Source organism: Juglans microcarpa x Juglans regia, chromosome 1D (assembly GCF_004785595.1).
Source record: "Juglans microcarpa x Juglans regia isolate MS1-56 chromosome 1D, Jm3101_v1.0, whole genome shotgun sequence".
NCBI lineage: Eukaryota > Viridiplantae > Streptophyta > Magnoliopsida > Fagales > Juglandaceae > Juglans > Juglans microcarpa x Juglans regia.
Window position 1 is genome coordinate 4,249,671 of NC_054594.1, and position 72,089 is coordinate 4,321,759.

The 72,089-nt window shown below is 38.0% G+C and overlaps 2 protein-coding genes and 1 long non-coding RNA gene across 3 annotated transcripts; 2 read left to right on the forward strand and 1 right to left on the reverse strand.

Moving 5' to 3' along the window:
• Positions 1 to 1,423: 1,423 nt before the first annotated feature.
• LOC121239047 lies at positions 1,424 to 2,317 on the reverse strand. Its single transcript, XM_041136167.1, has one exon. It carries the CDS (start codon positions 2,315 to 2,317, stop codon positions 1,424 to 1,426), a length of 894 nt encoding a protein of 297 aa, XP_040992101.1.
• A 16,605-nt stretch (positions 2,318 to 18,922) lies between these two features.
• Positions 18,923 to 22,326, forward strand: LOC121253235 (probable LRR receptor-like serine/threonine-protein kinase At3g47570). The gene is made up of 2 exons (XM_041153225.1): positions 18,923 to 21,086; positions 21,856 to 22,326. Exons 1-2 carry the CDS (start codon positions 19,625 to 19,627, stop codon positions 22,209 to 22,211), a joined length of 1,818 nt encoding a protein of 605 aa, XP_041009159.1. The 5' UTR covers positions 18,923 to 19,624; the 3' UTR covers positions 22,212 to 22,326.
• Positions 22,327 to 24,011: 1,685 nt separating this feature from the next.
• LOC121253244 lies at positions 24,012 to 25,797 on the forward strand. The gene is made up of 2 exons (XR_005938381.1): positions 24,012 to 24,136; positions 25,032 to 25,797. It is a non-coding gene; the product is annotated as an uncharacterized LOC121253244 (long non-coding RNA).
• The last annotated feature ends 46,292 nt before the right edge of the window (positions 25,798 to 72,089 follow it).

Genomic DNA, 72,089 nt, shown 5'->3' on the forward strand with positions numbered 1-72,089 from the left:
AATTTTTGTGACTAAAAAATCACATTCAACCTCAGGATCATAACTCTCTTGCAAACGACTTTCAAAGACCTCCAGTCTCTCTTCCAACCCCTTAATAGTCCGGCCTACATGCCCAAAAACCTGTTTATTCCATGCTCGGAGAGCCAATTTAGTTCTCTTCAATTTTTCTGCCAATTGTAAAAGACCCAATGCTTGAGAAGGAACCTTCCAAGCATCTTCCACACATCGTTTAAAATCTGCATGAGAACACCACATATTTTGAAATCTAAAAGGAGATTGTCCGTAGCTTACCACTTTATTCTGGAAATGCATAAGCATCAGACAATGATCAGACGACTTCGTATCAAGATATTCCAAGAAAGCCCGAGGAAACCGGGATGCAAACGGGATATTTGTAAGAGCTCTATCAAGCCGAGCCCAACTACGAGAATGACCCTCATGGCCATTACACCATGAAAATTTGAGCGTCCCACAACCTGAAGGTCCACTAAACTGCAATGGTCAATGCAAGCATTGAAATCCTCCATAGCGGACAAAGCCCTTGGATTCCCACCAATTCTTTCTCCATCAGCCCTAATAATATTAAATCCCCAACAACAAGCCATGGCAACTCGTTAGGATCAGTTCCCTCTAGACTATGCCAAAGATCTCGACGTTCTAGGGGGCTGCACTTTGCATAGATAAATGTTAGAAGGAACTTTTCCTCACCAATCCGAAACCACCCAGTGATCATCTGATTAGTCATAGACAGCAGCTCCCATTCGCAACCATCACTCCAAAAAATCCACAGTTTACCTTCCATTGCTACAATAATGGGGAAGCCCTAACAAGCAAGCCAAGCGAGGCATTTTTCCAACATTCGCAAAAGGTTCTGAAATCCCCACAATATTAACACCATACTTCTTCACTAACTGTTTTAATCGACTTCTAGATCTACCTAGCCCTCTAAAATTCCACACCAAAATATTATCAATCATAAATTCAGTTTAGAGGGTCGGGATAAAACCCGTTGTGATTGTCTCACCATATGTTTCTTTGTCACAGATGTTGTCGCTCTCGTTTCATGATTTCCTGGATCCGAGTCATACATCTTGCCCCGAGCAAGGGCCAAAGGTCTGCCACCATCCTCCGTATCTGATAAAGAAACTTCATTTCCATCCCTAGTACCGTATTCATCATCAACCATTATTTTGGCCCTGCATTCCATCTCCAACAGCTCAGATATTACGGCATTCTGCCCCCCCTCAAAATCATCTCTAATGAGTATGTTGCCCAGTGATAGCAGATCAACCATAGGGCTTCCCATAGTGCCACGGTCTATACCTCTTCCTCGTTCCACGTCATTTGCTGCCAAACTCGTCATCACAATTCCAGGTTCATCTGGACTCACGGCAAGCACCTCATGACTCAAAACAGTGTTTGGCTATTCTTCCGTAGGCCTCGACTCAACATCAGTACCATTACGCGCAATTTGTAAATTAACTGGTTCCTCCCTGCTCTGTTTCAGCAAACTCCCGTCCGCATCTTCCAAAGCCAAAACTTTATTAGCTGCTTCAAGCTGTAGTAGGGGAACATCCGTCGAAACAGGCTGTGATGGACCAACTCCTTCCTCATCACCTTCCTCATCACCTTCCTCATCTCGTACCTTCTTCCCATCCTTTTCACTCGTTTTTCCCTTCCAAATTTTCTTCTGCATCACACGATGCCCTGTTCCACCTGCATTACGCCGAGTTTCCCCCATCCTACAAACCACCTTCGTGTGACCTTGCCTACAACATTTGGTGCAATAAAATCCAAGTTTCTCGTACCGTACCTCCTGCCAGATTGTCCTGTGCGACGACACAACAATCGGAAAACCCTTGATCGGTTCCTCCTTCAGATCCACCTCAACACATTTACGTGCCCCCATGGCCCTTGTTTTGTGCAACGTCGCATTGCCTGTGCCCAAGTACCGGCCAAACCTACTAGCAAGGATCTGTAAACAATAAGTTCTATACATATGCATCGGAAAACCTGGTAAAAATATCCATTGTGGCGCCAGAGAAGATTCCACGTGAAGATCAAAATCTTTTGTCCACCGAAAAAGCCTGAAGACGTTACCGTCAATTACTCTGCCCTCTCGAGCCCAAGCATGTACAAAGCCCTTCTCAGATTGCATTTGAATAAGAACATGGTATGCGTCCATAAAACTAATAGAAGGAACCTCCATTAGACCCCATGATTTCATCACATGCATTCGTATCTTGTCAATGGATGGCCTTGAACGCGAAAACTTTAACACAAGTGCAAACCGGAAATCATCCGCGGCTTTCGTCATCTCTACTAGTATAACTTATATACTAGTACATAGTGTTATTAGTATACCATATATTATTAGCTTATAATATATTAGTGCATAGTATTAGTTGTTAATTGTACTTTATTAATATATTAACAATACTAGACTAATATACTAGTGTACTATGTATTAGTATAACATATATACTAATACATTTTTTTTATAGGAAATAGACTTCATTCCATTCAATGAAAACGAAGTTACAGTTGTGACTGACAAATACAGGAAAAAAACCTAGATTACAAGCCAAACTACTCGTATGTTTGAGGCTTCCCCGTACACAAATTTCTTTTTGACGGGCAATATCTTAACTTCTATAAGCTCTCTACTGACAAAACCTGATGAGATCTAAGACTGTAAGAACAAAGATTTCAATCCTAGTTTGTCTGACAATATAACACTCTGTAAAAACAGAGATAACCAACTCCCATCCTCCAAAGGAGGAGAGGGTTCTCTTGCTATGGACAACAAGTCCAATAACTTATTTATTTTTATTATTACCTAACACAAATAACAAAATAGAAAAACCTAGAAAATACCGAAAAAATAGGAATACAATAAATAGAAACTTGAAATACACTGAAAACCAAAAAAACAACGAGCAAGGAGGCTGTAGAGGGATGTGAAGGACACGTGCCACACTAGGATTGTGCTGGATTGTCGATCCTGAAGGTACCGAAATCACTGACCCCAGAAATGCAGTACATGGCGACAGCAGAGCCCTCTGTGTGGTGGTGTGTGGAGGCCACGCATGCACTTTGACCCGCGCATGGAGATCACTTGCCGCTCCTTTTGGTGAAACCTTTGGCAGTCTGAAAGATCGGTAGCTTAGGAGCCCCACGGTGGAGCGCGTGGTGGTCGATGGCCACCGAAAAAATCAAACGCTGCTTTTCCATGCTTTAATCAGAAGAAATAAAAACTAAAACTTAAACACTGACTAAAAAATTATATACTTGGAGAAAACTGCATCTGGCAGGGTGGGAGGGAGGAAACGAAGCTCCCACCACCTCAGGCTCCCACCCCCCTCTGAGGTGGTTTTCAATTTGCGTTTCTAGAGAGAAGGTAGAGCTTCTCTCTCTAGAAATATTTAGGGCCGGCTCCTTTGAGTTTTTATATATACTAGTAGACAGTGTTATTAGTATAACATATATTATTAACTTATAATATATTAGTACACAATATTAGTTCTTAATTATACTTTATTAATATATTAACAATACTAGACTAGTATAGTGCACTATGTACTAGTAAGTGTTTTAAGTGTATTTTAAGTGTTTTTGATTTTGATATTGAATACATCAAAGGCACTAATAATTCTATCTTTGATTTTCTTACCAGAGAGTTCTTGCAGACACCCAACCATGAGCGTGAGCAAGAAGAAACGAAAAGAAAAACAGAGAGCGAACCCCCCACCCTAATACCCAGTATAAAACTCATAAAAAATGAGTCTGGATCCACCATTGTGCCCAGTGCCTCATCAACAGCACTGGATATTGCCAATAGGTTCACACCTCTTCGTAAAATTGTGCAACCGGCGACCTTCGCGTCTATGGTTTCTACAGCTTTTGATCCATATGCGAAAGCAGTGGCATAAAAAATACCTGCTTTAATTACTCCTCAGTTTTTCCTCCCAAAAGGAAAATCTGAATATATGAAGAAGCCATTTATTACCCATCTGTTTCATATAGAACCTAACCGTTCTAATCTAACAGATCCATTCAAAATAGCATTTTCTTATTTTTCCCCCAATTTCCACTGGATACCTGAAGATTCCTCCAAAATTCTCCAGTATTACTCCAGTATTTTGATTTTCACCAACTCTCTTGTCATAAAACTCATTTATGATAAGAATGATTCCACCAAACTAATTTATCACAGTGCTTACATCCTCTGAGTCATTACAGAAGCCAAATGGGGAACAAACCCATGGACTCCCAAAAGACTCTCAGATTTTGCACTAAGTTATAATTACTTTGATTATATAACTGCTTGGAGACGCTTCATGTTTTTTCAAGTACCTGATATGAGCCATTCATGGTTCATCAATTTTGATACAAGATTCAAAGGAACTTTCCATTATTGGTTTCTCCAATGGTGGGACCAATTTGGTTTAATTCCAGACAATCTTCCTGAGCAGCTCGCTAGAGCTTTTACATTCTATAAACAAGTTGCTGGTACAAAGCTAAACCGGTATTCACAGATGTTTTCTTATGAGCTCCATTTTTGCAAGAACTACAAACTGCCGCGGATCTTCAAATGGACTTATGAGAAAAATGCTAATATAATTGACCGAGCTTACTTCATAAAATGGTGGGATAGGTTCAGATATACTAATAAAGTGATCAACCAGATGATTAAAGATTTTCCTTAAGTCACCCCTGATTTACAAGACAAAGAGGAATTTCCTGCAATTAAATCTGGTTTACTTGTTCCTGAATATCTATTAATGATTCAGACCCCTAATTCACCAACTGCTTCAGCAAGAGGAAAAACCACCAGCTCATCCTCAAAGAAATTTTCTAAGTCTGCCAAAGATAATATCCTACACAGACTTGGCAAAAAAGATTTAATAAAATTGCTTAAGCAACAATTGTCTAAGGCTACGAGTGATAATTCTGAAGAAGATGAGAATTCAGAAGCATCCTCAGAGGCTTCATAGAGTAACATATTTGGTCATGATTCAGAAGGCATTCCAAAGCTGGAAGATGATTGACTACTACTTGAGTTCAAAGAAGACTAACCAAAGTCTACTTTGAGATAATCGTCGCCTAGTATCCAAAGCAGTCGCCTCAAAAGACATCTGGAAGATAACCAGATGACCGAATGTAATTTTGTCATCTTATGTCAAAAGCAGCCGCCCACAAAGACAGCTGGAAAGACACAATAATGACACTCTGAGCCCCGTGCTTAAACAGTTCCTACTGTTCACTCACGGATTGATTTACTGTTTTACTTTAATGATTGTAAACAGGAACTCCTTATGTTATAAAAGGAGAACCTTACTCTTGCGCTAAGGCAGAACTCACATTCGAGAGAAACATTTCTGATTCTCTCTCCCTAATCTTAAGTCTCCTTATTTACCCTGATTTTTGTAAGTGCAAATCTGCACTACCTTGCACTTGTAATTACTTTAAACTTGTTAATTTTAATAAAGCTTATATGTTTATTACAACTGATTTTGCATATTCATACATGCATATGGCTGGTTTAACTGCCTGTTTAATTTGTGCTTGCATAATTTAATTATTGTGCAATTTACTCTAACTCTTCCTTTCCCTTCCTTCTCTTCTTCTTCAGTCAGCTTCGGCTTTTCCTTCTTTCCACTGTTTTGGTATCAGAGCCAATCTGGTATCTAATTGTTGTGAATTGTTTCTTCTTTGTTGAACTTATTTTGTTTTCTGACAACCCCCACCCGGAGTTTCTTCTTTGGTTGGTTCAGGATCATCTTTCGATAAGTAGGTCAGGAACCCGGAGGTGTAAGTCCCGTTTTAAAGCCAGGGAGGCTAGTGTAGGGCAACTATAGGTTCAAACCAGAGGGCTGAGAGTGATAAGTTCGCAGACCCCTGAGATGAGACGATCGGTGTTGTCCTAGGACAAAATGAGTTGGATAAATAGATCCAATTCAACAATTAGTTCCAGGTCGGCTATGCCGCCTGATATAGTTAATGAGGAAGACTGTGCTTTTGAAGTAGCAGAGTCCTCTGTGCTGGGATCATGGAAGATTCTAAAACTTGATGTTAGCACGATCTATCGAACCAATTGGTTTTAGAGATCCATGCACACACAATTTTGCGTGCGTACTATTGAACAAACTTATGTTATTTTCAAAACTGAAGAAAAATGTTATCTCTTCCCAAAAGAACAGATGACAAAATTCTTGCAGCAAGGGTTTAGATATATTCATATTGAATCTGTCCAAATTGCTGCCAAACCTTTAACAAGGAGAGGCATCAATGCATCCGTATTATTTTGTTTAAGGGATGCCAGATTCAATAATTTTGAAACAAGTATTCTCGGAATGATTCAATCCTCTTTAACGGATGGACCAGTCCATTTTAATTGTTATCCAGATTTAACACTTGCTCTTGATGATGAACATATTTTAAAATGTTTGACTTTAAGCATTTTAACTTCTGGATATGATATGCTTAAGTGTAGCAAACCCCTTACTTTGATTTACAGGATTTATTATCGTCTTTTAAAACCGAGTTTAAATCCGAAGGCTATTGCAAAACCCATCCAGGGAAAAACTCTTCGGATCCAGAGTTCAATCCCATATGCGGATATTTCAACTCTAAAAATGATTTTTTGGAAAGACATAACTCTTCCCAAAGAATGGATTTTGGAAGAAGAAATCTCTTCCATCCCTCGAAACCCTGTTGAAAGTTATTCAAGTAACATTTAACAGTACCTAGATGGAACTATTAAAATTAGTTTTGACCAGACTAGATCTCCAGAGCTAAGAAGAAATTCTTTTCCTGGATCTAGTTCTTCTTTTGCAGGGTCAGAAATTCCAGTAAGAAGAGATCAAAATCTTAAACAATTCCTGGAAAATTCTGTTAAAACAGCCTAACCTGTTAATCCTGTTTTAAAATTGAAAGGACTTTCTACGTCCTTTTAGGTTACTTCTGCTTTTTATTCTGCACAGGATGCTGAATCCTTTAAAGACCAGCCTATTCATAATGAAGCCGATAAAGAAGATGACTCATCTTTATCACCTACAGCTTCAGATATGGTAGCTCCTATTGCACCACAAGTTCATCACAGTTTAACTGTGTTGAATAAACCATTTGCGTTTGATCTTGTTTATCTTTTTGAAGAATACAAACTTTCAAAAAACAGTGCTAGGCGAAAAGCCTACCATGCAAAGTATTCTGAAAAAGAAAAATAACGTGTTAAACGGAATTGGAAAGAAGAAGTGAATAAGCAACAAAAGCATATTCTTTTCTTCGATTTTGTTGAAAATATTTATGTTTCTAACAATACTTTAAATGTTGTTAAAACTGATTTTGTCAAGGAAGAAGGAAAGATGGTAGTTCAATCCAGCCATCCACCTTTGGAGACAGTTCTCATCATCCACAAGGGAGTTGAGATATCTGCTTCACTTTCAAAATCTCAGAAACTGTTTCTAGAGATCCTGAGATGGGCAAGATTCTCAAAGAAACAAAAAAGGTGCAATTTTTTCAACATCTTGTTTTAAAACAAATTTAGCACTCATGTAATCAATTCGGAGTAAAAATTTTTTGTTCAATAGATCAGATTGAAATTTAGAAATACATAGTACTATAGATAAAATTTCTTTTTAATAGTACTATATTTCTCTTATGCAGGATTCCAGGTTCCATAATGGAAGTGAACAATTTGTTCAGGAGAACCTGGTGAAACAGATTGTTTCAGAATGCCACCATAACCAATGTTTGAGGCATCTATTTCAACAATTTTAAAAGAATCAGAAATGGGGATACCAAGGCACGGAAGGGTCTTAACATGTGCTTTGATTTTCCTCACTATGTTTGTATGAATTTCTGTCTAAGGAGGAGGATGGGAACGAAGTCGTTTGAACAAAGGGCGACATTGTTTCCTCATATCCTTGTAGAAATTAGCAACATAATTGAGAGATCCTAAGAACCTTTACAATTGATTTTTGTTAAGAATAATATCAGGGAATTTGTCGGCAAAATCAATGGCTCTTTGGATGGGCTTGATTTTCCCTTCAGAAATATTATAACCAAGGAATCTGATCTTGGTTTGAAACAGTTTGATCTTCTTCGCTGAAACGACAAGACCATTGATTCTAATGATGTCTAGAAACGAGTTCAAATGTTTCCAGTGCTCATCAATAGATTTGAAAAAAATAAGGACATCATCTATATAGGCGATGGTAAAAGCAGAGAACGAGTTAAAAACATCGTTCATGATATATTGGAACTCACTAGGGGCATTTTTTAGACCGAATGGCATCACATTCCATTCGAAATGACCAAAGGGGGTAACAAAGGCTGTCTTATACCGGCCTGACTTAGCTATCTGGATTTGCCAAAAACCATATTTGAGGTCAAATTTGGAAAAGACCACAACATCACTCAACCTATGAATTAAGTCATTTTTGTTGGGAATAGGGTATCTAATCCACTACAAAACTTTGTTCAAAGGTTTGTAATTAATGACTAGACGAGGTGTGCCTCTTTCTAGTTAAGCATTTTTCCGGACATAAAAGGCTGGGCAAGACCAAGGGGACATGCTGTCTCTAATTATGCCCTTATCTTTAAGGTCTGCAATTTCCTTTTTGCAGAATTCTAAAGTCTGACTATTCATCTGAATGGGTCTAGCTTTAGTGGAAATAGTACTTTCGTCAAAATTTTTGATATAGGGAAGAGAAATGATGTGTTTCTTCCTATGCCAAAAAGTATTTGGTAAATCAGAACAAACATAAAAAACAAGACGCTTATTAAAATCATCAACTTTTGAAATTAAAATGCGAAGATAATTGTTCAAAAATCTTTTTGTACCTGATTTCCTGTTGGAGGAAATTCAGATGTTTTTCTTTTGCAAAGAGCAAGGATTTCAAACCTTTATCTTGATCAATCTCTTGACGAGATGCAAATTTAAATTTGACCTTTTGACCAAAATGGTCGGTAGTAATACTATCTTTTTCAGTCAAAAAAGGATATAAAGCATAAATAAATGGAATGCCTAAAATCACTTTGTCAGACATGTTTCTGACAAAAACAGAGGGGATTTTAAAGCAAACATTATTTTGACAAACATAAGCGTTGTTAAGCTCATATGTGATTTTCATCTGAGACCCATTTGCAGAAAATAATTTCTCAGAGGATTTTTCAAAATATTTGCTAGGAATGAGTCCTTCCTGAATACAATTCAGGTCTTATCCGGAATCAATCATAGCCACAACAGAAAATTGAAAATCATAGGCGACCACAATGGTGACCCTAGAAAACCATTTTGGAGAAATGGTATGATGGATCAAACAAATCTGATTATCAGCAGCTAACTCATGTTGGCTTGAACCAGAATCGTTTGTTTGCTCATTGTTAGAAGGAATATCCTGATCAAGTTGTTTATAAATTTTAAACAATAAAAATTCTTGTTTTAAAATCTCATTTTCAGACTTAAGGTTATTAACCTCAGATCTGAGTTCAACAATTTCTTTTTTAACAAGATTTATTTCGTGTTGTAAATCATTTTTAGAAATTTTCTTGGGTTTTTTCTTTTGAAATCTCTCAAAGGTTTCTTGAAAACTAATCCTTTGCTTAGAAGACTCTGGTTCTTGGCGAGCCATAGTCTTTCTTAACTTAAGAAGATATTCTTCCTTAAGCTCAGATTTGTTATTTGAGAAATCAAATTTAGCAATAGGTTCTTTTGTTCTTCAGATTTAGATGTGGCGCCCCTAATCCCCCTTATATAATAAATACACAGGGATCGAGACACCAGTGTACAAATAAAATAACGCAGCGGATAGTCAACTAAGTACCAGAATTTATTTACAATCAAACATCAGTAAAAATTTGAATAGCAGTTATACAGTCATCCATAAAAATATATTACAATAGTTTTCAAATAAACAAACGAGTTATCCCAAATCACTCCTCGGGTGGAGCCGTCTCCTCAGGCTCGCCCTCCTCCTCCTCATCTGCATCAAAATCTGCGTTACCACAAAATGGTATCGCAGGTAAGTATGACCCAAAATAACAACGTAATATAAAATGCATTAAATGCAACTAACATGCATGCACATGAAAAAATATGCATTTTACTCAACACATTATTTTTCCCGAAAATAATTATTTCAACACACGCCAAAATCCAATTTTGGCCCAAAATATCCGTAAAACATTTTCCCAGAAAATGATTTACCCAGAAATCCAACTCGCACTATTTTCCCAGAAAATAGTGCATTAACTCCATATGCACCATGCAATAATTCCATATGCACCATGGCGTCCCCTATGGACCATCCGCACGTCCTGGCTTCGTAGCGGTGCTCAGTTCCGCGCCCGGCGTGTACATGGCCAAGCACCCACACTACACAACGAGCGATGCCCAGTTTCGTGCCCAGCGCGTACGTGGCCAGACATCCTCTAGTCCCCGCCAGCAGAAGGACCACGGAGTCGGCACGAGACCATCTCGTCCGATCCCATTGTCGCCCGGCGACAACCTAGGGGACGTTACTCAGTATATTCCGCTCCCGAGTAACCAGAGGAGCTCCACCGAGTTAATGCCCCATCTCGGCTTGGGGTCGTGATACACACGCACCCAAAAATAATATCACATAAAATCACAGCCTTTCAAATCACACATGAGCATGAATGCAATGCACGAAAACCCAGTTTTCTTTACAAACATGATCATGTATGAAATAATGGTATGAACATGCACCAACACTGATCCAACATCCATCCAGAACCAATCCCAACAAATCCAATCAAAACAACTCATCAACAACCAAACCAATTAAACCAAACCAACCAAACAACTCCAATCACAAATTCATCCGACCCCCGAACTCTTCGGACTCAGTCCGGCATGCCAAATAAATACAGTGAAATGGGTTAGTGCAAAAATATATTTAAATTACGAAAGTTCCTTGGAGAAATACTTACAATGCTATATAATAATTTTTCGAGGATCACGGGTGCGCTCGAAGTGGAAAAATAGCTGTCGAACAGTGTAAAATACATTGTGGCCGTGGGTCACAGATACCCACTTTCCAACGGTGACAAACGAAGACCCAAATTTGATAGAGTAGGGCCTAGGGAGGTCGGTGAAGCTAGTGGTGGTGGTGGTTTGCCATGGGTAGCGGCGCAAGGGGTGTTTTTAGGCCAAAAATGTCCAAAACGAAAATGGAGTTGGATGTGCTTCACCGGTGACTGATCGGAGGTGGGGTTGGGTCCAATGGGTTGCTAAGAGGTCGAGGATGAAATGGTGTGAAGATGGTGGCCAATGGTGGTGCGACGGCGGCGCTGGAGCGAAAGTGACGCAGCGGCTTTGAAGGGCTACTGGTGGTTAACGGCGGCGCGAATGGAGGTGAGGTTGGTGGGGTAAGGTCGCCGGCGGCTGGGGAACGAAATGGGGTGGGCGGTGACAGTCACGGCAGCAAGACGGCGACGGGTTGGGTATGGGCGACTGATGCACGGGAGAGAGGGAGAGCGGGCTGGGTCGCGCGGGAGAGAAGGCCGAAGGAGAAATAAGGGGAAAAAGAAAAGAAAGAGAAAAGAAAAGGAGAGGAAAGAAAAATGGAGGGAAAAGAAATGAGGTCCAATCCTCATAACTTGGGTCACAAAAATGATCCAACGGAAACGATTTCAAAACCTCAAGTTAAATAAAATAATTTAAACGTAATGGTAAAGTCAAATTGAAATAATTAAATCCCACAGTAATTAATTAAATATGAAAAACAACTTAAATGCACAACAATAAATAAATATTAAGAAAGCACATAAAAATTAATTTTCACCAATTAAAAAAAATCCTAAAAATAATCCAATTAAAATCCAATAATTTTAAAACAAGAGAATAATTTTTGAATAAAATAAAAATAATACTTCAATAAAAATACACTAAAATACGGAGTGTTACATTAGACAAGACATGAATTGTCTTACCCTTTGTCTGGCAACAAGTATCATTACAATTGCAACCTAGCTTAGGACCAATAGAATCTGGAGATTCAGTTTCTGAGTGATATTCTGAATCACTAGAACTGAACTCAAGGATATCAGATGATGAAGACGAAGCTATTTCTAGGAGCTGAAATAGTTCTTCTTTATCATTGTTATCAATATTCAACTGATTAAGCTTCTTTTTTAGTTTTTTATCTTTTTTGACTTTCTGGGGGCATTTGTCAGCAAAATATCCTGGATTGCCACAAATAAAACATTTTTCTTGAGAAAAATCCTTAAATTTCTTTTTCTTAGAAAATGGTTTAGAAAATGGTTTTTTATAAATTTTCTTATAAAATTCATCACGGGGTTTTCTCCTGATACCACCATGAGGTTTAGAAAACTTGTGCTTCCTTTTAGAGGGAGCTATAGCAGGAAGTCCAAATTGTTCACAAAATGTTCCCATTTCATATTTGGCTTTCTTACTATTTCTCATCTACTCACGAAGCATTCTTTGATCATTACACATACTAATACCAAGTTTCTTAATTATAGCACAGATATCACCATAGGTGTATGCATTGTAATTTAGAGACCCAGCAATAGTAAGTTCATCCTTCACCTTGTAAGCGAACAAGCGAGGTAATCCATCAATAAATTTTTCCTTCCAGTAAGGCTTCTGACTATCATCCCGAAGCATTACTTTGGAAAGAAAAACATCTTAGTACCATCTATAATCAGACATCTGATGACATCTAAGATTATTTAACTGGTCGCTGATGCGGCTAGTTATATCAGATGGTGTGTCAATAAAATGCTTTAAAATTATATAAATCAAAGTATTAACTCCATCAGATTGAGCAGATCCAATGGATTCATAAAAAATAGGTAACCCTTCATCATTACACTTGACAGCGTTTTGAATGGTTTCCTTGTCATCTCTGGTTAGGTGTTTATCCCACCAGTTTGTTAAAACATCAGAAAATCCTTGTGTTAAAATCTTAACAATATCAGGTTGTCTGATATTGTTGTTTACATAAGCATTTGCCACAAGAGACATTTTACTCATGGTATTCATGATTTCTTGTTCAGAGAAACCATCAATATTCCATTCGTAGACCTTGTCGGCAGAGTAAGAAGATTGGCTTTGAAAAACTTTTTCTTCAAACTGTAAATCAAGAGGAGTAGGCCTGGAATACCAGTTCTTCGTTAGACTCATTGGTTTGGGTCCTTTTGAAGAAAATCTGGCTGTTTCAGGTTTTAAAATAATATTTTGAAAATTCTTTTCAAGTAGATCAAGATCCTTTTCTTCAGAAGAGTGGTCGTTAGATGACTCATCTGTAGTTTCAACAAGAACTTCTTCTTTTATTTCTTTGTTAGATAAAACACTAGTAGAAGGCTGTTCCTTTTTTAGATCATTATGCATTTGATCAATCTTATCTAAAGTCTTTGCCTGTGGATTTTTAAAGTCAATTTTGGCTCGACTTTTAGGTAAGATAATCTAAGGTTTTTTAATTATTTTCTTTGGTTGATCTGTAGTCAAAACCAAAGGAATAGGATCAGGTTTTTCAACCTTTTCTTCAATCCGATCTAACTGTTGTCCAATCGTATGAAGAGCAAGATTCACAAAGTTATTTTGAGAAATAACCTTTTTTGTTTCTTTGAGAATCTTGTCCTTCTTAGGATCTCTAGAAATAGTTTCTGAGATTTTGAAAGTGTTATTAGTATAGCATATATTATTAGCTTATAATATAGAAGTATATAATATTAGTTGTTAATTATAATTTACTAATATATTAACAACACTAGACTAGTATGGTATATATACTAGTACATAGTATATAATTATAATATATTAAGTATATTACATATAGTATAGTAATAATATTCTTGATCATAATCACATAATCACAATATATAACAACTATATTATCAGTAATAATATTATTAGATTATATAATATATAACAACTATTATATATTATATTATAAATAATATATTATTTAGTATAAATTATAAAAAATTATTCGAGAGACATTCGAACGTACCAATACAACGTTCGAATGTATCTGTAATTAAGTGACAAACGTTCAAACGTACAAATATAACGTTTGCATGCCTCGAGAATTAAGTGACAAACGTTCGAACCTGCAAATAGTAACGTTCGGATGGCTCTCTCGCTTATTAAGTGACATTCGCACGTGAACACTATAACGTTTGAACATCACAAGTATATAAGCTTCCGTCCCAATGCAATACGACATTTCAAACGAAATCCGTACCCCGTATTCATTCATCGCAACTGACACAAACTGCCGCCAAATCCGTCGCCGCCGCCATCAAACACTACCCTAAACGTCACAAAAGTGGTGGGCATACCTCTTTAACCCTTAGTATGCTTTTTTTTTTTAATGTTTAATGGAGGTTTCTGGAGTTTTTGAAACCCAATGGTGGCCATAATTTCATCTTGATTTTTCGTCCATCACGAGTTGCCAATGGCCAAATGGCCATCGTAAAAAGCTTTCTTGAAGTGTATACTTCAGTTCTAAGGTGGCTTTTGGCCACTTTCATTGTGTTTGAGATGTTAGAGAATGGTTGAGTCGACTCAACCATTTCTGTGTCGTAACGTTTGAACGTTACAGCCTTACATTTGAACGTTAGACCTTTCAAATGAAGAAGACGACAAACACGTTCGAACATTAATCAAATAATGTGCAAACGTTCTACAATACGCGTGAACGTAACGAGAGTACGTGCGAATGTGTATTTTACATTCAAACATATGTTTGTAATGTTCGCACGTTAGATCGTTCACATTCTTGAGCATCACATATGTTGAAACGTTTATTTCACATTAATTAGAATGTAAAATGTTTCTGCTTTCAGAAAGGTCAGAAACGTTCGAATTAATAGTTAATGTATGTTCAAAAGTCTTAATAAATAAATTTAAGAACTTGCTCACATGCGAACGTATTTGTTTTGTACGTTCGAATGTAATAATTTTCTGTTTATTTTATTAATACTGTTTGAACATATACTTGGCTTAATTCGAATATGTGTTTGCTAGCATCACGTTCGAACGTAAATAATCTTACGTTCGGATGCTTATCCTAGAGGAATTAATGTGCGAACGTAAAGGCTAAAATGTTTGAACGTGAATTATTTTACGTTCGAATGTGTTTTCGAAATAATTTAGATTACAGTACATAATATGCATCATAGTACTAATATTGCTCAATTTGTTTTTCTTTCTTTTAGGATATGGCTCATCTTCTAATGACTAGGAAAAAGGGGAGAGCAGGAACAAGTCAGGACACATCTCGAATCTGGTCTCAAACAGTGATGTCCAAACGAGAAATCTTGATTAACGAGTTTGACGAACTCAGATGGGAGCACATTAGCCTTAGAGACGTGTTCACTACCAGAGGCTGGACGAGTATCTGCACATTGAGGGGTAGCATATACCCCTCAATGGTTTGGGGGTTTTATATGGGGATATGCTTCATGCCTCAAGTTGCATCCTTTCACACCGTGACTATACGCGGTGTTCAGTTTGAGGTCTTAGCAGATATCATTGTTGAGCTTCTGGGGATCCGTCGTGTAGTTGAGACATCGACTACAGGAGATGCTCAACCTAGGGATGGATCCTGAATAGATGCTGATGTAGGCACTTATGTATCATCTACTGGCCCAGTTCACCAGTCGAAGGCTGGTGCTGATAAGGAGGATGACGACAGAGATGAGGATTTCTACATCCTCACTGGGAGAGACCGAGAGCAGCTCGATAGGAAGAACTCCTTCAGCTAGGTATAGCTCCTCCATTTTTTTCCTCATGTTGCATCTTATGGTTGGAACAAACGTGGATCTTGTGGCACATAAGTTGGCCACATTTAATCTGACTCACACACAGTTCCTTATACGAGTGCAACCTTGTATTTTTGAGAGGATCTGTTACGAGGTGAGTGTCATCTCGATAGAAAACCTCTTGTATAGAGTCATCATTACCTTGCTATTGCTGGCTCGGAGTGTGCCACCCCAGGTGGAGGAGTGGCTGACAGAACAGATCAACCCCATCGGCATGACTACACACCGTCAAAGCATTGGACATGAGAGAGCGCATGCTCGACGTCAGTCTGGCCCTATACTAGACCTTGTTCCTTTGACCCAGTCTGGGCCAAGTATTGCTCCCCATATTGGGAGTACTAGTCAGCCGCCAATGAGTACATCTACGGGAGATGTGATCCCTGCTTGGGTTGATGCGATGGTCTTAGATATTACTACGTACATCGACCGATAAATCGCGTCAGTACAACAGTGTCACCAAGGTTGGCCATTAGTTAGATATCCTAAATGAGAAGGTTGAAACATTGACTAACGAATTTAATACATATGTAAAGAACTTGAACTAAGTATTTTTCACTTTTATCGTGTTGTTTACAAAATTTTATCATATTTTGTACTTTATTTTTATTATATGTAATGAACAATATTATTTAATATATCTATTGTCTTTGAATTTCAATTCTCAATCTTTTTTAATGTTAATTTATCTAACTTTAATATTAAATCAATTAACGTTCAAATGTGAATCACTAACGTTTGAATGTTGGCACCAAAAATTTTCACGTTCACGCATAAGTAGCCGCAACGTTAGAATGTCCAGGGCCCGTGCGAACGTGAATATGTATACGTTCGAACATAATGCAATTTCTCGGTTGTCTTTAGTGATGGTTTCCACAAACTGTCACATAAAATATTTTTTGGTGACGGTTTGGGAATTGTCACAATTGCCAAATCGTCACAAAAACTCATTTATGTTGTAGTGTCCATCGGTGATCATATCAAATTAGACCTTCTAATCACTTAAATGAATCCAATGTAAGATGATGAATGTTATGAACATAGTCTAGTGAGGGCACATAAATTTCTAAAGGCGATGGTTCTTCAAGATTAATTATATTACGATTTTCTACTTAGAATGGGGATATAAATAAACATGGATCGAGTGTGTTTTGCAGTACTTGCTATTGTTAGTGTGAGTCTCTCAACTAAGAAATATTAAATTATCAATAGACATAAATATATATATATATATGGTGAACCTATTTTATATATGTATTGATCATCTTGTTCTTTTACTCTAATCCTTTAAGTTGGAGCAAAAAATCTTCATCCCACTGTGTGATACAGTGAGCTGATAGCCATCATCATTTTTTAATAAGAAGAATTGCCCTTCTAGCGAAGATGCATCACTTTATAAATCAAAGCTAACAATCCCACAAACATTCAAGCAAGAGCATGCATGATATGAATACCATGCAACTTATAACATATATAACTTAAATATGGTTCATATATGCAACATTTACTGATTTTTTAATATTGTTCTATAGATTTACACGGTAAACTTTACTTTATGGTTTATCTCTCCCTCCAAACTCTAAAGTTCAAATAGAAATTTTGAAATCCCATAGTTCATGAAACAATCAATTTTTTTTTCTTTTTTTTCAAGTTCTTGTCAAATAGTATGACCTCTCATGTACTAAAGAAAGCAAACGCTTCTACATACAAGTTGATGATGTGCTCACAAACTGGTGTAACTCGATTGGCTATTATGCTAATATTGGCCACGTTTCCACTTTCCACTAACCTGATACATCAATATATATAAGGCTCCAAGTTTTAATTAGTCCTCTTGCTTTCAAGTTTAGTTGCGTTTGTTTTGTGTCACTTCAACGTATGTCAGGCGTCAATAACAGGAGAATGTTGTGAAAATCAACAAAAATTCTAGCTAGCCCGTGCGTGGAACATATTAATGACTTTTAGGTGAATACTCTAAAGCATGTTGGAAGAAGTGGATTTAACAAGATTAGAAGTCAACAGGCCAATTAGGGGCCACGCTTTTTAAGACCAAAAAAAGTAACTTTTTTTTACATTGAAAAAAGGTACTAAAAAGAGACAAACGTTTCTACACTTTGACGTGCTCACCAAGCTGGTAATATATTATTACAGATTTTGGATTAATTAATGTTAGCATTTAGAAGAAGCTTACATAATCGATCGTTAACTTCCCTGATCCCTTTATATTTGTACCTAATTAACACCCGTTGTTAACCTCATAAACGTCTTCCTTTTCATAAACTAGAACTAGGCCAACTCTCCTGCATGCACCGATCGATCATGGCGCTAAAACATCAAAATTCCTCCCTTCTTCTCCTATTGGCTTTTCTGTTGTGCAGTACTCTTGCAAGTTTCAATTGATCCAATCTTTTAGCAATTTTACTGACCAATCTGCTCTCATTGCCTTTAAATCTCAAATCAGTTCTAGTCCAAATGAAACCCTCTTGGCTACTAACTGGTCCACCGCACCAAACTTGATCTGCAATTGGATTGGGGTCTCTTGCAGTCGACGTAGGCAAAGAGTCACCGCTTTGGACCTACAACACATGGGTCTCCAAGGCACCATTTCTCCTCATATTGGTAACCTCTCCTTCTTAGTCTCACTTGATCTTTCTTTCAATAGCTTCTATGGTTTTATTCCGCATGAGATCAGTCGTCTACATTGCTTGAGAATACTCGTGTTGGCGTCCAACCAATTGGAAGGAAGCATCCCTCCTACTATTCAGAACTGTCAAAAGCTTCGCATGGTAAATTTTGATACAAACCATCTTATTGGTGCAATTCCATCATCCCTCGGCAACCTGTCCGCATTAAAGTTCTTGATTTTGGAGAAAAATAGTCTCACTGGTCCACTTCCTTTAGTCATCTTTAACATATCTTCCCTAAACGATTTTGCTGTTTCGTCTAATCACATCTTGGGAGCTCTTCCGAATGATATCTGTAGCCACAGTCCCAATCTTAGAGGACTTTATTTCTCGGATAACAAATTTGGCGGTCAACTCCATTCGCAGTTTAATAATTGTAGGGACCTTGTACTTTTATCTTTGTCATACAATAAATTCGATGGGAGTATTTCGAAAACTCTAATTGGCAACAACCTGCAAAGCTTGAAGTCCTATATCTTGGAGGTAACAATTTCACTGGTATCATACCTTCTACCATATGTAATTTGTCGAGGTTGCAAACATTTGGAATTGAGGATAACCACATCCAAGGAAGCATTCCGACTTATTTGTGGCAACTTCAGAAGTTAAATGCTTTGCATTTGGGAGGGAATAACTTCAAAGGGGCAGTACCTCAAAATGTCTTCAACCATTCTTCTTTACAACTTATCTACTTTGACCTAAATTCCCTTTCTGGATATCTTCCATCACTAGATACTGGGCAATCTTGCCCTAATCTTGAACTGATTGTACTTGGTGACAACAAACTCAGTGGTCATATCCCATCCTATCTCTCGAATTGTTCCAAACTCTTCTTTGTAGACTTTTCAGCAAACTTATTCACCGGAACAATTCCCAAAAGTCTTGGAAACTTGAAGCACCTACAACATCTTTTGCTGGCTGGAAATCAGCTAATAGGCAGGGAGGCTAAAGATCATAAAGAGCCCAGTTTCATTTCATCTTTATCCAATTGTAGATCTTTGAGAGTTTTAGACGTAGACTATAATCCTTTGGATATAACAATCCCAGATTCCATTCAAAACTTTTCAACTTCCTTTCAAATCTTTCATGCACAAGATTGCCAAATAAGGGGTCATATTCCTATGGGAATGGGTTTTTTGAAAGGCTTGAATTGGCTTGAATTGAGCAATAACAACCTAACTGGAAATATCCCTTTCACATTTGGTGGTTTGGAAAGATTACAAAGATTGTATCTTCCCAATAACAGGATTGAAGGATTAATTCCAGAAGAGATATGTCAATTAACGAATCTAGGAGAGCTGGATCTCTCAAACAATAGATTCTCTGGAGTCATCCCAAATTGCATTTCAAACCTCAATCATCTACAAATTCTATACTTAAGTTCCAATAGACTCAAATCGCCAATACCATTAAATATATGGGGCCTTAAAAGTCTATTGTTCTTAAATCTATCATCGAATTCCCTAGGTGGACATTTGTCTTCGAACATGACAAAATTGGACACTCTCGAAAGTTTGGATTTGTCAAGAAATGAAATTACTGGAGAAATTCCAAGTATCATTGGAGCATTAGAAAGCCTCAGTTATCTTGACTTTTCAAACAACTCCTTTCAAGGAGGCATTCCGCAACATTTTGGAAACTTAAAAGGGTTAGATACCTTAGATCTTTCTTACAACAATCTTTCTAGTGCAATTCCTAAATCCCTTGAGGCACTTCCATATCTCAAATACTTGAATTTATCTTTCAACAAACTAGTAGGAGAGATTCCATTTGGTGGTCCTTTTGTGAACTTCACGGCAGAATCATTTTCAGGAAACAGTGCACTTTGTGGGAATCCAATTTTTGGAGTTCCACCTTGTCCAACGATTCCTACCTACCAACAATCAAAGATGAAAGATATTTTGCTGAAATGTATTATTCCTGTGATTGTGTCAATTATAATCTTCGTAATGTTGGTTTATTGGCTGAGAAGACGTCGAAAGAGTAACATGGAGATACCTACTTCACTTAATGCATTGGCTGCATTGGGACATAGAATGATATCATATCAAGAGCTTTGCCAAGGGACAAACAACTTTTGTGAAAGCAACTTGCTTGGAGTCGGAGGTTTTGGATCTGTGTACAAAGGAATACTTTCTGACAGAACAATTGTTGCAATAAAAGTTCTAAGTTTGCAATTGTCAGGTGCTTTCAAAAGTTTTGATGCAGAATGCAAGGTGTTACGGACAATTCGACATAGAAATCTTGTTAAGGTCATAACTACATGCACTAATCCCGAGTTTAGAGCATTGGTGCTAGAATACATGTCTAACGACAGCCTTGAAAAATGGTTATACTCTCATAACTTATGCTTGGATCTTCTACAGAGAATAAATATTTTGGTTGATGTTGCGTTAGCCTTAGACTATCTCCACCATGGTCAATCAGAATCAATATTGCATTGTGATTTGAAGCCTACAAATATCCTTTTGGATGAAGACATGGTTGCACATGTGGGCGATTTTGGCATTGCAAAGATTTTAATCGAAAATAAAGACACAACACACACCAAAACTCTTGGTACCATTGGCTACATCGCACCAGGTACGTACATACATGAATTTACCTGCTTTTTTAATTATCAAAAGGATAAATAGCAGGATGTTGATCTTACAAATTTTTGGTAACAACTTGCTACGCAATTTTTCTCATATTAGCTAGTCTTATAGTCAATAAACGCATATGAATATGAACTAATAGATTCATACGACATGCATCCCAAACAAATCTAACAAGCTGAATATATGTTTTCATAAGGTCGTTTTGCTCAAAAAAACCACCTAGTATGCTATGAAGAACTCAGCTTTAGCTTTAAGTGCAATTGTTTTTAGAAATAAATTGACCCATGTGGGATGCTTTTATTGGAAGTTGGATGCTCTGTTAATTTTGCTATCCATCGTTAATATTAACACTAAGCATATATATCGCCCAATTAGTGACCGGCGGCTCGCTTTGGCCACCATGTGAGTGGCTCAATTCTAGCCATCTCACAACCACATGAAAGGTGGCCTTCAAGAGCTTGCATGACCCAATCTCTCATGATACAATTAGCAAGATTTCTGTGCAAGTTGCAGGAGCTTGCAAACTCACAATGACTTGAAATTTTTATTCAATTTGAAAGCAAACACTTTTCAAAGCAATTATAACTCAATTGGATTAAGTATTGTTATTCAAATATGGTAGTTCAAGAGCTTGCTTATGGTTCAGATATATACTCTTTGTTTTTGGATGGCATGTGTGAATTAAGACACAAGTTGCTAACTTAAATGCCTTCTTGACAATTTGTGAGTATTTTTAGAATACGGATTTGAAGGGAAGGTATCCATCAAAACCGATGTCTACAGCTATGGCATAACATTGTTGGAGATGATCACGAGGAAGAAACCCACCGATGACATGTTCGCTGGAGACTTTACTTTCAGGCAGTTGGTAAATGCATCCATTCCAAATAAAATGATGGAAGTTGTGGATGAAGGTTTACTAAGAATAGAAGATGGAAGAGACGCCATTGCCTTGCAAAGTATTCTTTCATCAATCTTGGACTTAGGCTTGAGGTGTTCTGAAGAATTACCAGATACAAGAATGGATATCAAAGACGTGGTTGTCAAGCTTAATAAAATCAAGTCGACTTTTTTTGTGAATAGGAACAGGGTTACTAGACATATTTGACCTTAATTTGTTTTGCATGTTTATGTCTTTTTAATCTCGTGAAGTAATTATGAGTGGTATGTATTTAACATGTTTGTATCAACGTTTATGCTTAAAGAAATGGTTTTAGACTCTACTCTTCTTCCATATCCGTACACTTTTCATTGAGCTCATTTCCTACTCTTCTTCCATCTATGTACACTTTGTTTGTATCAGCCAAATTGGATGAGAATATTGACTAATGATCAATTTCTTATTTCCAAGTGACAGAGCGAAAAATAGAGAGAGAGAGAGAGAGAGAGGACCAACTTGAGAAGAATGAGAAAATGGTCCTTTTATTCAAAGAATCAAAGTCTATCAAGTACTCTTATTGGGAGATTGTTAGGGATTGTGTTGTTACATGCACAATTTGCAAAGAAAAAGGTAGAACCATTACTTGTTCCAGATCCTGTTTGGCAAAGAAGATATCTGCACATCTAGCATATACGCAGGGATGAGATTCTCAATTTGTCAAAATCTAACCACACCCACACTATCAAAATTCATCTACCCTAAGATTTAACTAAAAGTACTTGTTTTACATAAAGCTATAATTATTCAGGATAAAACCCCACCTTGGATTAGCCAAAATAATAATATTTTTAAAAAAATTTATAACAAAAACCATAAGGTGTAAAACCAAGCACCTCCATCATCCCAAAGAATGAATACTGAATAATCTGTACGTAGTAACAAAATAGTGGCTAAAAAATGACTTCTCGATCGTATTCTTTTCCAAACTATATATTTTTTCTTGGACGAATTCTTTTCTCCCCTATCATGTTTTGCAATATAAAATAAATCAACTTGATTATAACTGGTATCAGGCTCTAGTATGTTTTGAGGAAAAACCAATAAAATTCCCGGTTCTTTACTCTATTTTGGTATATAAAAAGTACCTTGAAGCACAATAGGTCTGATATCTAAAGCTAAGAACTGCATTTTTAACATCTATTCAAACTTAATCATTGTAACTCATTCTCCATGGATTCAAGATGTTACCTCAAACTCTAAATTTTTAGAAGTACTTAAAGAAATCCAAATGACCAAATTTAGAAATAAACACTCGCAGGGCTAGGTTTAGTAAACGATGGCCGACCCAAAGTGTCTGGATAGCAAGGTACAAGACTTTAAACCTGATATTTCTGGTCTGTGCTGTGGATGTGTTCGAGAGAGGCGAGTATGAAAAACAAGAAGCACATGAAGACAAGAGGAAACCAGCAGGACACGGGAACGAGTAAGCAAACAGAAACAAAAATTTCTAGACACAGGAATGGAGACAAAATGGTGAAGAGGGAAGCTTAGTGTGACAGAGAGAAGAGGGGGGAGAATCAGGGAAGCTCTGGCCAAAGAAAGAGAAATTCCGAGGGAAAAAGGTTCCTTGCCATTGGATATTATTTTGCAGGAAAATAGAGTTTTGCTCGATGAACAGTAGCTCGTCAAATATGACTTTTGCTTCTGATTTATTGTAACATATAGTCTTACATGAGTGGCTTTAGCTAATCCAATGCAAGCAGATTTAACAAAAAATGAACCAGTGCTCTAAGTGTAGGACTGAAAGGGCTTATTCTCTGAAGGGATTGTTTGACTTTTGCTTCTGCAGAGACAAAAACGCCATTTTTGTGCAGCTATTGTGCACTGAACGTGTAAAACTCAATTGGGAATTGTCTAGATCGCCCCGACACAGGTAAGGCCCAATTCGAGGCCCAAACCCAATATTTATATACAAACATTCTATCATGTTGCATTTAATTGACAAGTGTACAAACTACTAGGACAAAAGAAAAAGGAAAGCTCCTTTCCTCTCTCTACGGCCAAGTCTTGGAGTACTCAAAAGCCTCATTTGTAAGAGGAGCGTGAAAGAAAGAAGATAAAAGAAGATGTCTACCAACATTGCCGCATTTACGGTACATTTCTTGCACCGTACATGTTGTATTGAACAGCTTCTGAAGCGTGCCATAAGGGCCTTTGTTTCCTTTATGATGTTTCCCAATACAGACCAAGATTCATCTTCTTGTTGTAGCTGAGTAACCATGACTAAGGAGTCACTCTCGATGATAAGGTCCTCTATTCCCAAGGGGAGGACTAGCTGCAAACCTCTCATCATGGCTAGAAGTTCAACTTCTGCTGGATCATTAACCATTGACTCCTTTTTACTAGCTGCAAGTAGGACCTCACCGTTTGAATCTCTGAGGATTATGCTTACTCCAGCCCTGTATTGATCTTTGAATATGGCCCCATCGATATTGAGCTTCAACACATTAGGAGGGGGTTTCTTCCACTGCAATTGAGAATGGGATTCTTGTCTGGGATTGTTTGCATGTCTGGATACTGTTTGAGCAAGGATATGGCATGACCTATCGCCTCTGTTGGGGTTTGAGTCTGGCCCTCATGAACCTTCTGATTTCTTCTATACCAGAAACTCCAACTCATCATAACTAACTGTTCCAAGTCTTCTTTGAGCCCCTTTTCAATTACCTGGGTCATGATCTTCATGAGGCTCTTGTAACTAGAGTTTGACTGAACAAAAGAGGCAGGGGGGAGTTTTGCCAGCTTTGTTTTAACAGCTCACAAAAGACTAGAGCATGGGGTACATCTTCAGAAAGCCTGTTAGAATATTTAATGAACTGAATAAATTTATTCTTCCAAATCTTGTAAACATGAGCAATGAGCACGGTACAAAGCAGTTTCCTATGTTTTGATCCTGTCTCTTAATTTATTATTCCTTCCATTCAGTTAAGTAATCGATAAATTGAGTTGATTTAACAGAGCTTCACAAGATTAACCGGGCTTGTGAATTAGAGTGCAGACATAGATGAGAAAGTTATTAGGAGGGAAAAGCCAGCAGATTTGGTAATGGCTCTAGCTGAAGCGAAGGTATATTTAATTGTTAGCTCTCTCTAGCTGTTGAACCTCTAGGAATTGGAGCTCAATGTTAATTGTATGCATCTGTGTGCATATATTTTATGATAAAATCCTGTGAGACAGAACCCAGGTCATTTTTATCTGTTGCGATTTCTGTGAATGGAATGTGAATTATGTTTCAAATCTTGCCTCAAACTGATATGAAAATAGAATACTCACCATTGCAATTCATCGAGCTTTGGAGGCAGGAGTGTATCTAGGGGGTTCGGAGGGATGTGCCCCCTGAAACAGCTAAATCAGCGACATGTTAGGTTTGGGAGCAACTTGAGTAAGGAAAAAGACTTCAAAACAGAAATTGGACTGAATTATGGTGGGGTTTATTCTGTGGTGGGTTGGGCTGTGTGGGTACACCTCATCCTCCACAAAAACATTAACTTGGCAGTGTGGGGTGTTGTGAAACCAACGATGACAAACAAACAAAGAAAAGGTGGATGGGACAGAGCCGACGTAATGGTTTCTGGCATTTTTATTTGGATGTGCTCTTCCTGATCAGTGAATATTACATGATTTTAAGCCCACCTAATCTTAGGACATGTTAAAAATGTATTTATCTACGTATGAAAAGGGTATTGCTGCTGTTTTACATCATATCTCCTTTTCTTTACTCGGTTTCTGTCGGATTCACCTGGGTTTTTGTTATTGTAATAAATTCCGTTAATGTTTTGCATATGGAGATCTAAATTTTAGCATGTCTATTCACTTCCCTTTAGAAGTAACCATGTAAATTAGATATATATAGTATGATAGCATAATACTTTAGATGAAAACATAATAATATAGTATATATACTTTACCATATATATAAATCAATAATATATAATTAATAAAACGAACAACAAAACTTATATATATATAATGCACTATATAAATACTATATAGTAATGATTTTCTTGAATCACATTATCGGAGGGTCATTCTTCCTCGTGACTTATAACTGCATCCAAATATATGACTTTCAACTTCATCCAATCCAGTTTCATACCGTTCATAAATATTCCCGACTTTCAACGACTATCAGCAGAAGCCCGTACGGCTGGGGCTACTACTTAATGGACACCTATCTCGATGTCTGAAGATACGTACGGCCCCCTTCATAGCCACAAACGCAACAAAAGAAGGTACGCAACTATAACATGATCACCAAGCTAGCTAGCTAGTCGGTCCTCTATATATTTATTACTTGTAACATGCACAATCATGGAGGATGTTTGAACGTTACTTTGAAAACAAAATGGATCGATCCTCCCAAAAAAAATGCACCTTGCTATTTACTAATCCAATGGCCAGCCCCATCTTTGTTCTCCTTCTATATGAAAAAAGTATTATACTTTATATATAGTTATGTTATATACTTTATTTTTTATTTTTTTTAAGACATAATTTATACTATACTTATAATTTGAATAATAATCATATTTTAACTAAATTAGTATGAATATATTATATATACTTAGTCCATGTTAAATATTAAACTTCATATTATCTGTATATTAAATGTTTTTAATCTTTACTTAAATTAAGATCATAAACTTATAATTTTCTTGTTAAACATATTCAATAAAAATTCAAAAACAATAATCAAAATATTTTAGATCCATATCACAACATATTCACAATATTCTCACAACAATATTTATACACATATTAATTCATCAACTCACACTATAAACTCACAAACTATTCACAAAATTCACATACAATAATCACAATTATTTCAAGAGTAAGCATAAAATCACAATAACATATATAAACATATTGCTAAACTTTAGGAATATAACTAGCACTCACAAATTCAGAAAAACCAATTAATCTAATTGTCATTCATTAGGGGGAGTAATTTGATTCCAATCAATCTATTTAAGAATTTGTACACAATCATTTTGGGTACTAGATTGTAATAATAAAGTATATCGTTTTGGACTAGTAATAAAAGCATGTGGTTCTAATTTTGATTTTATTAGTTTATAACATATCTAATATTATATTATATAATATTAGATATATACTGTACTATATATATAATACAGTATATATAATATACTATATAATACATTATATATATAATACATAGTATAATAGTGTAATATTATATATAGTATGTTATATATTATAATATATAACATATATTAATAATATAATATATTATAGTCAATATTTTGGAAAATAAATCGAAAAATGTTCGAACGTACTAAGAATTACATTCGAACGTTTCGTGTATATAAGGTGGAAATAGAATTGTGAAACGTCATTTTCACTGTTAACTCTACTCATTCTGTTGCACGCCGCCTCTCCTCCATCGTCGCCGCCGTCAAACTCCGCCACAACCATCACTAAAAGGTAGGCATTCATCTTTTAATCAAATAACATGTATTTTATTTGAGATTTGGATTGAGTTTTGTTTAAAATGGGATAAGTGGTGGCCAGATTTTCAACTCTATTTTCCGGCCACCACGGCTTGCCATTAGCCAAATAGTCACCGTAGAAATGTTTCTTGAAGTGTATACTTCATTTCTACGGTGGCATTTCGGCATTTAGAACGTTGTAGATTAATTTTTGAGATTTCAATAATGGTTGAGTCGATTCAACCATTCTGTCTCGTAACGTTTGAACGTTTCACCAAGACGTTAGAACATATGACGTTTCAATTACATAGCCGTTAAGGCTTATACATTCGAACGTTTATTTTTTACATTCGGACGTTATTTTTCATAAATTTTATGTCCAAACGTTTAATGAATACGTCCGAACGTACAACTTTTTTAACTATATTACGATTCAATGTTCAAACGTAAATCCTTTACGTTCGCCCATAAAACACATACAGTCGAACGTATAACATACACGTTCAAACGTAGGTCGTTTAAATTTATTTGCTGTTTACGTTTGAATGTTTCACCAAGACGTTCAAACATACGACTTTTCAATTACATAGCCGTTAAGGCTTTTACGTTCGAACGTGTATTGTTTTACATTCAAACACTATTTTAGTAAAAGTTACGTTCAAACCTTTAATTATAACGTCCGAACGTACTACTTTTCTACTTTATTTATGCTTCAACGTTCGAACGTATAACATAAACGTCCAAACGTACGTCAGCCAATATTTATTTAATGCTTATGTTCGAACGTGTATGTTATACGTTCGCACGTCTGTGTTTTACTTGCGAACGTAAAGGATACATGTCCGAACATTTTATCTTAACGTTCGAACGTTTGTTTTACTATGTTTGAACGTTAATGCAGAGCAGCTTAAAATTAACACAAAAAATGCATCAATGTAAATAATTTTTTTCTTTTTCTATTTTCAGGATATGGCTCATCCTCTGCATACTAGGAAACGAGGGAGGGAAGGAGCCACTTAGGACACTGCTCGTATCGGGGCTCATACTGTTATGGTAGAGCGAGAGGTCCTGATTAATGAGTTACATGAACTCATATGGAAGCAGATGAATCTGAGAGACGTTTTTCTTAGTAGAGGCTGGGGAAATATCTGCACATTGAGGGGAAGGTATATCCCTTAATGGTTCAGGAGTTACTATGTTTGAACGTTAATGCAGAGCAGCTTAAAATTAACACAAAAAATGCATCAATGTAAATAATTTTTTTCTTTTTCTATTTTCAGGATATGGCTCATCCTCTGCATACTAGGAAACGAGGGAGGGAAGGAGCCACTTAGGACACTGCTCGTATCGGGGCTCATACTGTTATGGTAGAGCGAGAGGTCCTGATTAATGAGTTACACGAACTCATATGGGAGCAGACAAACCTGAGAGACGTTTTTCTCAGTAGAGGCTGGGGAAATATCTGCACATTGAGGGGGAAAGTATATCCCTTAATGGTTCAGGAGTTATATATGGGGATGTGTAACATGCCTCAGGACACATCCTCTCACACCGTGACTATACGCAGTGTTTCTATTGAGATATCACCAGATGTCATCGGCGAGCACCTCGAGATTCATCGAGGAGTTAAGACATCTGCACACGCTACACCCTGTGAGGATGTAGGCACCTCTACATCATCTACTGGCCGCCCATTTGATCCAGCATCAGCCAGAGATGCAGACCAGTTAGAGGTCGAGGATACTGGCCTCGAGGCTCAGGATGATGACCGAGACAAGGATTTCTACATCCTCACCGGGTGGGACCGCATGCAGATCAAGAGGAAGAATGCCTTCGACCAAAACCATCTCCTACCTTTCTTTCGCACGTTGCACTTTATTGTTGCAACAAACGTGGATCCTGTGACACATAAAACCACGTTTAGTCGGCTTCGGGCACAGTTTTTGATATGAGTGGCACGTGGAGATCCTATAGATTTGCCACTGCATATCCTTGAAAGGATCCGTTACGAGGCGAGCATCGTCTCCACGGATAATCTCCCATACGGTGTCCTGATCAGCATGCTATTACTTGCACGGGGAGTGCCAACCCAGCCAAAGGAGTGGGTCAAAGATCATATGAGCCCCCTCGATATGACCACGCATCGACGTAGCATTGGACAGGCGAGGGGACGCCAGCCACCCCTGTAGACGATCTAGTTCCTCCGATGCAGCTTGAGCCAGGTCATGTGGGGAGTAGTAGTCAGCAGCCGCTACGTACATCTGCGGGAGATGCGCGGCCTGCTTGGGTTGATGCGGTGATCTCACAGCTGACTGTGCATATCGATCGATCACTCACGGCTATAGAGGCGTCTATCGCCGAGATCTCCCATCGTGTAGGTATCCTCAATGACAAGGTTGATACCTTGACTGAGGAGGTACGAAGTTCGAATTTCGCGAACAACGCTATCATCTGAGTGTTGTTCATGAAATTTGATCATATTTTGTATTTTGCTTTTAATATATGTAAAGAAAAATCTTATTTAATATTTCTATGGTTTTTTAATTTCAAATCTCAATCTTCTTTAATGTTATATTTTCTAACTTTAATACTAAATCATTGCACTTCAAATATATATAAACATAAATATATATTTATATAGTACAAATTATGTATATATAAATATATACAAGTCAATTTTTTAGACTTGTTCACAAATTATGCACTATAAAAACTACATAATTTTTAAATTAGAGTTATATTTAATTTAAATTTACAATTAACGTTCGAATGTTAATTAATAACTTTCGAACGTTGACGCTAAAACATTTCACGTTCGCACGTAAGTTGCCACAATGTTCAAATGTACATTTGACGTTCGAACATAAATTTCTCATACTTTGGAACGTTAAAAAAACCTCATCTGTCTTTAGTGACGGTTTCCAGATACCGTCACAGAAAATGCCTTTTAGTGACGGTTTGGGGACTGTCGCAATTTTCCAACCGTCACTAAAGACCAATTGTGTTGTAGTGACTTTATATGATCCATGGGATCATGAAACACGTGGCACTACACCCATTGGAGGAGTAGGGATCGAGGGGCAGTTCACTTTGGTTTCCATAATGCTCTCAATTTTAAGGTAAAGTTTAGGTAATACGCTATCATCTTATTGTGATGTGGTAACATTGTCTATTATTTTTTTAATTACTTTTTAGAAAATTCAGAAATGATGAAAAGTGTCACATTTATAAAATTGGATGAAAGTGAGATTGAAATGTATTATATATATAGTATCACCCTCATTTTGAAACCTTGTTTGAAATTAAATCATGCAATATGTTAAAGCAAGATGAATATGTATTCTAATTGGAAATGAAATTGCAATTAATATATCAAATGAGTTGAAACAGTTTTGCCCATTTAATTTTGTAACTAAGGCCTCATTTGTTTTTGCAGATGAGTTGAGATAAAAGTTGAAAGTTGAATAAAATATTGTTAGAATATATTTTTTTAATATTATTTTTGTTTTGGGATTTGAAAAAGCTGAGAATTTGAAAAAGTTATAATGATAAGATGAAATGAAAAGTTTTGTGAAAGTGAATGAGGCCTAATAATTTATCAACTAAACTAATAGAATATCTCATTTTTTCTTCATAATTAAAAGTGACGGGTTATTGATATTTCTACAAGCAGTGTTTTATTGAAGACTTAAAGTTATTACTCAACAAATAAAATTTTAAATTATTTATTAAAATCTTAAAAATTATTCATTAAATAAAGGATAAGATCAATTCAGACGTAGTTTTTTTTTTGTTTACTATTATTATATAACAGACAAAATTTAAGCGGTCTAATTCAGGGCCTTTGTTAAATTTGGAACCTATCTATCCTATAAATATATCAAGATAAATAATACCGACTCGGTCCTTAAATTTATTTATGCCCTAATGGAGCCGTATGAGGTGAAAATCTCATGTACGGTTCTGTAATAGCGATGGTAACAATGATCTTATCACCGACTATGATTATCTAACAGTTTAAGTACAGTTGATATAGTTGAGGCTCAATCAAAATATGATTTTTTGGGGTGGAATTTTTTGCGTCAACCTATAGGATTTATCATTTTTCTAGCCTTGTTTGCATTCAAAACCCATCTCAACTCATTTCATCTCATTATTACAACTTTCTCAAATTTCCACACAAAATATAATAAATAATTCTACTTTTTCAAATCCCAAAACAACTTTCTCAAATTTCCACATAAAATATAATAAATAATTTAACTTTTATTCTACTATTCACAAACTATCTCAACTCATCTGAACCCATCTCAACTCATCTCTGAATCCAAACCTCTCCTAAATCTCTTGGGGTTGGCTCAAGTGGTAAAGGTTCTGGGTTCTGGGGTATGCTCCACCCCAAGTCTATGGTTCAAATCCCCTTGAATGCAAACAATCTCTAGGGGTCATCGGATTGGAGGATTTTTCCTTTGAATACATTTGCAGGAAACTCGTTACTTAGGGCCTGTACACTCTTGAGATTAGTTGGGATGTTGTTCCTAGACACTCGGTGCCCATTAAAAAAACTTTGTAACTAAAAATTTTGTAAAATTATTGAATTGTCGATGAACTTCTTAAAGAGAATTTTCAATGCAAGCATGGTAGTCATTAAACAGTAATGAACAATAACAAAATTAATAATTAAAAAAAAATTGTCTTCATTCATATGGCTGTAATTGACCCGAGTCGAGTCGAGCTTTTGGGTTATCAAGTCGAGCTGGACTCAAATAACTCGAGTTCGAGTTTGAGTTCAAGCTTGAGCTAAGAGCTTGTCAAGCTGTGCCGAGTTCAAGCTAATCAAACAGCAATTCGAGCCGAGTCAAGTTATTTATTGATCTTTATTTATCAGCACGAGTTCGAGCCGTGCCGAGCTCGAGCTAAGAGTTTGTATATTTTGAATGAACTGAATAATTAAAAATATCAAATTACTAAATAAAATATTAAATCAAATGAAAACTTTAATTAATATATAAACCTAATATTGAACTATAAAATTATAACATCTTTATGAATACATTTTTATATGGTTATACATTCTAGTATATAATGAAACTACCAAGTCCTATATACTAACTATTGCACATTATAAAATATATACTATAATTAATCACTTAAGTCTTTAATTAACTAATATATAATTATTAGCCCTGTGCAAAAAGGGCCTTGGCCCGATCCGTTTGAGAGACCTGCATTTTTCAACCCGAACAAACACGGGTTCATCGGGTAAAAAATTACTTGCAGGTTTTATACCAACAACCCGTTGAATCCGTCGAAACCGAAAGAAAAACCCTGTCTTAGACTCAAAAATGAAAACATCTCAGACTCGAAAACAAAGACTCGTCATTCGCCATCATTGTCTTCTGTCATTGCATAGGTGCGTTCTCTCTCTCTCTCTCACTGTAAGATTTAGGTTTTCTGCTCTTGGGTAGGCCCGTGGGTCAAAGAGGGAGTGGTGGGGCTGGGGATGTGTTTGGGACTTTGGGTCTGTTGCGAGATGAAGGGAGAGAACGTGGTGGGTGTTTTAGTCGGTCTCTCTAAAAACAATTACTCGTCATTTTTTGTTTGGGACGAGCTCATTAGGGTTTACAAAGAATTTACATTTTCCCCCACTGTTTTCGATATGATCTTGAAGGTTTATGCTGAAAAGGGTCTGATAAAGAATGCATTGCATGCGTTTGATAATATGGGGAAGCACGGACGTATACCAAGTTTGTGGTCCTGTAACTCTTTGTAATTACCCATGTTCTTGTACTTGTACTATGGATAATGTTACTGGAAATGCTTATTTTCTTTCTTTTATTTATTGATTAATAAATACACAAAAAAAATAGATCCTTGTAAAACAAGCATTTTTTGCTGAAATTTTGTTATGAGGTTGAGTTTGAGGATGTGTACAATGTAGCTACGTATAACAATTGGTATCACTAGAACCTAAGTACTGAACAATATAATTTATTTCGCTTGTCTTCTTATATGTTTTCTTTTGAGGTTGTCAAGTAATGAAGGGGAGGACTTGGAGCATTGTTCTTTTTTTTTTTTGTTTTTTTTTGTTTTTAATTTACTTTTTACTGATCTGACAAATATTAGGGGCATAATTTTTTCCTCTCCTTTAGTTTTACTCTTTTTGCTATGAACTGCAGATTAGATCAAATCATTGACTTATATTTATGATACATGTATAGTATAAGTACATATTTATTTGATGTGCTATTATTGATTTGGTATTAGACTTTTTCATAATGGTAAATATAGAGGAAGAGATGGGAAGTTGCCATAATTTGATTGTTGGATGCTCATTAGTCTTCTATCAGTTGATGCTCATATTTCTAATTTAGATAGTTTTTGTAATAGATGGCTTTTGTACATTTTTTTATTAGTTTTTGTATAAATTTAACCTATATATTAACCATGAAATCAAACAGTTCTAAGGAAGGACATGAGTTGATTAGTGGTATCATGTGCAATAGTGGTATCATGGGCAGTATGGATAAAGTCCATCCAAGGGCCTCCTTATTATTGATGAAAGTTTATTTTATAGTAAATACTGTTGGAGTGAGGTTTACATAAACTTAGTCTACAAATGTATGACGTGCTTCAAAAATTGGTGGAAAAAAAAAAACGACCCGACCCGCACAGTAACTGGTCGGGCTGGATCGAGTTGGCACGCAAACAGTAACGGGTCGGGTCAGACTAGGTCCAGACCCGGTTGAATGTCATCGGGTTGCAGGCCTAATAATTATGAACTATATTCAATATATAGGTATAAATGACTAGGTATATTTAATTATCAAGATAACTACGCTTATGTTATTCAATTTAATATGTATAGAAGCATATATACGTGTGTATAAGAATACTAATATATACAAATAAATTATATATATGCAATGATTTATGGATGAGCTCTAATCAAGTCGAGCTAACGACTTGAGTCTTGCATGAACGTTAACCGAGTTGAGTTGAATCGAGTAAGTGTCATTTATTAATCGAGCAAGTTTATGCTTTCACGATCGATCTTTTTCTTTCACGAGTTGAGCTCGGTTCAAGTTTAGCCGATTGAGTATCGGGCGAGCAATCATATGAACTAGTTCATTTACAGCCCTATTCCTTCAGCCCTAAATTTATCTAAAATAGATTCAGATTCAGATTCGAACGGAAATCTGGTACAAACTATTGATCTACCACTTTAGTGCCATCATTAATCCATTTAATAACCCTTTTAACTATTAAGGTACTTCATAATATGCTCTGGTAGTTCCTCTGCCACCGTTGTTGTTGTCGAGAAGCACTATCCTCGCTGTCGTTGTGAAGCACGATTTACATCTCTCTAGGTACACACACACACTCTCTCTCTATGTTTTCAATGCATGATGGCTAGGGGTGAACAGGAACCGGCCAAATTGACTGTCGCAGATGGAGACCGACGACTGGAGTCAAGAATCGGCTGAAACCGGTGGAGAACTAGTCGATTGATAGGAGAAAATGGCTAGAACTGACATAGGCCAGTCCGGTTCGAACTACCGAACCGGCAGATATTTTTTATATAAAACAACACCATTTTAAATGAAACGGTGTCATTTTACTTTAGCCTGTATGAATTTTTTTTAAGGAAATGATGCCAACCAAACTGCATCATTTCTAGGTTAGGGTTAAGGATTGCATCCTGCCCCCCTCCCCATTCTTCTTCTTCTGCCATACTCAAACTCTCCTCTCAGACCCTTTCACGTTTGATGATTCTCCCTCTCATCTCAGACTCTCTCCTATCTCAGCCTCTCAGAGACCCATTGACGATGAATCCCCATGACCCACGACAGTCGTGTCATGGCCAACGCCTCTAGCTCGCTCTCCTCTCTCAGACTGCCAGTTTTCCCGTCTCTGTCTCTCCCCCGCATCTGACACCGGGCGACAACGGTTCCCAAGTCCCCACTATTAGTGTTCTTTGTATTTTATCACTATATTTTGGTTATTTGTTAATTTTTTATAGCCTCTTCACTGTATTTTATCATGCATTTTTGTTATTTGTTAATTTTTTTTTCATTCTAATTTACAATTTATCATATTTCGATATGTACAAACTAAAAATGTTGTAATTTTTAATTTATCATATTGTTTAAATTATTGGGACTGTGAACATGTAACCTCGTACTATTGTAATGGAGAGATTAGATATCAATGATTTATAGTCATCTAAAGACCACAATCCCTAATATGGAAGCCCTAAAAAAAGTCAAAATATGAAAATCGTCAAGCTATCCAATAAATATAGAAGATGCTCAAGTTCTGAGCGAAATACAAAACTAACAAAAGAAGCATGCTGCTCCTACATACATTCATATTGTGTTTGATAAATTGAGTGTGAATATTTGAAAAAATAAAATAAAAGATTATAGAAACAGGTAGGTAATTTAGGCTTACAACCTGGTGATGGAACTTCTCAAGCTCGAAATCATAAATACTTTTTTGCTTTTCAAAAGTTAGTGTTGTTAATTTATGATATTCTAATTGTGTTGTAAAAATAGTTTGATATAAATTGAGGATAGATGAGTGAGCTAAACCTAGATTAGAGTCTTTGACTTGTGATGTTTGCCATGTTGTAAACTAGTTGGTATGTAATTATAATTTGTATTATGCACTATGTAAATATACATGTAACATTTGTTTTGTTTTATAAATTAGATGGATTATGCGTCAACTCCAATTGATGTTGATTCAAATGAACCAACCCTTAACTTGGGAGATGATTTGAGGGAGACCCAAACATCAAAACTCCTTAATGCCCCTACTAGTAGTACATGTCCATTACCTAAGAAACGGAAAGGAAAGGATCCATCGATTGTATGGGACCATTTTACGAAGGTGGATGGTTGTCCTGTAGATGATCCTAACGCTAAATGTAATTATTGTGGGAAGATGTACACTTGCCACTCAAAGAGGAGCGAAACTTCAACAATGCAAAACCATTTGCCTTCATGTTCTAAAAATCCTCATAAACGTGGGTATTTGGATAGGTACCAAAAAACATTGGTAGGTGAGGCAACACCTGAGGAGGGGGCTAGAGAGAGTGATGGTGGTACTTAAACTCCTTACATTTAGGCTTTGTTTGGATGTTGAGCTGAGTTGAGCTCTCTATGAATAGTAGTGAGTTGAGATAGTGGAGTGAGTTCTGTAGGGCCCACATAAGATGAGTTTAGATGCGTTTGGATGTTGAGATGAGTATAGATGTATTTATGAGAAGTTGAAAAGGTTATGGGTCCTGCATATAAAGAGGTGTTAAATTGAAAAATGTTATGGATCCCACGTGTAAAGAGGTTTTGAGTTGAGATGAGTTTAGTGATTTGAGAGTTGGGTGTTTGGATGTTAGAAGAGGTCTAAATCTGAACTGAACTTTGCTGAGCTGAGTGTAGTCTAACAACTAAATGAGCCCTTAGACATACTCTATCATCCAAGTCCAATCTCTATGCTTTCCTTTATCTCTTTTTCTTAAGTCTCAAGGTTGTAGCTTGTGACCCACTTGAGGTCACTTTTCCAACACATAGCATTCTATTTCATGTCCTTATCCTTTAAGGTGAACCACCTTGATTCATTTTAAAGGCTAAGACACACTATCACCTTCATCACACTCTTCCTACCAACCCTCCATTCTGATGCATAACTTGAATCAACCAAGTTATCCATCTCAATCCTAATCAATACATACATCTCTTCCTCCATTCATGCATAATCTAATCAACACTTCATCATAATCCAAACTAAGCATTCATATGAATAAAATTTATCTCTTACTTACTAAAAAAAAAAAAAAAAAATCCAAGCTAAGCATAATACACAACTTTAAACCAACCTTGAGACTTAAACATCGTGTACTCATGCTTAGGACATATTATCCATTACATATGGTAAATCTGTCCGATACATGCATCCAACCAATTTACACATATACCTCACCCTTTTGTCACCTAAGATCAACATATAGTTCACTATAACATCCGCTTGTGTAAACAAGCTTCATACACACCAACACTAACATGCAACTAACCCCGACTTCAGATTACTTACGGCCACAACACAGCTACACAATAATACTCATCACTTCAATTACATAGCCACATCACAAACTACTCCAACCACAGTTCACAACACAACACATTCACAATACACAATATCCCAACGCTTCACATCATACCACCAATTACAATTACACAATCTCAACTTCACAAAGATAATAATTCTAAATATAAAGGGATAGAGATTATACCATAATGAGGGGCTGAATCGTTGTGTTGCTTGCTATCCATTGGATTAGCCATGGGTGGTGGCAGCAAGGCCATGTGGTGGAGGGAGAAGCCGAGAGGGAGTGAGATTCGGGGAGGAGGAGGGCTGGGTGTGTGTTGGCATGAGGGTGAGACGAGGCTTGGCTTCCAGGGGTGGCTGTACTATGGCAGCTCGAGGAAATGTGGCGATGCTAGGCTACTAAGAGGGGAGAAGAAGAGAAATCGAGGGGCAGGAGGTTTTGGGGCCAGGGCGCTGGTTGTTGGGCCACTGTACATAAATACCAGAGTTTTACACCTTTATGTGGCATGATTTAAGTGGATGTCATTAAAGTGATACATACATATATATATATATATATATATGAAACTTTTTAAAATGTGCCAGATCGAAAATAAAGATGACAAATTTTATGATGAAGTGTAGCTGGCATTGGTCTAGTTGTATTATCAATTGCTAAATACGCTTCTCATGTATGTGGTATAAGCTAGGGTCTGAGGTGGTTGAGGATGAGTGCTTCTAGGGTGTTGCCCAACAGTGATAGCTGGGTGTGCCTCTAGCAAAATTTATTTTTTAATTTATTTATTCATATTTTTTAATATTTTTTAAAAAACATTTAAAAAATATCAATATGGTACTAATAGTCACTTCTTTAATTAATAAATTAAAAAAAATTAAATGTTTGAGCAGTCAAAATGAGGAGAAAAAATGGAGGGCATAGTACCACTATTTGTTGAGGATTGCCAACTGAGTAATGCTAAATATAGTTGTGGAGTGCGCAAGCGCCATGTAATCCTTTTAGAAAAAAGGATGGTCCACTATTAAAAATATCATTTATCTTGCCAAATGGAACAACTGTTGTGATCCTCGATTTTGGACGACTCCTTTCACTGGGTTGAGTCGGGATGACTGGTTTAATCATATAATATATGACTGATAAACAATATTGTCACCACCTACATGATCAGCTACTTAAATCCTTCAAATTTACAAAACCTTACAAAAAGATAAAAATCTACATGTGATTTTCTTACTTATAATTAAGTTCCATGATTTACATGTTAAGAATATAATACACATAATTAAATAAAAAATCGAAAACTATCTAAAATCTCTCTCTCTCTCTCTCTCTCTCTCTCTCTCCAACCTATATAGGAAAAACCATCCCATCTCTGTCAAGAGTTCGGCTCCACCCACCCTCTCCCAGTTCGGCTCACTCGGGATCTGTCTATCGACTTTTTTTTTTTGGTTGTTTTCCTTTTATAGCACCGAGATGAGCCGATTTGCTGCTTACCGACCTCCTACGACTGCCAAACGCCCCACCACTAGATTCTACAGATGTTGATCCTTCGAACGACAAAAGAAAATCGACCAAAAGAGCAGCGCGTACGTCTCACGTGCTGCTTACATTGTGCCTAAAACTCACATGCTGTCGTGCCATGGGAAGTCTATCATCACTAAGCGGCACCATCGGGATCAGCGGTCTCAGATCTCTTAGATTCTACCAGTATCTTCTCTCCAAGAGTGGTGCGTGGCTTACACGAGCCTCCACAGCTAGTGATGGTTGTTTGCCAGCAATTCGACTCACCTTCCAGTTGTTATTTTCTTATGTTCCCGTTTTCCATTACCAAGATTCAAGATAAAGCGGTAGTGAAAGTCTCCTTCAGTTAATCCAGACCAACAAATTGCAGTACACAACAACTCTTTGTGGCTTCCTGTCGTTGTTTTACAGTCTGTTTATCAGACAGTGTCAAAACCACTTCAAGCGGCTCCCCTTTGTGGGAAATAGGTGGGAGCCAAGTCATTGGCTCCATATCCCTCTTCGTTTTATTTTTCTTGTGTTGTAATTGCTAGTTTGGGATGATTGTTGGGGGCTCTCACCCTGCTAAGTCTTGTATCTTGTAATCGTTTATTATACCTATGATATGCTTGTTTGAGAAAAATAAAAAATTAAATCTAACACTCCTCATCAGCTTAACCTTTTGGCCGGACAAATAATAATTTTACAAGGCATCAGAATAGTTCGAACTCTTAACTCTATATATTACCCATTTAGAGGCACAATTTTACCGTCTTGAATGCACATAGGCAATGGTAATCAGGCATCAAATAAAACAAAGTAAAGGAATCATTAATTAGTTTGATTCTATATGCCATGAAAAAATATTTCTGACTACTTTCAACTCCTATAAGAACTAGAGTGCCCAGTTTGAGAGGGATTGACCACAACCTAGCTAGGTAGACATGCCTATCATACATTAACCTTGTAACATATGGGAAGTGAAGTCAACCATTGTTCATGCAAGTCAATATAGGTCTGGCTATTAGCCGTCACTTGTCTTTCATTTTTGAGTAATGCTATTATGCTCCCTAATTTATACAATTCACTTTACTCTTTTATAATGTGGCACCACAATGCACTGTCACGTGAGTTTTCGTCTTCATTTTTTTGTGTTTCGGGCGCCATTTTATATTGAATATATATTTTAAATTTTTTTTAATAAGCTACATGGTGCCATATCAAATAAGAAAAATGAGTGGTATAAACTAAAAGGCATCATAGCATTATTCTTAATTATTAGGTTGGTCCGTCATAGAGTGGTATAGATCATGATTAATGAGGCTTGAAGTGCATGCAATTTGAGATTGATCCAGATTAGATTCTGTTGTATATTTGAGAGTCTGATCGACATTGATCCCGATCGATCGACCGAGTTTGTTAATTGACATATATATCACTTATGGAATCAATACTTCGATCTTATAATTATAACTATCAAGACACAATCTTTGTAATCTTTCTCTTTAAAATCCAGCCTTTCAAAGAACCAGGCCATTCCCACAGGAATATTTACTTAAGCTTCTTCTAAATGCTTACATTATTTAATCCAATCATGCCGATATTTTTCTAATGCGCTGTCCACTACATTAGCTTTTTCTTTCTTTTCTTAACTGCCAAGTGTAACAATGCCAAACATTAATTATTCCTCGTGCACCAATCAATGCTGCCAAGAATGAAGCCACAAGATAAAGCCGCACCAAATATTGACACAGAGTCAAAGGAGCAAGTTGTAAGAGCACTGGCATTAGCTTCTTCAAGCATCTTCAAAATTTGAAGAAATGTAGATAAAATGATCTATATTGACTTCTTCAAAAAGGAAAAGCTTGAACTATATGCTATAGTATATATAATATATTACTGCGACAAGCCCCTTATAAGGTTTAATTCGTAACATATTCGTCCCTCGAGTCTTGATTTCTAATCTTGCTTAATCCATGCACTTCTTCCAACAAGCTTTTGAGTATTCAAAAACATTTAAATTAAGGTCTTACTATTTGACAAGAACTTGAAGAAAAAGAAAACATTGATTGTTTGTAGCTAGCTAGCTTGAATCATGGTATTTGAAGATTTATATTTGAACTTTAAAGTTTAGGAGCGAGAGAGATAAACACATAATGTAAAGTTTACCATGTAATTCTACATCAATATAAAAAAGTCAATAAATGTTGTATATATGAACCATATTTAAGCTATGTTTTAAGTTGCATGGTATTCATATCATGCCCTTGCTTGAATGTTCGCTAGGAGAGTTAGCTCCAACTTTTAAGGATTAGAGTAAAAGAACAAGATCATCAATACATAAATAAAATACGTTCCCCATATCTATTGATTATTTAATGTTCCTTGAGAGACTCACATGACTAACAATAATAAATACTACAAAACTCACTCGATCCATATGTTTATTTATCCCTACTCTTAAGTAAAAAATCCTAATATAAATCTCATACAACCAACGCCTTTAGAAATTTACGTGCTCTCATGCATCACCAGACTAAGTTCGTAACATTCATCTGTTGGATTCATTCAAGACTCAAGTGCTTAGAAGGCCTGGTTTGATATGATTACTTGTTTTGATCTACTTTACATATTAACACTTATCTATGTCAAAAGGCTTCAATTCCCTCTGTTTACTCTTGGCAAATATGAGACGTCAACAACTCGAGATTGTAGTGAATATAAATTCTTCAAAAACTAATTTCTTCTTGCCTTAGCAAATTCAAATTGCTTCTAATTAATGACTTTTTTGCAAGTTTAAGATTAGCCAGGAAATGCATATAGATAGCAAGTTGCAAGCAGTGGATTACAAGTCTGTCAAACTATTAAATATTAATTTAAATGTTCAGAGAGGATAGAATCATTGGGATTCAAGCCTATGATAACCAAACTAGTCATCTAAAAAAATAAATTGTCTCAAATTGATTGAGAAAATGCTCATGCAACGGACTCCTAATACCAATTGGATAAATGAGCCTAAGTTTCTAGGTGTAGAAGAGGAGAAAGTAGACACGGGGAAAAGGATTAATTTTTGGGGATTGCAATCTACTGTAATGGAACCGACCCTCAAAGAATCAAACATGTTGCTAGCTGAAGATATGCGCGAAAGCTAGCTAGTAGGGTACATACCAGCATCACTACACATTGAGCACCCCTATGGATAGAAATTGCATAGAGAGGCTCAAATCAAAAGGTACTATACTACCCCATAGAAAAGGTCCATGCAATTTCTTGCCAAAACTCTATAGTCCCAATTTCCCAATTGGGAAAAACATGAGCTCAAATTTATGATTTTAGTACTCTCTCACTTGAGGTCTTGCATAAGTTCTTACTCGAAATTAAGGAGCTCTTAGTCCACACAATTCTAGTACTCCAACGTTGACCTTGTTTTGTCCTCTTTAGGATAGAGAATTAAAACTGAGGCCATTCAATTTATGCACACTATTTCATGTTAATTCTCTTCATATCACTTCTTGTAATAATGAATTAACAGGGACTTAACAAGGCTGATGTATGATAGGCTGTAACACCCCGTATTTTAGTATATTTTTACTGAAGGATTATTTTTTATTGTTCAAAAATTTATCCTCTTATTTTAAAATTGGTTGATTTTTTTTAGTGAGTTTATTTCTATGATTTTAATTTGGTGAAAATTATTTTTATGTGCTTTCCTAATATTTATTTATTGTTATGCATTTAAATTGCTTTTAATATTTAAATTAATTACTGTGTGATTTAATTATTTCAATTTGACTTTACCATTGCTTTTGAATTATTTTATTGAACTTATGGTTTTAAAATCGTCTCCGTTGGATCATTTTTGTGACCCAAATTATGAGGATTGAACCTCATTTCTTTTCCTTCTATTTTTCTTTCCTCCTTTTCTTTTCCCTTTCTTTTCTTTTCCCCCTTATTTCTCCTTCGGCCATCTCCCGCGCGCGCGACATCTCTCTCTCTCCCTCTCTCTCTCGTCGTGCAATCGTTCCTTACCCAGCCCGCCGCCATCGCGCCGCCGAGCGCGACACCGCCCACCCCATCGTGCTCCCCACCGGCCGGCGACCTCACCCCACCAACCTCACCTCCATCCACGCCGCCGTTAACCACCACTAGCTCTTCAAAGCCGCGGGCCACTTTCGCTCCAGCGCCGCCGTCGCGCCACCTCCGGCCACCATCTTCACACCACTTCATCCTCGACCTCTTGGCAACCCATTGGACCCAACTCCAGCTCCGATCCGCCACCGGTGAAGCTCCACCATCTACATTTCCGATTTGGATATTTTGGTCTTCTACTGCCCATTGCGCCGCCACCCACGACCAACCTTCACTACCACTAGCATCACCGACCTCCCTAGGCCCTACCCTATCAATTTTGGGTCTTCGTTTGCCTCCGTTTGAAAGTGGGTATTTGTGACCCACGGCCACAGTGTATTTTACACTGTTGCGTTGCTCAGACGTCACTTCTTGCAGCTTCGTGATCCTTCGAAAATTGCTTTATAGCGCTGTAAGTATTTTCTCAAAGAAGTTTCGTGGTTTAAATGTATTTTTGCACGAACTCATTTTAACTGTGAACTGGTTAGTTATGCCGGACTGAGTCCGAGGAGTTCAGGAGTCGGATGGATTGCGGACGGAGTTGATTGTATATTTGGTTTGTGATCGGATTGTGTTGACATTTGTTGGATATTGGTGTCGTGTCTTGTTCACTGCATTTGCACGCATTTTCATGTTTGTAACTAAAAACTGGGTTTTCGCATGATTGCATACATGTTCATGTTTTTATTTGAAAACTGGATTTTCATGTGAGAAATGATTTATGGGTGTGTTTGAAACGACTGGATTGACTGGTTTGAGAAAAAGGAAAAGAGACTGTAGGGATGGTGGTAATCAGGGATGGTGGTAGAGTCCCGCCTGTGATTCCCACCTACGGTGCACGCGATAGGGATGGTGGTAAGCAGGGATGGTGGTTGTGTCCCGCCTGTGATTCCCGCCTACGGTGCACGCGGTAGGGATGGTGGTAAGCAGGGATGGTGGTATAGTCCCACCTGTGATTCCCGCCTACAGTGTCCAATAAATTGTTGAGTTTTGTGTAAATCATTTTTGGAAAAATGTTGGATTATATGTTTTGGCTAAAAATGAGATTTTTAGCGTGTGTTGGAAAAGTACTTGTTTTCAGGAAAAAAATGAGGTTTTGGGAATTGTTAGTTGGTTGCTTTAATGCGTTTTTATCTCGAGGGTTGTTTGGATTATTACTTACCTGCGGTACCGTTTTATGGTATCGCAGATTTTGATGCAGATGAGGATGATGAGTCTTAGGCTTTGGCTCCATTGGGAGAGCAATCTGGGATTGGGATTGCTCTCATGCATCGATATTTATTATCCTAGTCTTTTATGTATTTTGCTTTTGTAATATATTTGGGATGACTGTATAATTTTTTTTTAAAGATAAATTATTTTGGATACCTGTATTTAAATTTCTGGTACTTAGTTGACTTATTATATTATCCGCTGCGATTTTTGTTGTGTACTTTTGCATGTTGCACACACTTGGGCACATTTCGTTGGGATACGTGACCCATGTTGTCATCATCCCGATGGCACGATTCTCGCATCCTTATACGTGGGAGTCGGGGTGTCACAGGTGGTATTAGAGCAGTTCGGCTTTGGGTAAAACCACATGTCCTGTAGGTACAGTACCAGAAAGTTTTAAAGTTGTGATTTGAAATTATTTTGTTTGTAGTATGTTATTTAAATGATTTTAATTTATTGTATGTTTTTATATTTTGTTGGTTTTATTTTATTTTATTTCAAGTTATTTTCTTGTATTTTTAAATCTATTTTACTATAATTATATTTTAGTTTGTTTTAAGTTGAAAGTGGGGTTAAGGGTTACGCTATGGCAGGAAAAATGGTGAGACCAAGAAGGCCAACTGATGTGCCCGAAGATGAGTTGCCAAGGGGTGATGGGAACTACGCCATGGCTAGGGCGTTAAATAGGATGACGGAGTTCCTCCAACAGAATTTTCGGCCACAGCAAGGAGAACAGTACAGGGCGATGCAGGCCGGGTGCACCTATGAGCGCTTCTTAGCGCATAGGACCCCTGCCTTTTCTGGTGAGAGGATCCATTACGGGCTTGAAGGTGGATTCAAGATCTGGAAAGAACGTTTGAAGTATGTGGATGCACTGAGGCCCAGAGGGTATTATATGGGAGCTATATGCAGCAAGGTGAAGCGGCAAATTGGTGGGAGACCAAGCGCTCACTCTTAGAGATGGAGTTGGGATCCTTGGCTGCTGTGTCTTGGCAGCGTTTTAAGAAAGAATTTGATGATCAATTCTTTCCTATTTCGATGAGACGGCAAATGGCTCGGGATTTCAATAATTTGGTTCAAGGGGACATGACTGTCGAGCAGTATGCAAGGAAATTTATGGAGCTGGACGGTTCGCTCCTCACCTCATTGCTACTGAAGAGATGCGGGTTGAACGTTTCCAAGAAGGGTTGCGCCCTCAAATCCGCAGGCAGGTCGCATGCCTGGAAATCCAGAACTTTCAGAGGTTGGTCGATGTGGCCTCAATTGCTGAGCGAGAGCGAGGTGCTGTGGTAGGCTCCCCTCCGGGTAAGAAGCGACTGAACGTTGATGGTGAAGGGAGCAGCTCCGGGTAGCCACAGAAGTTTGTGCAAAGGATCGGGGCCAGAGCGCAGGCAGCTTCCGGTATACGTATTGGGGGCCGAGCTCCAGTTTGTGGTAGATGTAATAGAGCCCATGAGGGCGAGTGTCGTCAGGGTTGGAACCAGTGCTTTGAGTGTGGTCAGACGGGGCACTTTGCTCGTGAGTGCCCTAATCGGACCCAAGGGAATCAGGGTGGTCATCGCGGTGGTAGGACTAATCAGAGGCAACTAGTTCAGGCTCGGGTGTATGCGGTGACTCCTGGTAGTGCTGGCGACGAGATTCAAGAGACACAGGACGCTGGAGTTATGGCAGGTATTGGTCTAATCTTTCCTTTCGTAACGGATGCCATGTGTGGTTTATTCTTGGGTTTTGGAAAGTTATGCAAGCTGTACCCATGCCCGTTGGGTGTTGGGGGTTGTGTGATTTTCTTAAGAGTGTTCTGGTTGTATTTGGTATCCTGCTTTAGAGTGATGTTTGGCCCTACAAATTTCGAGGACGAAATTTTATTTTAAGGAGGGAAGGATGTAACACACCGTATTTTAGTGTATATTTACTGAAGGATTATTTTTTATTGTTCAAAAATTTATCCTCTTATTTTAAAATTGGTTGGATTTTTTTTAGTGAGTTGATTTCTATGATTTTAGTTTGGTGAAAATTATTTTTATGTGCTTTCCTAATATTTATTTATTGTTATGCATTTAAATTGCTTTTAATATTTAAATTAATTACTGTGTGATTTAATTATTTCAATTTGACTTCACCATTGCGTTTGAATTATTTTATTGAACTTATGGTTTTAAAATCGTCTCCGTTGGATCATTTTTGTGACCCAAGTTATGAGGATTGGACCTCATTTCTTTTCCTTCTATTTTTCTTTCCTCCTTTTCTTTTCCCTTTCTTTTCTTTTCCCCCTTATTTCTCCTTCAGGCCATCTCCCGCGCGCGCGACATCTCTCTCTCTCTCTCCCTCTCTCTCTCGCCGTGCAATCGTTCCTCACCCAGCCCGCCGCCATCGCGCCACCGTGCGCGACACCGCCCACCCCATCGTGCTCCCCACCGGCCGGCGACCTCACCCCACCATCCTCACCTCCATCCACACCGCCGTTAACCACCGCCGTCGCGCCACCTCCGGCCACCATCTTCATACCACTTCATCCTTGACCTCTTGGCAACCCATTGGACCCAACCCCAGCTCCGATCCGCCACCGGTGAAGCTCCACCATCTACATTTCTGATTTGGGTATTTTGGTCTTCTACTGCCCATTGCGCCGTCACCCACGACCAACCTTTACTACCACTAGCTTCACCGACCTCCCTAGGCCCTACCCTATCAATCTTGGGTCTTCGTTTGCCTCCGTTTGAAAGTGGGTATTTGTGACCCACGGCCACAGTGTATTTTACACTGTTGCGTTGCTCAGACGTCACTTCTTGCAGCTTCGTGATCCTTCGGAAATTGCTTTATAGCACTGTAAGTATTTTCTCAAAGAACTTTCGTGGTTTAAATGTATTTTTTCACTAACTCATTTTAACTGTGAACTGGTTGGCTATGCCGGACTGAGTCCGAGGAGTTCAGGGGTCGGATGGATTGCGGACGGAGTTGATTGTATATTTGGTTTGTGATTGGATTGTGTTGACATTTGTTGGATATTGGTGTCGTGTCTTGTTCACTGCATTTGCACGCATGTTCATGTTTGTAACTAAAAACTGGGTTTTCGCATGATTGCATACATGTTCATGTGTTTATTTGAAAACTGGATTTTCATGTGAGAAATGATTTATAGGTGTGTTTGAAACGACTGGATTGACTGGTTTGAGAAAAAGGAAAAGAAACTGTAGGAATGGTGGTAAGCAGGGACGGTGGTAGAGTCCCGCTTGTGATTCCCACCTACGGTGCACGCGATAGGGATGGTGGTAAGCAGGGATGGTGGTTGTGTCCCGCCTGTGATTCCCGCCTACGGTGCACGCGGTAGGGATGGTGGTAAGCAGGGATGGTGGTATAGTCCCGCCTGTGATTCTCGCCTACAGTGTCCAATAAATTGTTGAGTTTTGTGTAAATCATTTTTGGAAAAATGTTGGATTATATGTTTTGGCTAAAAATGGGATTTTTAGCTTGTGTTGGAAAAGTACTTGTTTTCAGGAAAAAAATGAGGTTTTGGGAATTGTTAGTTGGTTGCTTTAATGCGTTTTTATCTCGAGGGTTGTTTGGATTATTACTTACCTGCGGTACCGTTTTATGGTATCGCAGATTTTGATGCAGATGAGGATGATGAGTCTTAGGCTTTGGCTCCATTGGGAGAGCGATCTGGGATTGCTCTCGTGCATCGATATTTATTATCCTAGTCTTTTATGTATTTACCTTTTGTAATATATTTGGGATGACTGTATAATTTTTTTTTAAAGATAAATTATTTTGGATACCTGTATTTAAATTTCTGGTACTTAGTTGACTTATTATATTATCCGCTGCGATTTTTGTTGTGCACTTTTGCATGTTGCACACACTTGGGCACATTTCGTTGGGATGCGTGACCGATGTTGTCATCATCCCGATGTCACGATTCTTGCGTCCCTATACGTGAGAGTCGGGGCGTCACATAGGCATTGCGTCCCTATACGTGAGAGTCGGGGCGTCACATAGGCATAACTCGGTCGTGAACAATTCCCTGTAGAATTGAGAATTACAAAAAACCTTGATTTGTTAGTGTTTAAAAAGTGCTGGCAACAGTTGAAGTAAATGCCGCTAATTGATTAATAGCGTTTAATTAACGGTCCAACCAAATGCCAATAGTAGGTGGTCACTATTTACGCATTCCGGCATTTGCCCAAGCGTCGGGACTTGAAAAACTCATTATCGGCATTTTGGTACAAATTAATGGCGTTTATCTAAACGCCGCCACTAATATCTTGCTGCCGCACTGTGTAAATTAACGGCGTTTAACTAAACTCTACCATGAGTACGATCTCGGCATTTGCACAAACGCTGTAACATGAAAAGCTCATTAACGACGTTTTAGTACAAATTAATGACATTTATCTAAACGCCATTACTTGCATTATATAAATGCTAGTAGCTATATTTTCTTGGCATTTTGTAAGGGTCACCAAATAGTAGTTATTGACGTTTATGAGCATATGTTGAACTTTAAATAAATGTCACAATATTTATGTTGTCAGTGTTTTTTAACATCACCAAATAACATTGTCGGTGTTTAAAAACACGCCAATAATAGGATATAAGACAAAAAAAAATATAATACACAAATTAAAAATAAATATAAGATAATGAGTCATTATTGATGTAATAGAGAAAAAAATTACAAGTCAAATTACATGAAAGTAATTTAATAACAACTACTATATATAATTTTATTACATTTGAAAGGCTTGGTGGGCGTCCTGAGCTTGGTGGGCCTAGGCTTCCACTTTACACTTCGGCGCCATGGATTCCCCTCTCTCCCTCTCTCTCTTTCCCTCCCTCCTCCTCGTTAGTAGGGGTGTAACTGGTCTGGTCCGGTCCGGTCTGGTTTTAGACAAAATTTAGGACCGAACTGGTATGTATCAGTTTTACATTTTCTAAAATCGATCGCACATGTTACCCTCATAAGTTGGTACCTCCGGTTTGGTTTGGAACTAGCTAAAGATACCTAAGCTAATTTCGAGGATGAAGTTCTTTTAAGGGGGGAGGATGTGAAAGCCCAAGTTTGCTCATGTGTGTATGTGTTTTCTGTAGTTAGTTGAAGCCCATCATGTTGTTTAATAGGATTTTGGTGTGTGAAAGATGGGCCCAACCCGTGTAAGTGAGCCCATAAGTTGAAAACAAAACCCAACGACGTTGTTTTGACTTTAAGGGCTAAAATGCTAAGTTTTTCCTTCTTCCTCTTTTCTTTCCTTCCAATGTCAAACACCTGCTCTTCACCCTTCCCAATCATTGCCTTTTACCCCACTTCATTGGCACCATCGCGTCACCGCCCATGCTCACCATGAGCTCGCCACCTGCATCGAAGTTGGGCCACCTACCAGTTCCTTGGTACCGCCCACCATTGACAACCGTGAGCCACCATGGCTAAGAACCACTGCAGGTCACAACAACCAAGACTCCTTTCTCTCTCTCTCTCTCTCTCTCTCTCTATAATCTTCTCCATGGTGGAGCACCATTTTCAATCTCTCCAGTCGTAGCACATTTGCCACGTAATCGTGAGCAACCCCAAGCTTTGTGGTTGCCATCGATCGAGGCCCCTTCATCCACGAGTAGCTTTATGCTTGTCCATAGCCCTTTCGTGAGTAGAATCATAGCCTAGGGAAGCCCAACCCAACCACCCGAAAGTGAAGTAGTGTTGTGCTCCCCCGCCTAGTTCCGCCATTGTCGACACCTCCTTCACAACCTTAGCCTCTCCTCCCCCTCTCGATCTCTCTCACTCTACACTGAGGTCTAGCTTTCTCCCCCACTCCAATCCCCTCTTTCTTCCATTTGTAAATTTTCTCTCTCCTAGGGCTTGAGATGTCACTGTAATTCGCCACCAAGAGGCACACTGAAAGTCGTGGACTAAAACCCAATTTTGGGTTATACTCTGTGAAGCCCAAGACTGATTTGGAAGTGGGTTTTTCTTTCTTTTTGTGTGCATGTGTTTTCTCTGTTAAAGTGGAGCCCAATGTGTTGTTTAAGTGGGTTTCATTTTCAGTATGAGTATTCAAATTTTGGGCCCAGCACATGTGTGAACCCATAAGCTGAAACAGGGAGTCCACCACTCCTTTTGCTATGACCCGTGTCTCTCCCCTCTGTCAACATAGGAAGCTTTGGCCATGGTGGCTACTCACCGCCGTTGCATGCCAACCATCGTAGCCCAAGTTTGAACCCCATCGCTTACGACACCGCATGAAGCCTTTGTAGCTTGCCTCACATCAAACCACAAAGATTTGTCGTGCAAATCTCAATCCAAAAGTCTTACGGCCGTCGAGCTAAGCCCAACTTCCACCCCTCGAAAACCCATCATTGAGCCCTCTTCTCCGTTTCAATCACGTCCTCACCCCCAGATCCCCCCACTTTGATTTCCAACCCATGCATCTTAAGGGATCTTTGCCTAGGGTTCCACTGCACACTGTCGTGATCCACTGTCCTCTGGAGCTTACTAGAGGTCTCCCGACCACACCTTCAACATTTCCACTTCTACTTAGCCTTTTCCCCTCTCAGATCCACCCAACCTGAGTCTAGATACTCCCTCAGTGTTCTGCGTTGCTGCCTACCACCACCCTCATCCACAAGATTCCTGTCATCTACCCTTTATTTTCATCAGATCTGCAACCCATTATATTCCCAACTGTAGAGTCCCATGTGCTGCCAGGATCTGTTGTTGTGTTTGGTTAAGTTGCATGCGGAGCGTTAGGATAATAACTGTAGTTGGGGATCAATTATTGGCCAAGGGCCTAGTGAAGTGTTGGGAATCACGTGTAGTTGTGAAAATATGAAATTTGTGTGTTATACTGTGTTTGTTGTAGTACTTTGCTATGCCATGTCATCCAATAACTGTTTGTTCCATAATTGCATTTTGTTTATTGCATGTCATTAAATTGTATGAATTGTGCTTTGCTTTGTGGGTGTGCGTGCCGAGATGTGGTATTATCTTGGTGGAGTTCCTTTGGTCACTCTGGAGAGTGTAAAACTGAGTGACGTCCCTTGGGTTGTCGCCGAGCAACAATGAGCTCGGACGAGACGATAACGCTCTCATTCGAACTCCGTGACCTCTCTGTTGGTGGAGGCTAGAGGATGTCTGGTCACATACGCGCTAGGCACAAAGCTTGGCATTGCTCATTATGAAGTCACATACACGATCGTTACCTGTGGTGTGATAAAGGGAGCTAAGGTGTGCGGATCGTCGCTAAGGGAGACCATGGTGCATATAGTGATTACATGGATGGAAATGTGTATTTATGGCATGCGTGGAGTTTTCTGTAAATTGTTTAGAAGGATATTAGCTTTGTGCAATTTTGGTAAATCTCTTGTTTTTTTTCCCAAATGCTGTGATATGTCCACTTTTTCCATGTTTGTATTTTTGGGTGTCATCCTATCAGTTTTACTCGCTAAGATAGTGAAATCTCACTATGATGATCCCACCTGCAGTTTCGCTCCACAGAATCGTAGACTTTGACATAAAGGATGATCATGAGCTTAAAGGACTGAGCCCACCTAAGGAGTGAAGACCTGAGGACTTTTCCCTTATGTAGCTTGATTTAGCATTTACTTCTTATCTTGTTGGATGACAGTATTAATTCATGGATTATTCTGTAGGAATTTGTAATTTGAATTTATGGTCCTATTAGCAGTTTAGACTACCCTTTTTATTCCTCCACTGTGTTTATAACTGTACACGTTTTAGTTGCATGCTTGCACATACTTGCTTTCATGATGCGCTTGGGGTGTGTGATCAATGTGGTCAGCACCTCAACGTCATGACTCCCTCCAAATCACACGTGGGGGTCAAGGCGCCACAGGTGGTATCAGAGCTTTCACAACTCTGGGTAAATCAATAAGTTACTTAGGTATAGTACCAGAATTCTAGGCTTCAATCTTATTACGATAGGCTTGAGAAATTTGTGTAATTAGACTTTGATTTTTTATTTATTTAGCAAAGTTGGTTGGAATTTTAGTAGGATTGGTGTTAACCATTAGTATAGAGGCTTGTATTTGAATTATCAAAACTTGAAGGACGTGCTCTAGTCTATCTCATCGGAACAGAAACTAAAGTCATGAACTGATGATGGTAACAGCTTCTAAACATGGAATAGATTTAAAGTTTGAGATTCTATAGAATTTATGAAATGACTTTATGGAATCTGAGGTGGTAGATTCAACAAGAATTTGAGGAGTTAATTAAATTGGAGGTTTTTGATTTGGCCAACTCTGAGAAACAATTGGATAACATTAGGAGTTTTAGCATCTACAAGCTTTAAGTGACGTTTGGTATGAGATCAAAGGTTATCGATCTTGTAGATTTCGAAAAATGATTCTAATATGATTTAAGATTTTAGAATTGCATACTTTAAGAACTGATTTATAATAAGATTTGAGTTTCAGTTTTGCAAACTTGGTATGCAAGCTCGATCAATTTTGAAGTTAATTTCTCTACAACCATTAAAACATCAGTTTTGATTAAATTTAAGTTAATGATGTGTAGATTTACAAGAAGCAAATTTCTCTATGAGATTTAAAGGTATTGATTTTGCAAACTCTTGAAAGTGATTGTACTTTTATGAAGTTATGGAAAGTGCGTCGTTCGAAAAATGCTTACCATCGGGTTTGAGGTTATAGGGTTGGCAGATTTTAGGAAAATATTCTTATCAAATTTAAAGATTATAGATGGTGCAAATTTAGGAAATGATTTTTGTCGATTCTAAGGATATAGGTCCATCAGGGTGTTGGAAATGGTAGTATATGTGATGGTATAAAAGGTGATCAAGTTTGAGAATAGGATTGGGTGACTTTAGTGGCGAATGATATTTGAGTTTAGTACCACTAGGATAAACTCTTGTAAGAACTGGGGTCTTGAGAAGATTAGTACTTGTTGTCCGAATGACATTTATAGGCGCATTTATCTATTTGAATGAGATTGTATTGGACTTTTAAGCTCAACGCATGCTTTCGATGGGATGTATAGAACTTTGACTAATTGAGTGTCTTGGATTGACTTTTGTTTTGGATTACCTCTGGTGTAAGGATGTTTGCTTAATTATACGCTAACATGTGTAGGAATTGATGAAATAATTAAATCTCCTCCCCTGCAAATGCTTTAAGTATAGTGACCGTGGGATTTGCTCTCAAGTGTTATCAACTTGACTCCTCCCAATTACTAAGACCTCCTTACACTCATACTTGGAGAACTTCCTCGATTAGATCATTCCATGGATTCCTTGCAAAATGGTTTGCATAGCCTGACTTAGCTTGTTTTTAATTTGTGGTCCTTTTCTTTTGAAAGTTTCTACGTCGCCCTTTTAAACCTTTTGAAAAATGATGAGAAAACCACCACTTTTGTAGCCTTTAAAATTTGGCTATGAAGGGAAATTTTTGTCAGTTCACTTTATCTGCCTAATTTTGTGAACTCAACCTACTTGTCCAACTTGATGAAATATTTTGGCGATTTAGTGCGTTGACAAGAGTTTTGGATCTATTTTTGTGAATTGTTGGAATTTTTTCCGTCCTTGGTGTTTTTATATAATATTTATGTGGTTTGCTTTTGACGTAAGGACCAGTCATGTATCCAACTACCTTATTGTAGCTTTCTCAGTTCCATTGTAAATCGAGTTCTTTCCTTAGTCACTTGGCGGAGCAAACCATTTGTGACAAATTGTCACCATTAGGAAACCTTCGTGTTAATGCCGACTTTCATCTCATCCTGTTCGACTTCAAACCGCTTTATTTTGACTACTCAACCCTATCCACTGCATGGGCATGACTTAGTGTATGGGTTTCTAAGTTCTTTGATCACTTGAAGGAAACTATTAGAAATGATGTACTTGTTAGACTCTTTTAAAGTGTTAACCCTTACCCATGGATATGGAGACATTTTGCTACCATTTGGAGTGCGTAGGTCGATTGGTAGTAGTATGTTGTAATTGATTACACGTGCTTTATAGAGGAGTCTTGGTTTTGACTAAGGATTCAACACGTAATATATGTGAGTGTGTATAAATTTCGTAGAGGAGAGGTGTTTGTCTCTTATAATGCTTGGAAGGATTTGCTTTGGTAGGTGTCGAAGTGGATTCAATGCGATAGTTTTAATTTCAAGATATCTTAGCATTAGGCTTTTTGGTGAGATGATTAGAGTTCGCAGCTGAAGCATGACACTTAGTGAAATGATGGTTGGCAGTAATTTTTATGATTATCTTCAGGAATTAGTTGTGGCTTGAGATAACATAGGAACTTAAAATTTGAGGCTATACTTTCCTTTGGAGATTGCAGGTTCGATTGAGGGGAATTATGGACATTGATTGTTAACTTGAGAAAAGCCTAATAGGTCACCAAAGTATGGTGTACAATAAAGCCTTGGAAGTTGAAGCTTAGGTGTCAACAATGGGTAGAATCACCTAATTTATGAGGTAATGAAGCATTAGGATCCATGGGTGTTGTAGAGTAGTTTATTGTTAAGTGCAGATTTTGAACTACATGACTTGCCTAGAGGTTTTAGGCATGAAGCACTATTGGAAGAACTAGTCAAGCTAGTACTAGAAGAAGTTATGCAAGTAAAGGCAAAGGTATTTATTAGCTTGATGAGCCCTTTGAAAGTAGCTGTAGTTAGCTAAACAAATTTTGTGGATGAAATTCTTTTTAAGGGGGAGGATGTGAAGCCCAGTCCATGTGAAGACCAAGATTGATTTGGAAGTGCTTTTTTTTTTCTTTTTTTTAGTGTGTGTGTGTGTTTTCTTTGTTGAAGTGGAACCCAATGTGTTGTTTAAGTGGGTTTCATTTTTACTATATGTAGTCAAATTTCAGGACCAGCCTATTTGTGAGCCCATAAGCTAAAACAGGGGGCCCAACTGCTCCCTTTATGCGATGTCGTTTTGATCATGGGTGAAAAATCCTAAATTCTTTTTCCTCCCCTCTTTTTCCCCAGTGCCCTAGCCACCTTCCCTCTTTGAAATGTTTATCTCTCTCTCTCTCTCTCTCTCTCTCTCTCCCCTCTATAAACCGTGTGCATTGCCATCAGTGTCGCCACCTTGTTGTTGCATGTCCGTTGAGCAGTAGTCCCTCTTCCCCCATCTACCACCACCATGCCTTTCGCTGCGACCCGTGTCTCTCCCCTCTATCAACACGGGAAGCTTTGGCCATGATGGTTACTCGCTGCCGCTGCATGCCAACCGTCGCAGCCCAAGCTTGAACCCTATCGCTTGTGGCACCGCATGAAGCCTCTATAGTTTGCCTCACATCAAACCACAAAGATCTGCTGTCCAAATCTCACTATCTGAAAGTCTCACCATCGTCGAGCTAAGCCCAGCTTCCACCCTTTGAAAACCCATCACTGATCCCTCTTCTCCCTCTCAATCTCGTCCTCAACCCTCAGATGGGTCATTCCCGCTTCTTTGATTTCCATCCCGTGCGATTTTTTCTTAGGGTTCCGCCGCACACCGTCGTTATCCACCGCCCTCTGGAGCTCATTAGAGGTTGCTCGACCACGTCCTCACCCTCCCGACTTCTTCTTGGCCTCTTCACCTTTCAAATCCACCCAACCCAAGTCTAGATCCTCCTTCACTGTTATGCGTCGCCGCCTACCACCACCCTCCACTGTGAGATTCCCTTCATCCACCCTCTATTTTCATCATATTTGCCACCCACTATATGCCCAACTGTAGAGTCACACGTGCTGCTTGGATCTGTTGTTGTCCACTGTGCACCGCCACTCCTGCCGCCATGCTCTGCCACTCTTGGTGCTACCATAGTAAGCTATGTGCCACTCTGTTTTTGTATTAATTTTTAGGCATCTTTAGTTACCTAATTGTTTTCCATCAAGCAGCGATGCGCACGCACACACGAGATTCCTTAGACAACGCGCTCGATCATCCAATATTGCATTCTGCATTGTAAGTAACCCTAGACTGACCCTTGGAATACTGTCACTAGAAAATTGTGTTTTTATTGTAGTCCTGTTGTTGTTCGAGGGCCAATTGAAGCGTTGGGAATCGTGTGTAGTTGTGAAACTGTGAAACCATGAAATTTGTGTTGTTATACTGTGTTTGTTGTCGTACTTTGCTATGCCATGTCAATAAATTGTATGAATTGTGCTCTATTTTGTGGGTGTGCATACCAGTACCCCAAGACGAGATGGGGTATTATCTTAGTGGAGCTCCTCTGGTCACTTGGGAGCATGATTCAATGGATGAAAATATGTATTTATGGCATGCATGGCATTTTCTGTAAATTGTTGAGAAGGATATTGGCTTTGTGCAATTTTGGTAAATCTCTTGTTTTTTTCAAAATGCTGAGATATGTCCACTTTTTTCGCATTTGTACTTTTGGGTGTCATTTTATCGGTTTTACTTGCTAAGATTATGAAATCTCATTGTGGTGTCTCCACCTGTGGTTCCGCTCCCAGAACCGTAGACTTTGATGCAGAGGACAGTCATGAGCTTGGAGAATCGGCCCCAACCTGAGGAGTGAAGACCTGAGGACTTTTCCCTTATGTAGCTTGATTTAGTTTAAATCTTATCTAGTTAGATGATTGTATTAATTCATGGATTATTTTGGTGGAGTTTATAATTTGAATTCTGGTACTATTAGCAGTTCAGACTGCCCTTTTTATTTCTCCATTGTGTTTATAACTACACACTTTTAAGTTGCTTGCTTGCACACACTTGCTTTCACATTGCACTTGGGGTGTGTGATCCGTGCGGTCAATACCTTGACATCGCGACTCCTTCCAAATCACACATGTGGATTGAGGGCGCCACATGCTCTGCTGTGCTCCACCACCCTCCACTACCAAAAATGACCTCCTCCACACTCTGTCACGTCAGATATGTCACCCTTTAAAATAACCCAGTCGTTAGCCCCATTATTATGCCCAAATTCGTCTCCGCCATCATACATCGCCATTGCTATTGTTGTGCTCTGCCACATCTAGAGGCCACCACATCAGCATGCTTGATCACCCATACATTAGCCCTTTCATGTTGTAAGCAAGATCCTAGACTGACCCTTGGAATACTGACATCTGAAAATAATTAAACTGTGTTTTACTACAGCCTATTTGCAATTGGTTAAGTGGCCGAGGGACCGGTGGGGCATTGGGATATAAAACTGTAGTTGGTGTCGGAATTGCCGGCTGAGGGCTAGGTGAAGCGTTGGGAATCATGTGTAGTTGTGACTCATGAATATGTGAATCTATGTATTGGTTGATGTATTTATTGCCATGTCATCCAATAATATTTTGTTCACGCATCTGCCTATGTTGTAAAATTTAGAAACTGTTGTTTTGGTGTCAAAAGACAAAAGGGATTTTGTGAGTGTGTCTGTATCACGACCCCAAGTCGAGCTGGAGTATTATATCGGTGGAACTCCTCTGGTCACTCGGGATCGTGTAAAACTGATGGATGTCCCCTAGGTTGTCGCTATGAGACAATGAGCTCGAACGAGATGGTAACGCTCTCATGCCGACTCTGTGGCCTTTCTGCTAGCGGAGGTTAGAGGATGCCTGATAACGTACGTGCCAGGAGCGAATTAGTGCATCGCTTGTTATGAAGTCACAAGCACGATCGTTACCGGTTGTGTGAGGAGGAGAGCCAGAGTGTGTCAATGGTCCCTAAGGGAGACCATGGTGCATACTATAACAAAATGAATATTTTCTAAGTATAAAATGTGATTTTGGTGTGAGTGGGTTATCTATAAATTTTTTGGTAAAGGGAAAGGAAAAGTAAAATTTGGAGAATCTTTTTATCCTTGTCGTGTGCATGCAGTTGTCTGTTTCTATTGTTTGTATTTCTTGGTGGTTGATCTGTGGATACTTGCAAAGATTGCGAAATCTCATTGTGGTGTTCCCACTTTCACGAAAATGTAGACTTTGATGTAGAGAACGGATACGAGCATGGAGGATCGACCCCACTGGAGGAGTGATAACCTAGGAAGTTGTAGTTGATAGGATTCCTATTGTATTTTATTCAGCTGAATGACTGTAATAACCTTATAGAAGACTTCTTTGTTGGGTTGTATTTAAATTTTCTTGTACTTAATTTTTGGATTGCCTTATTATTATTGTTGCATTTATAATTGTACACATATTACATGTGCGCACACACTTGCACACTTCATTGGGGGCGTGTGACCCGAGTGGCCAGTACCTTGGTGTAGTGACTCCTGCCAAATCCCAAATGGGGGTCGAGGGTGCCACAGAGGGACAGAGAGTTTCCCGTCTAGTGCAAGCGAAGGAAAGTAGTCGACTTGAGTCCGTTGAGTGCGAAAATGGGAGGGATTTGGGGGTAGTCCATCGTCTTTGTGTTTTTCAATTTTTTTTTTTTAAATAATACAACCCTTGAACACTACAAGAAAAGACCATTTTCCAACACCAAAATTAGTCGGAAAAAATGCCAAAAATTGCCGCAAATAGACTTTTCCATCAATTTCCAATTTGACGCACATTGGATGCCAAAGAAGGGTTACAATTGCTTTTTAGCAACGATTTGCAATAATTGTTGCAAATAAATGTTATTTCCAGTGGGTTGAAACTGCTGCAAGTAGTTCATACAAACACCAGGAAAAATCCCTACAGTTGGTGATATCATCGTTGGGAAAGAATATTACCAACGAATATGTTTTGCCACAAATCTTTACAATTTCGCAGCAAAAAGCCTTTCTCCTATTTGCTGCGTTAACTAAAATGGTTGAGACTAGTCATTTTCGGCAACTAAAATTCACTGAAAATAGTCTTTTACAAAATAACAAAAATACTAGTGAAACTGTATGATTGTCATTGCCTAAAACACACAAAGGATGTGAACAATACATTATAAATACACTAAGCAGAGGAGATTAGAAAGGAAAGACGAAATAGTACAATAATTGGAATATATGTGACATAAGAAAATATTAAAGATATACTTGAAAACTGATGTATATATGACTCTAGGTATCAACTCATAACAAACAAGAAACAACCACATTAACCAAAAACAGAGTTCTTTTGGAAAAGAGTTCAACAAATTTGCTTGCACTATCAGTGATGTACTAAGAGAGAGCAAACTTGGGATGAAAAGCAATGCTCACCATACAGTTAACTGGATGTCATATCTTCCAGAGGGAGAGAAACTTCTCAACTAGTCGAAGAAAATCTTGCAAAATAAATTGCCAAAGATGAGCAAAGCAAAGAATCCTAATTCAAGCCCATCGTTTTCATGGTTTACTGAGAGCAGGCAAATGCAGAGAGATAAAAAAAAACTTCATAACTATTATTTTGATGGTTTACTTAGAGCAGCCAAAGGTAGGTCAAGAAGGCAAGCACATCATAATAGGAAAACCCAGTGCAAGTACTAATTTTATATCTTGCCCAATTGATAACAAATAAGTTCACTAATCTATTATACTATTACACTCTAGCAAACAGAACCGATATAACAATGTCAATAGAAAACACACCTTCATCATAAACACTTATATTTTCTAAGAAGAAAGAAAAGAGAAGGAATGACAATGACACAAAGGAAATGAACAACAATAAACATTTTATTCCATACTTTAGTTGCAGACAAGCAATAAAAGGAAGTCTTGGGGAAGAAATAATTACCACTTGCAGAGGCTTAATAGAAGAAGGAGGTAGTTTTAGTTTTTTTAACAGAAGAGTATTCAAGTAATGTCTCATTTTTCAACTTCAGTAGTGCAGAGGTTTAGCAGGGGAAGGAACTATTTTCTTGTCATGTTTGAATGAATGAAGTCTACCTTATTGAGGATACAAATAAAGATAATAAAGTCTAGCATACATAATAAGTAACAATGGACTTCCCCCATCATTAACCAAAGCGATTAATTTGTTAAAGATAGTTGAAATGAATGGAGATTCCAAAAACCCAGGCAAGTCATGCTTTAAAGAGATAACGTGTTTTTACTAACAGGAAGGAATCCGAAGAGATACTTGCTTAAGCAAGTTCAAAGTGCAGTAAAAGTTGCTTAAACTCTGGCTTGGACATGCATTTGTTGGGTCTGACCACTTCCTAAGTCGTTCATAAAAAGGAAAATGTTACTACTACAACAAATTTCATCCATAAAAGTAAAATAAGGAAAGTCATGGAAATAGATGATAAATGTATTTGAATTAATAAATAAAATGCTTAAGATCCACCAACATGCAAGCTAGCGAATTGCAAAACTAGCTAGAGCTCTACTTGAGCCTTTCTCTAGTATAATCAAACCGAGATTGAATTATTAAATATTAAATTGATACTCATCTTGTTTACATCTCTATACAAGCAGTCAATCTCCCGGTCCATCCTTATTAACGTGTCCCAGTCTTACTCCCACATTCCTTTTTCTCTCTTGTTTGATTGCAATTGCTGGTAAACTACTTTCCCACTTTTAGTTGGGATGTTGTTTAATCAAAGTACTTTATGCTCCTAATATTTGACAGATCGCACTACAAGGAATAGTAATTATTGCAGCAATATGTGGAATGCTGCAAAAGAAAATGCCGAAATTAGTATTTTTTTGCAACGGAATAAATGTCGCCATTAGATTTTATAGTAGACTAGAATGGGAGCAGTCGGTTTACTTGTTACAACAAGTTTTTTATCTTTTGCGACAATTTATTCGTCACAACTAGGAATCGTTTCTTTCGTCGAATACTTTCCTTCAGGATACAGCTAACACGACGATAATATTTTGCCGCCGCAATAACTACTAGAAGAACTTTTGACGTTTTGGGCATTTTCTTCTCTGATCTACGATGTTTTGGGCATTTTCTCCGTTGATCCCCTTTCTCTATCTAAACCCTACCTCATCTTCTGGAGTTCGTGATTTCCCCCACCACCGTGACTGAATTTGGTTACCATTATGAGGCAAGATCTCCAAATCAACTGTAAGTTTCTCTCTATTTCGCATTTTCAATGGTGCCGTTGGAAAAATCTGGGTTAAGTTTTTCTGTCCACACCAGGCCGTTTATCTCATACATCATGCACGGGTGGCTCATCAATCTAACCAAGTTTTTGTTGATTTTATATGAATGAATTTACCTTTTCAGTGACTTTGTATAATGTACAAAGACCCGACATATATATGCTATCGAACATCCAGACCTCCACTTGTAAGTCATTGATGACAAGTTCGAAGATTTGCATCTGAATCAAGGTATTTCTTTTCCCTAAAATCTCTACCATCAAATTATAGAGATATCTATCCTCCATTTTTGGATTTTTGACCTTTAAGCATAAAACTCAATTTTTGGAAAGAATTTGCAGTGTTTAGGGAAGAATTGTTGGAATGCATTCATTCTATCTGATTTTCTTATATCATGTTTATCAGTTCTATGAACTTCAAACTTGGGCCATAATATATCAAATTCTATGATCAAGGGGTATTCAACATGGCTGGAATTTGAGTGTGATCGGCTTTTGTATCAACTATTCCTTGTGGTTAATAATATCTCATAGCATCTTTTGTTTGATGGAAGTAAATTGCAGTGATATTCGACGAATTATAATCTACAGTATTGACTAACCTTTTTCCTATTCTGACATGCGACTGCAGCCCAAGGATTTAAGTTGTTTGACAATGATAGGCACAGTTTTTTGTATGTCACAGTCGATACAGAACACTGAGTATATTTGAAAGTTTTTTCACTGATGTGAAGGCAAACCATACCCCTATTTCACATTTTATGTGATAATTTTCACATAAGACTTACACACCCCGTAAATGTGTGGATGAAATATATATATATATATATATATATATATACTGGCAGGGTTTATTGGAGGACACAGATTGTTGTCGTTTTGTCCATGTGTGGATGACATATATACCATTTTACATACGAAAGGACGCACCATGTATGTAACGCATACAAATGTTATGTTTTCATCAAAGACCGCATGCACTTATATATATATATATATATATATATATATATATATATATATAAGTCCACACATGTTATATATATATATATATATATATATATATATGGACCCCTACAGCTAGCAAACGCCCTTGGTCTTTTGTTGTCTTGCTTCTTGCCAACGTGAAGAGACTGTATTTGTTGGGAATAAGTGTAGCTAAGACTAACACGAAGTATAGTAGCGGAACTAAACGAAAGAAATTGATGACAATCACACAGAAAGAACACCAAGAATTAAGTGGTTCGACTCAATTTGAGCCTACGTCCACTGGTGGGGTCGGTATCGAAGATTTCATTATCAACAAAGATGGAGTACAAATCAATACAACAAAAACTTCACAAGGAAGTTATCTCTCAAACTCTCTCTAGACTTCTCTCTCAAGAAAACATTAAACAAGAGCAAAATGTGAATTCTGAAGTCCTTAGGAAGAGAAAGGCGTCATTTGATATTTATAGCAAAAAGTGAGAATTCACTTTTGTGAACATTGGCTCGAGCGAACGTCGAGCGAGTGTCGAGCGAACGTAGATATTCTGCACTTCGCTCAAGCCAACAGTTGTGCGAGAGTCGAGCGAAGCTCTCTGCCTGAACTCGCTCGAGCTGGGTGTCGAGCGAGGGTCGAGCGAAGCTCTCTGACTTGGATATTGCTCGAGCTGAATGTCGAGCGATACTTGAGCGAAGCTCTCTGTCTGAATTCGCTCGAGCTGAGTGTCGAGCGAATGTTGAGCGAAGCTCTCTGTCTGACTTCGCTCGAGCTGAGTGAACCTCCGCTCGAGCGAACCTACGACACTTACACTGTTCAATCAGAATTTAAGCCACCTCATAACAAATCTCCACCTTGGCTTGAACTCTGCCAAAACACAAAAAAACCTCCGACCACAAAACCAATCCCCACCACCAAAATCCCTTACGGGAATAACAAAATGCGAACACCAATTAAGTCCAAACAAAGTTTGAACTTGTATACTGCAACTGGCTTAGTCATCATATCTGTTGGATTCTCTGTAGTAGCAATCTTCAGAATCTGTATAGCACCCTCTATAACAATCTCTCTGAGAAAATGGTACCTGACATCAATGTGCTTCGTTCTTTCATGATACATTTGATTTTTGGTCAAATGTATTGCACTCTGACTGTCACAGAATACTGAGATCCCATCTTGTTGTAAACCCAAGTCATTGACCAAGCCTTTCAACCAAATGGCCTCCTTAACAGCCTCTGCTGCTGCCATGTACTCTGCCTCGGTAGTTGATAAAGCAACAGTGGATTGCAGTGTTGCTTTCCAACTAATAGCTGACCCACACAGAGTGAAAACATAACCTGTCAATGATCTTCTTTTATCTAAGTCTCCAGCATAATCTGAATCAACAAAACCAGTAACTTTGGAACTGAGATCGACATCTCTATCAAATATTAACCCAAAGTTCAGAGTTCCCCTCAGATACCTGAGTATCCATTTCACAGCCTGCCAATGAGTCTTACCTGGGTTAGCCATATACCTGCTAACTACGCTCACTGCCTGTGAACTGTCTGGGCGGGTGCAAACCATTGCATACATGATGCTGCTAACTGCACTTGAATAAGGAACACTAACCATGAACTGTTCCTCTTCATCTGTCTGAGGAGATAGGCAAGCTGAAAGCTTAAAGTGCGTAGCAAGTGGTGTACTTACTGGTTTGGAATCAAACATCCCAAATCTCTGAAGCACTTTCTCAATGTACTTTCCCTGGGACAAGTACAACTTTCCAGCTTTCCTATCTCTGAAGATTTCCATTCCCAAAATCTTCTTTACAGCACCTAAGTCTTTCATTTCAAACTCATTTCTGAGTTGGGTCTTTAACAAACCTATGTCAAATATGCTTCTAGCAGCAATAAGCATATCATCAACATATAATAGCAAATAAATGAAAGACTTATCAGATAATTCCTTATGATAAACACAACTATCATAGTTACTTCTCAAATAACCATGATCAATCATAAAGGAATCAAACCGCTTATACCATTGCCTTGGCGACTGCTTCAAACCATATAAAGACTTCTTCAATCTGTACACATGATCTTCCTTGTTTTCAACAATGAATCCCTCTGGCTGATGCATGTAAATGGTCTCTTCAAGTTCACCATGTAGGAACGCTGTTTTAACATGAAGTTGCTGTAGCTCTAAGTCATACAATGCTACTAAAGCTAGTAGTAATCTGATCGAACTGTGTTTCACCACTGGAGAGAAGACTTCAGTGAAGTCGATGCCTTCTCTCTGACTGAAGCCCTTAGCAACTAAGCGTGCCTTGTATCTTGCATCTGTATCACCCTGGATTCCCTCTTTTCTTTTGAAAACCCATTTGCAGCCAACAGTCTTTACCTTCTTTGGCAACAGAACCAAATCCCATGTTTGGTTTTTGTGAAGAGACTCAATCTCTTCAGTCATAGCTGTGCACCACTGTGCAGATTCTACGCTCTTGACAGCTTCTGAATAACTGGAAGGTTCCTGACCAACAATATTCTCTGCCGTAGTAAGAGCATACATAACCATATCTGCATGAGCATACCTCTGAGGTGGTCTAATCTGCCTCCTCTGTCTACCAGTTGCTATACTGTAGTCTTGCTCACCTTGTGCGCGGCTACTTGAATCAGAATCATGCTCATCTTCAATAGCATGATCTTGGGCGCCGTTGGGCAGCCCTTGTGATGCTTCCACCTGAAACTCCACCTGCTTTCTAACATCCTGCTCTTGTCCTGTAGACTCAGAATTCTTCTTCCTCGGACTAAGCATGGACTTTTCATCAAAAGTGACATCCCTACTGATTACAAACTTGGGTGGTTTAGGATCAGTACACCACAACCTGAATCCCTTCACCCCACTGGCATACCCAATGAATATGCCCTTCTTTGCCCTTGGCTCAAGTTTTCCATCATTAACATGGAAATATGCAGGACAACCAAAAATTTTCAAATTTGAATAATCAGCAGGAGTATCAGACCATACCTCATTCGGAGTCTTCAAACCAATCGCTGTGGCTGGAGAGCGATTGACCAAGTAACAGGCCGTGTTGATTGCTTCAGCCCAGAAATCCTTAGCCAAGCCTGCATTAGAAAGCATGCTGCGAGCTCTCTCCAAGAGGGTCCTGTTCATCCGTTCAGCTACCCCATTTTGCTGTGGAGTATGTCTAACTGTACGATGTCTGGCAATACCCTCATTTCTGCAGAATTCATCAAACACACCTCCGCAGAACTCCATACCATTGTCAGTGCGAAGTCGCTTGATTTTCTTGCCCGTCTGATTTTCAATCCAAGCTTTCCACTGTTTGAAGTTGACAAATACATCATTTTTCTGCTTCAAAAAGTAGACCCAAACCTTCCGAGAGAAATCATCAATGAACGTAAGCAAATATTGAGCTCCACCTTTTGACGGGACGGAAGATGGGCCCCAAAGATCAGAATGAATGTAGTCCACAGAACTTTTGGTTCTGTGAACCCCTGTAGAGAACTGAACCCTGCACTGTTTGCCAAACACACAGAGTTCACAAAAATCCAGTTTCCCTATCTTCTGATTACATAACAAACCCTGCTTACTCAGAATTGACATTCCCTTTTCACTCATATGACCCAAACGCATATGCCACAAACGAGTGACATCTGAATCTGGATCATCTGAAACTGACACTGCAGCTGCACCTGTCACTGTAGAGCCCTGAAGGAAATAAAGACCATTTGTCTTATCTCCTTTCATCACAACCATAGAGCCCTTACTGACTCTGATAGCTCCACCTTCACCAGTGTACTTGTAGTCCAGAGAATCAAGAGTACCCAAAGAAATAAGATTCTTTTTCAACTCTGGAATATGTTGAACATTAGACAAAGTCCGGACAATTCCATCAAACATCTTGATTCTGACTGAACCAATTCCAGCAATTTTGCAACCCATATCATTCCCTAACAAAACGGAACCTCCGTTGACCGATTCATAGTTAGTGAACCAGTCCCTCTTGGGACACATATGGAAAGTGCAAGCTGAGTCCAAGACCCACTTGTCACTAAAGCGACTATTGGAGTCGCTTATTGCTAGAACAAGATCTAGGTCGTTAGACCTATCATCAGCAACACTAACGGTATTAGATGAACTAGTGCCGTCCTCTCTGTTTTTCAATTTTGGACACTCGTTCTTGTAGTGACTAAACTTATGGCAGTAATGACATTTGACGTTTTTCTTACTAAACGTTGTTTGTAAACTGCCCCTGGATTTCCCCTTATTCTTCTCTGAACCCCTGTCATTCGATCTACCCCTGCTTGAGGACCCTTTAACAAACAAGTCACTAGCTTGTTCATTAGTGTTCTTCACACTCAATTTATTCCTCAACTCCTTAGAATTCAAAGCAGACTTTACATCTACCAAGGAAATTGTGTTTCTACCATACAACATGGAATTCACAAAGTTCTCAAAAGATGTGGGTAATGAACATAAAATAATTAACGCTTGATCTTCCTCTTCAAGCTTAATATCTATGTTCCTCAGATCCATAATGAGTTTATTAAACTCATCTAGGTGTTCAGAAATAAGAGTACCTTCCTTCATTTTGAGAGTGTATAACCGTTGTTTCAAATACAACCGGTTAGTGAGAGATCTCTTCATGTACAGATTCTCAAGTGCCGACCAGAGACCAGTTGCAGTCTCCTCATCAGCAACCTCTCTTAGAACTCCATCAGATAGTGACAAAAGAATAGTACTGTGTACCTTTTCTTCTTCTTCTTTCGAAGGAGCCGGAGAATCTTCAGATACCGAGACTTCTAATACTTTTGACAAGCCCTGTTGTCGCAGTAAAGCCTTCATCTTGATGCACCATAGACTGAAACTGTTCTGACCGTCAAATTTCTCCACTTCGAACTTAGCCATAGCCATCCCTCCAGATCCTGAGCCAAAGCTCTGATACCAGTTTGTTGGGAATAAGTATAGCTAAGACTAACACGAAGTATAGTAGCGGAACTAAACGAAAGAAATTGATGACAATCACACAGAAAGAACACCAAGAATTAAGTGGTTCGACTCAATTTGAGCCTACGTCCACTGGTGGGGTCGGTATCGAAGATTTCACTATCAACAAAGATTGACTACAAATCAATACAACAAAAACTTCACAAGGAAGTTATCTCTCAAACTCTCTCTAGACTTCTCTCTCAAGAAAACACTAAACAAGAGCAAAATGTGAATTCTGAAGTCCTTAGGAAGAGAAAGGCGCCGTTTGATATTTATAGCAAAAAGTGAGAATTCACTTTTGTGAACATTGGCTCGAGCGAACGTCGAGCGAGTGTCGAGCGAACGTAGATATTCTGCACTTCGCTCAAGCCAACAGTTGTGCGAGAGTCGAGCGAAGCTCTCTGCCTGAACTCGCTCGAGCTGGGTGTCGAGCGAGGGTCGAGCGAAGCTCTCTGACTTGGATATTGCTCGAGCTGAATGTCGAGCGATACTTGAACGAAGCTCTCTGTCTGAATTCGCTCGAGCTGAGTGTCGAGCGAATGTTGAGCGAAGCTCTCTGTCTGACTTCGCTCGAGCTGAGTGAACCTCCGCTCAAGCGAACCTACGACACTTACACTGTTCAATCAGAATTCAAGCCACCTCATAACAGTATTCCCCACCAATTAATTTATGTGGTCTTACATGCACCCCTCAATCACCAGCCTCCAACTCCTACGTGTTCTACCTCATTGCTCTCCACACACACACACACACATATATCCTCAAATCAAATTATACTTTCATCAAAGTTGTTGGACTTCCATCTCATTGACCTCCAAATTTTGATCTTTCCTTTATCCATTCGACTCTCCACTTATTAGTCACCTCCTAGGAGTTACTGTATTTGGGCTTTAGCAAGACTATGGCTTTAATTAGTGCATGTGTTTATAAGGATATAACACGAAAAGTTAAATCTTGGAATAAGTGATATCATTTAACATGTAGGAGTAGAGATCTTTCAATTAGAACATTAAATATTTCACGTGTTGAACCAATTTTTTAAACTCTTTAATGGAAAATAGAAACTTCTAATAAATTTAAAATCCCCCATGATCATTAATTATGAATTACTTCTATTGTTTCAAACCCTTTAATTTGATCTATTATTTAAAACCTACAAAGTCTTTCAATAAATTTTATAAGTAAATATAGTTAAAACCTAGATTCAAATCTCCCATATGGTTTGAATAATTTTACCTATCATAATAAAGTCTTCCAAAAGAGGTCATTTGCATATATATATATAGATGCATATCTGTATGTAATCTCGATTTTTTTAAACACTATTATAGGAAGAGAAAGGAAGAATTTGAGGATCACCAATGAGTTGTATAGAAGGGGCATTGGGAAATGCTGGCAGCTTTTTGCATCTTGATTCTACTGCAGATCAAACTCCTACCACACTCATTTCGTCAGTAGAGTCCTACTGCAGATCAAACTCCTATCAGATTTGTTCCGCCAACAGAATCCTACTGCAATTGGAATTGATTTTCAGATTGTTTACTTAAGGGATCCTATTGGTTAGGATCAATAGGGATTCAGATCAAGATATTTTCTAGAGCACTTTCGGTGCATATTTTGGTGAGAAAATTTCTTGGAGAATTTTCATATTGTTTCTCTCAGAGAGTGGTACTTGAGTGTGAGAAGTGTTTTATCGCTCTTTTTGAGTGCGTGCATACTCCATGTTAGAGAATTGATTGGTCGAGTTTCAGCCACTGGAGTTCCAGGAGAAAAGCCAAAGTTTGAAGATTGTCAAAGGTTCTGGCTGCTACTGCGGTAGAAGACAAATGGATCATTTGTCTGGTCAAGTAAGAGTGTCGATTGACAAAGGTTTTGCAATTGAGCTTTACTTGTAATTCATTTTCAAATAATAAAATTGACTTTTCTTGGTTTGGCTGCCCCGTAGGGTTTTACCTTTAAAGAGTTCTTTAAAGGGTTTCCCTTCGATACCAATCTTGGTGTTACGCACTTCGTTTATTTTATGTATTTGATTGTTTATCAAATTAATTGCATGCTTGACGACTAACCAAATTATTGAGTAAATTGGTAGATATTTCCACTGCGTTACAGGGGTACTTGGGTAATTTCAATTGACATCAGAGCGTGGTTCACTCATTCGAGTGTGATCCGTGTCCCTGTAGATCATGTCGTCGTCATTATATGTCCCGTCACACTTTGATGAGGAAAACTATGCTTATTGGAAAGTTTGTATGAAGGTTTTCTTAAAGTCTTTAGATGAACGTGTGTGTGACATTAAGCGATAGGACTACTTGCATGTTCTTGCATTCCTTGCATATCATTAGCCTAGGACATGCATTTTTGTTTAGTGTTTGTTTTATGTTTCTATTTTTCAGTGTAAAATACATTATTTTCTGGTTTGTTTTTATTTTGTTTTTGGGAAGTGTATGCTTGATATGTTAAAGGTTTGAGCACATGTGTTCTCATAAAATAAATTTTTGAACTTATGTATCTCTCTACTTTGAGCAGTTCACTTTGTGCATACTAACCCTATAAGTCATCTTGACAAAGTTCATTTACAAAGCACTGTGAGAAGCTTATGTGTATGCACCTCATAATTAAATTCCATATTTATTATTGAGATGCTCACCATAGAGGGAGTTCATGCCTTGAATTGACTAATACTAGTTGAACCTAATACAAAAATAAAGAGATCTCCCCTTGCCAAACACAAAGAGTTGATCCATATAGAAAAAGTTGGTGTTTAATCATTGTGGAAAAAGACAAACACCTTACACGGATCTACCCCTTTAAGTTTTTATAGAAATAATCGTTGCTCTAATCATTATAGAAAAATATGAGTAACAAACATGAACAGAAAAAGGGGGTTGTGCAAACTAGTGTTTGGAGGAGATGCTCATGTATCTAGGTCCTAGCATAAAGTTTGACTTTTGAGGTGAGTAATAATCTTTTGGGAGCATCTATAAGAAGAAAATACTCATGAATAAATTTATCAAAAATATATTGAAAAGAAAAATAAATAAAGAGTTAATTTTATATATAAGTTTGCTCACTCACACACTCACATGAACTTTGACATTGATGATCTTATGAGGTGTGAACATCCATGGTGATTGTTACAAATAAGAGAGTGTACTCTATTGAATGTTTTTTTCGTGAGTGACACTATATTTTGAACTAAGATGCATCTAGGCATGTTACTTGCCCCATTGATTATATATATAAAAATACAAATTTTTGTTAAAACTTTTTATTATTATTTATTTATTTTGGTTTATTTAAAATAAATATGAAAATATAAAATATATTGAGGTATGGGTCAGTGTTGGGAGCTCTTTCTACATTTGATGTATAAGTCCCAATGGTGGTTCTTTGTTTTGCTTCTAAGTGTTTGTTTTTACATCTCAACCAAACTATTTCATTCATTTTGTCATGATTTTACTTGCATTCATGCTCATACATCATATGCATTTAATCCATGAAAAGTTTAGACACATGAGAGTTGTTCATCATGTCTTTCTTAGTGTCTTCATCTCAGCTGACATAAGTGATATTTAGTATCTTATGAGTCTTGTCAGATTAGTGACAAAACAGAGGAGATTTAAATGTGTTTTTGAGGGGGAGTTGAATGAATAAGTGAATAAAGTGTATTTATTGCCAAAAAAAAAGGGGAGATATTGAGGGGGAGCAGCAGAATATTGAGGGGGAGAACTAAGTTCATCATGTCCTACTGCAGATCAAACTCCTACCAGACTCATTCCGTCAGCAGAGTCCTACTGCAGATCAAACTTCTATCAGATTTGTTCCGCCAACAGAATCCTACTGCAATTGGAATTAATTTTCAAATTGTTTATTTAAGGGATCCTATTGGTTAGGATCAGTAGGAATTCAGATCAAGATATTTTCTAGAGCACTTTACAGTGCATATTTTGGTGAAAAAATTCTTTAGAGAATTTTCATACTGTTTCTCTCAGAGAGTGGTACTTGAGTGTATTTTTCTAGTGTTTTATCTCTCTTTTTGAGTGCGTGCATACTCCATGTTGGAGAATTGATTGGTCGAGTTTCAGCTACTGGAGTTCTAGGAGAAAAACCAATATTTGAAGATTGTCAGAGGTTCTGGCTGCTACTGCGGTAGAAGACAAATGAGTCATTTGTCTGGTTAAGTAAGAGTGTCAATTGACAAAGGTTAGGTAATTGAGCTTTACTTGTAATTGATTTTCAAATAATAAAATTGACTTTTCTGGGTTTGGCTGCCCCGTAGGGTTTTACCTTTAAAGAGTTCTTTAAAGGGTTTCCCTTCGGTACCAATCTTGTTGTTATGTGTTTTGTTTATTTTATGTTTTTTATTGTTTATCAAATTAATTGCATGCTTGACGATTAACCAAATTATTGAGTAAATTGGTAGATATTTCCAATGCGTTACAGGGGTACTTGGGTAATTTTAATTGACATCAGAGCGTGGTTCACTCATTCGAGTGTGATCCGTGTCCCTGTAGATCATGTAGTCGTCATTAAATGTCCCGTCACACTTTGATAAGGAAAACTATGCTTATTGGAAAGTTCGTATGAAGGTTTTCTTAAAGTCTTTAGATGAACGTGTGTATGACATTAAGCGAATGGACTACTTGCATGTTCTTGCATTCCTTGCATATCATTAGCCTAGGACATGCATTTTTGTTTAGTGTTTGTTTTATGTTTCTATTTTTCAGTGTAAAA

What these genes read in the sequence shown, in the direction of transcription:
- LOC121253235 (XM_041153225.1), top strand. Translation starts at nt 19,625, where the DNA reads ATGGGAATGGGTTTTTTGAAAGGCTTGAATTGGCTTGAATTGAGCAAT. An exon ending in CATTGGCTACATCGCACCAG is followed by an intron (nt 21,087 to 21,855) that starts GTACGTACATAC and finishes ACGGATTTGAAG; the next exon opens with GGAAGGTATCCATCAAAACC.
- LOC121239047 (XM_041136167.1), bottom strand. Translation starts at nt 2,317, where the DNA reads ATGACGAAAGCCGCGGATGATTTCCGGTTTGCACTTGTGTTAAAGTTT.